Genomic DNA, 72,089 nt, shown 5'->3' with positions numbered 1-72,089 from the left:
GAGAGACAGTCAGCAAGAAAGGGAACCCAAGCAGAGGAGTGGGAGAGGAAGAAGCAGGTTCCCGGTGGAGAAGCCCGATGAAGGACTCCTTACGGAGCGTTGTGATCACACCCTAATCCGAAGACAGGTGCTTGGTGACTGCGCCACTCAGGCGCTCCGGGTTGTGGGCTTCTTGATTTTTCAGCCTGCCTTCTGGGGGAGGGGCCTGCCTGCAGGTACTCAGAAAACCCTGTTTGGGTAGAGTCTCTGTGTCCCTTGCGAGGGGGGATGGGGATGGGCACCCTGTGAGCCGGTATTTCCGGGCTTTTGTTCTCTGGCGGCTTTCCCTGGCGGTTTGCTATGCCTCTTCTGAGAGAGCAGCAGCGGCTGAAATTCAGCCTCTGTCTCAGAACAGAGGGATCGCGGATCGTTCTCCACTGATGTTCTGGCCACTTTAACTCTGTTTCTGTTGGTGCTGCTCAACCCTGCAGCATCCCGGGCTGTGCGCCCCACACCCGGCATCCCAGCCCTCACTTCCAGGGCCGGCGCATCTCTGTGCTTTGTGTTTCCAACCCCGCCAGCCGCCAGTCGCCAGCCGCCCCGCGCGTGCTCCCGGAGCTCCCCGTCTCCGTCTGGTGTCTCTCGGGTGCTGACCGCGAGTCCGCCTCCTCCTCCGTGCAGGTGGCCCTCCAGCCGCCAGCCGCCAGCCGCCCCGTGCACGCTCCCGGAGTTCCCGGTCTCAGCCTCGGTCCAGTGAGCACACCGGAGCTCCGGAGCTCCGTGAGATTCTTGGTGGCACACGCTCCCGGCTCATGGACTCAGTCTGCTGTTTCCAGAGTGCGGGTCGCGGTCTGCCCGCTCCCCGGTGCAGGTGGCCCGCCAGCTGCCCTGCGTGCGCGCGCTCCTGGAGCTCGCGTTCTAAGTCTGCTGTCTCGCGGGTGCCGTCCGTGAGTCCGCCTGCTCCCCTGTGCAGGTGGCCCGCCAACCGCCAGCCGTCCCGCGTGCGCTCCCGGAGCTTCCGTTCTCAGTCTGCTGTCTCAAGCGTGCGGGTCCGCGGTCTGTCCGCTCCCCCGTGCAGGTGGCTACCGCTTCCCCACGCCCTGACATGGCGGCTCCCTCCCCCTTCTGGTTAGCTTCCAATATCTGTGCGCGGTTTCATGGCTCCCCGCTTCGTACCTCGATACTCAGCACTGGAGATGTTCATTTGTAGAGATCCAGATGTATCTTCTTCCTGCATCTCAGGCTGATTCCGTGGATGTTCCTGCTGGTCTGGTACCTATCCAGCTCAACTCAGGGGACCGGCTGAAAAAGGGGTCCCCTACTCCTCCGCCATATTCCCTCCAATCCTGATCTTCCTATTTCTTATGTTCCATAAGTGAGTGAAACCATATGATAATTGTCTTTCTCTGCTTGACTTATTTTACTTAGCATAATCTCCTCCAGTCCTGTCCATGTTGCTGTAAATGTTGGGTAATCATTCTTTCTGATGGCTGAGTAATATTCCATTGTATATATGGACCACATCTTCTTTTGGAGATAATATTCTAAGTCATATTTTACAGGATTCTTTAAAAAAGGTCTGGAATGTACAGTTGCAGATGGCATTAATCAGCTCCACTACACCATCTTTATCAGTTTTTTATCCTTTGTGCCTCATTTCCCCATTCTCTCATTCTGTCTTCCTGAGATCACCTCCCCAATTAATGTCCTATCCCCAGGTCCCTGCCCCAGACTCAGCATTTGAGGAATCCAAACATCTATAAATATAAAATCTGTGACACCTATAAATTAAGAGCTTGCACGTCATAAAGAAGATAGGAGAATATTCATAAAAAATGCATCAACAAACTCTTTAGAAAAATATACAATTTTCCAATAATAAGTTTAAAAATATTAAAAATCAGAATACTTTAAAAATTAATTATAAAATTATATTTTCCCACTGATGAAACAAAGATTATCTTTTTATGTAATTTATAATCATACACCATGAAATCAGCAATTGTAGGAAACCTGTGATTATAAGTTTGCATAAATTATTGAGCTTCCTCTGCCAATATAAACTAAGTGATAATAATGTTCATAAGCTTGTCAATAATTTAATTTTAGGAATTCATTCTACAAGCATAATAAATGATGGGTAAAATATTTTGTACTAATTGTAAAAGTGAAAATTTGGAAAGAGACATATGTTTAATAGATAACATAAAACTTGAGGAAGTAATGATCAGAGGTCAATTATGCTATGTTTTTTATGAGTTTCTGATGATGTGAAGAAGTGGTTTTTAAATAGAAATTGAAAGAGGAAAGGAAAGAGGAAATTTTTTTTTCCAATTTAATGAGTCTATTTAGGCTAACAGAGACTACAGACCTACACATTTAAATGTAATCAATGTCTAATTACTTGGAATATCATAGTAAGTTTAATTTTATTATTTTTTTTATGATTTTCTTAAACGAATATATATAACATTCTACCCACAAAAAAGTTATTCTTAAAAATGAAATATAGTAAAAGAGGTTTCCCTTATTGTATTTTATTTTCTTTGATTTCTGGATTGCTATATAATTTATGGTTTTTATCTCTATATATCCACTATAATGTAGGAAATATTTTGTAAAAAAATCAAAAGCCTCTGTATATCAAGCATAAATAGCTCTTGGAATCATCAAGCTGAGGTGTCTTCTTTCTAGGAAATGTTTATAGAGAAATAAAATTTAAATAACCACAAATATACATTGATGGAAGCCTTGCTTTGACTGAAAGCATAGCATGGATTTCATAAGCCTCTTATGTAAATAAAGCCTTTCTATTCAAGTTATTTGATTTCTTTGTTCATTTTCCTTCAATCATATAAACAAAAGCTTTTTGTCAAATAATGTCATTCCTGCCAGTTTACACTAATCAAATGAATAATTGATCCTTATGTTACACCACAGGGAGTTTCTTTCTTNTTTTTTGTTTTTTTTTTTTTTTTACAATAGCATTGAGGATTTTGTGAGGCAATTGAATCCACTATTTTGCCTTGTCTCTCATATTAGCTATTTTACATAAATTGTATTTACTGGGGAGTTATAACTGGCATCCTGCTATCTTCATGAAAATTTTTTTTTCAAACTTTTTTACATTCCCAACAGAGAGCAGAAATCAAAACATGGATGAAGAAAGAAAGGAGGATGCTTTAAAAGCAATATATTAGAAAAGACCTGTTTTGAAATTTCAGTTTCTGATCTTTTTCTAGCAGAGAACTATTGCCTTCTTTATTTACCATAATTACCTGCATTAACATCTCAGAGTTTTTGCCTAGATTCATATTTGAAGAGATACATGTGTGGTAGTAATAGTAGTAACTTTGATGCAGGCAGGCTGGGTCTGGGAACTCAGAGGCGGTTCCCACAAGACCAGACAAGAGGTTCCTTGACATTGCACCATAGAAATCAAATGTAAGCCAGCAAAAGTGAAGGCAGAGTTCATTGAATAGCATGACAGAGAATAGTGGATGGAATGTCTTGGAGATTCTGAAAGGAAAGGAGAAGGAGTCTCTTTGTTGTTTGGGGTTAGAGGTTTGTATTGAAAAGGGGTTTAGAGGATGTGTTCCTTCAGGAACTCAGGGTAGGGTCTGATCAAAGGCAAGCATCAGGTGAACAATAGGTGTTATTCATGAATATTCATGAGTGTTGATACCAGTGTCAACCAAAGTTTGTTTGAAGCTAATCTCTGGAGCATGTTTGGGATCCAGCTCTTCTTAGATATTATCAGATGCTTGGGGCCTGGGACAAAACTTAGAGAATGATTAGCTTCCTTGTTTCCCCCTTGAAGTGGGATCATAGCTGCTTTGGCTTATTCGGAGGCACTGTATACACGTGGGTAAATAAATAGAACATGAGAAGAAAATCAGCAGAGATGGAGCTCTTCTAAAATGGCGTCCCTTGTGCTTTCTTACTTCAACTTGAGCTCAGATTGACTTAGATACTCCCAGAAGTATTTGAGAAGTGCAAGGAATACTGGTTGGCAAGTGGGAAAATTGATCAAGGAAAGGAGCCTTCTGAATATGTCTCTCAGTGATTTTAGCATACATCTATGGTTATACATTGTAAACATCATTGCTCTGTTTGTATTTGTCATTCCATATATAGAAGCCTGTTTCCTCTTGTCCATAAATCAGATTATATTTCTCTTATTATTCCTTGCTAGCTTTTCTTGAAATTATTTAATGGAAGGAAACTTTTAGGATGACATTATACACCCATAAGTAGAGTTTGTGAAATGTGGCATCATTAGATTATCTTTCTTAGTGAAAACAAGTCTTATACAAATTACTTTGTGCAAAAATATGTATTTTAAAGTATAATTCCATTTTTAAAAGTTATTCAAGAACAAAGCTTAAAAATATATCAGAAGGAGCACCTGGGTGGCTCAATTGGTTAAGCATATGACTTTTGGTTTTGGCTCAGGTCATGATCTCATGGTTTGTGAGATCCGGCCCTGTGTTGGACTCTGTGCTCAGCAGGAGTCTGCTTGGATATTCTGCCCCTCTGCCTCTTCCCCTGCTCACTCTCTCTCTTTCTCTTTCTCTCTCTCTCTCTCAAATAAATAAATAAATCTAAATAAATAAATAAATAATAAATCAGGAAAGTGCAAAACTCTCTTTCAAATTGCCTGTAACCTTGGACCTTCTTACTAACCATGTATGAGAGTTTCCGTTTCTCTACCTCTTTTTCAGCACTTGGTATTGTCAGTTTTATTTTATTTTATTTTTGAACTATTCTAATGAGTAGGTAGTGGTACCTCATTTTTAATTTCAATTTCTGTTTCCTTAATGATTAATGATGTTGAGCATATTTTCATGTTTATTTGACACCCATAAAGTATATCCTCTTTGTCAAAATGTCTCTGCATATTTTTGTAATTTATCTGTTTATATCATTTTATTGTTGATTTTAACAGTTATTTATATACTCTGGATTTAAATCCTTTGCCATAAATGTGATTTATATATATTTTCTCCCAGTTTTCACTTCATCTTTTCTTTCTCTTAACAGTGTGGCAATGCAAAAGTTTTTTCTTAATTTTGATAAGGTTCAAATTATCATTTTTTTTCCTTTCATGCATCATGTTTTTGGGGACATAATTAGATAGTCCTTGCTGAATCTAAAGGCAAGCATATTTTCTTTTGTTTCATTCTGGAAGTTTTGTTAACTTCTGAATCAAGGTTCAAGTTTTGCATTTGGAAGTTCAATTGTTTCTACACCATTTGTTGAAAAGAATATCCTTTTCTTATTAAAGCTAGCCAAATTTGTACCTTCATTACAAATCAGGTGACTATATTTGTAGGGGCTTACTTTTGGCCTCTAATCAGATCCATTTATCAAAATTTCAGTCCTTTCACTAAGGGGTGTATTGCTTCACTTTTTTGTAAAACATTACCTATGTTAAAAGATAAACTGAGGCATATTAAAAATTTTAAGAGCATACTTAAGCAAAAGTGAATTGGAATCAGGCAGCACCAAACCAGAAGTAGTTAGGAGTGGTCTACCGCAAGGAGCTGGAGAAAGACTTTTATAGAGGAAAGGCAAAAACAAAGCAAGGAAATCATGATTGACTTAAAGCCTAGTTAGCTGTTAGTGATTGATTGTCCTAAGGTTTCCACTCTTAACCCAGTGGCACTTACAGGCTCAGATTTTGATTTGCTTGCATAGGCTGCCATGGCAGGAGAGCCACCTCAGTCCGATGGCCTCCATGTTTAATTAATTTAACACCTACCTTACATTGTGAGATCAAAGGAATTAATACATGCGAGAACTTCTGATCAGGGGCTAGCATGTAGTGAATGTGCTTTATGTGTTAGTTTGTCCATCATAATATCTGACCTCAAATCAGCAGGCTGTCTCTCCATCTCTCCTTTTTGCTCTGGAATTCCCAGCGGGCTGTTTATTAGACAATCAAAGGACAAGGATATAAGTAATCACATGTATGCTAAAAACAAATGGTTAGAAAAATATGTTACCAACATTTGTTTTTAATAGGCAATTTGTAACTAGAAGCTCCTTATAATATTTCTCAGAAAACAAGAATTTTTCAGAGTACAGTTTGGGAAATGCTCCTCTAGCAGTTATGGTACATGAAAATGATTAGCTTAAAAATTTTTGCCATACAGCTTAAAAAAGAGAAATAAAGATACAGGCCTCATTCCTTTTTTCTGTCTATAGAAAATGTTTCTTTGGAGACACACAGTGTTTGTCATTCAGTTGCATCTGGAGAAAGCCCAGTTCTAAACATAACTTGAATTTTCCTTTGAATATAAAAGGGCTGTGCAATTTACATTTTTCCATATTTCTGTGTTTCTCAGCACACCAGGTTTCCATTCATCAAAGTAGGATAATTTTTCATATTGACCATAGCAAAAAACAAGTGTCGCTTCTTCCGTTGATTCTATTACCTGTCTCTAATCTCTCTTCAGCACAACCCTCAAGCATTATCAGCCTTAGAAGAGAGTAAATTGAAAAATCAAAGAATGATTTTTAAATCTGTGCACAGCTGCTCTAAAAACCGAATTCCAACATGGGCCTCCCTGTACTTTTTTTCTCTGTCATGAGGTTTGGCGATAAAAGCATGCCTGTGAGGGACAAAGGGACTCAGCTCTCAGTGAGTAGAGCTCTCTATTCAGATCAAACACAGACCTCTGGGTGATTGACAGGGGTTTCCACCTCCCCTCTGTTCTCCAGCACCCAGTGCACCCAGATGTAGTCCCTCTGTCCCTTGTAGGTTTTCTGGGCAGCACTTCCTCAACAAGGATTTTAAGGACTCAGTGAGTCCACAGTTTGGTATGTAATGCTAAAATTCTTGGTAAAAAATGATACTGCTAATAACTCTTCTCCTTCATTATTCTAGAAAATTCATATATGAATAGTTAAAAACAAACAAGCATCATCTCCCATTATTCTTATTAAGAATTTTCTTAAGTTTTCTTATTAAGAATTTTCAAACACTTAAAGCATTTAAAAACAACTTATCTGCGAACACTTTATTCTAATATTCATGGTTCTGTTATGACAAATATCAGTGAGAGAACTCTGTAGAATATGGAATTAGTAACTCAGGTTTGGAAAGTTTGAAAATATTTATGTAATCTCTTATAGGGCGTATTGGCATTTATTTATTGTGACATAGGAAAACACCTTAAGTTGTACCCAGTATAAATGAACCACATGTCACTTAGAAACACAGAATGTGTGAAAGGAAGTGTACTCTGTTAAAGGGGGGCATTGTTAAGAGCATTATTAAAGATTAAACAATGTAATACAAGGTTTGTGTGTTTTTTTTCCGAAACTTTAGATTATTTTTGATGAAAATACCACAAGCAAGAATGAATAAATAGCTCAAAGCAATTTTTAAAAATCTCTTTATTGTGGTATAATTAACATACAAAAAGCTGTACATATTTAATGTGCACAACTTGGTGAATTTGTAGCAAGGTACACATCTGCAGAAACATGACCACGATCTATGCCATAAACATATCCATTAACTCCTAAAGTTTCCCCCCACCCTCAAAGCAATTTTTAGACACATGCTGTGTATTTTATATACACTCTATTCTTGCATATGAACATGTACGCACACAGTACACAGCCATTATGTGGATCTGTAATATAGTTTACCTTCCCAAGGTACCTAAGATATTTATAACTGCAACTAATAATAAACTAAGGGACAAAAGTCAAGAGGAATGCCTTCAAAAGGTGCCCTAAAGGGTTAATATATCAGTATTTACTTTTGTTAATTACATGTGCTCCATAAACTCTGAGTGTAATGATGTCACAAACAGAAGGCTAATATTGCTTTTTGGGAAAAAAAATACATATATTTACATTATGTTGTGTGTTGAACTGTGTCCTTTAAAGTGATATATTGAAGTATTAATCCCTGCATCTATGAAAATGACTTTACTTGGAAACAGGGCATTTCAGATGTAATCAAGTGAAGAGGCCATGCTGGATTAGTGTGGGCCCTAAATCCACACTAATGTGTGTAGGAGGACACACAGAGATATAGACACACATATGAAGACAAACAGAGATCGGAGTTATGTGTCTTTAAGCCAAGGAATGTCAGTTATTGCCAGCACCTACCAGAAGCTAGGCAAAAATGCACGGAACAGATTCTCCCTCAGAGCGAACACCTTGATTTCAATTTTCTGGTCCCCAGAACTGTGAGAGAATAGATTTCTATTATGTCAAGCCATCTAGTTTGTAAGATATTGTTACAGATACCCTTGGAAACTAATATGCTGCTTTTCAACTGATATGCTATAGAAACAGAATCTATAAAACTTAGTTAAGAAAATTAAAAATAACTGAAATTAAAAAGTCCAGAGGGATCTGTAACATGTATCTGTCCAGATTGTCTTTTGTTAAAACTTTCTTTAGCTTTGTATGTTTTATATGTTTACCACATTTGTATTAGTTAAGTTTATTAATAATTTCCTTTGCAATTTATTATTATATAATAAAAGGGCTTTCCCATTATAAAATATAATTCACTTAAATACTTTTCTCTTTCATTTTTGTATTTAAATATTACATCTCTTCTCTCCCACCTCTCCCTTCCTCCCTTTCTTCTTTCCTCCCTTCCTTCCTTTAGTGTAATGAGAAAAGCTGAGCTTTATGCTTCAACCAACCAGCAAAAAGTGTCAGTATATGACAATGACTTCCTTTTGTGCTTTCTATTGTTTCATTGATCTTCCTCTCTAATACTGAAAGGCTGTCAGACTATTTTTAATATAAATGTATAATATTTATGTATCTGCAGTCTTTAATTTACTCATTATCACCTTTTTTGGTTCAGATTCTCTCATTATTCTAATAAATGTAATATTTCAAATAAAATTTAGAATTACTTTTTAAAAAGCCATTGTCATTTAACTTTAATAATATATTTAGCTTATATAATCAGAAAAATAAAAATAATAGCAATTATTAGAAGATATTTCAGTATATGTGTTCTAAAATATGTATGATCTATATATTTTGTTCTCAGCAAGAAAAATTTAATATGGCAAAAGTTCGTTATTCCTAGATATATAATTTTATTCCAGTCCTACTCTTCATTTAACTGAATCCATATGATATATGCTATTTTTCTTTATGGGTACATCATCCATCTGCACCTACTTCAATCATTTCAACACAGTCTCCCATCTCTACACACAGATGAGCTATGATAATTAGCAGAAATGTTTTTTCCCCTCAAAGCTGTCTACATAATTGTCATCATAAATTTTGTAAAAATTTAAATAATTAACTGATCTTAATTGCTTTTCTTCTTCGGTTAAGGTATCCTCTTTCAGTTTTTCCAATTTTATTTCTTTATTGTCCTTCATTTTGTTTCCATTTCTTGGAACAATGCAACAATAAATATGATTTCATTTAAGTACTTTGTAGTTGATAAATTACAAATTAGAATAGCTGAATGATCTCTACTTTTGAAATAAATTTCAATTTTTGAGATATTGCAATGTAACTATTCACCTTTGATTACTCTTTAAATGGAGCATCTATTAATTTCTTATCAATTTTTAAAATATTTTCCTTTTTTTGTAATATCAATTCATCTCTGCCATTTTATATTCATTATTCATTTTTCTTATTAATTTCTAATATAAAATTAAGACAGAAATTTTATCTGTTGTGACAATATTTTTACTCTGTTTTTGTTCATTGACAATATTTATTTCTATTTTCATCAAAATATATTTTTTAAATAACTTCTTGATTTTTATTCTTGCTTAGAAATGACTTTCTATACTCAAATAATTCATACAATGTTTTAGATTTCCTTGTAACATTCATGGTTTTAAAAAATATTTAAATATTTATTCATCTGGATTTTAGTTTTGACTATGATAAAGCCTGGAAATTCATTTTTCTCTCTCTCTGTTGAATATCATGTGTGTGCTACCATTTATGAAAGTGTTCATCCTTTTCCACTGAATCAAACTTGCTGTATTCATCTATATTAATATGTCATATTTGGGAACTTAATTCTGGTTTCTCTATTCTGTTTCATTCGTTTGTATATTCTTACATCAATATTAAGTTAATTTTATTAGTGTCTAATCTCTGTATTTTAACCTCTTTTTATTTTAAAAAAAAATATTTTTTGAATAAGTGCCACACCCAACATGGGGCCTGAACGCACAACCCTGAGATGAAGAATTGCATGCTCTACTGACTGAACCCCAATATTTTAATACCTTTTTAAGAAAATTCTCCACTAAGTTGTTTAATAGCACTATCATTTACTCTTACTTATCCACAATTTTTGTTACAGATACTTCTGCTACACTCTGTCACTTTCCCTTTGCCAAACTTTAATTCCAGCAGCATGTATATTAGATCATCTTTAGGAATTTAGATGCACCTGTCACCGTCAGACCCTAGACAAGGGTTATCTAAGATTTTTCCATTTTCTTTTTTTTTTTTTTAAGATTTTATTTATTTATTTGACAGAGAGAGAGACAGCCAGCGAGAGAGGGAACACAAGCACGGGGAGTGGGAGAGGAAGAAGCAGGCTCCCAGCAGAGGAGCCCGATGTGGGACTCGATCCCAGAAGGCCGGGATCACGCCCTGAGCCAAAGGCAGACGCTTAACAACTGCGCCACCCAGGCGCCCTCAAGATTTTTCCATTTTCAACTCCAGAACTTTTGCAACATCTACCGCTTGTTTGGCCCAAATTTTGTGCAGTCCTGAATTAGTGCCCCTTGGATTTATCCTAAAGAATAAGGGAATAAAAATGGGGGAGAAACACTCCAGCCTCCCAGGAATCCGGTGCACAGTTCTCTGTATTTTTCTGGTCAGCCAAGCGAATGGACCCCCGCATACCCTCAAACAGAAATCATAAGCATGTATCTTCTTATGAAAACGTTTTCCCCCCTTTCTTCATTATCCCTCTTCCTTCACTCTTGCTTCCTAAAATCATCTCCCAAATAAAGTACTTGCACTCAAATCTTTCTCTCAGGTTTTTGTACAAGTGAATAAAACTAAAACAATTTTTTAATATCATTTTATTTAATTTCATGAAAATCCCAAGATTCTGTTGGGATTCTATCAACTGGTTATATTAATTGAGAACTTATATTTTTATGATGATATCCAAGTATATTCCATAAATAACTACATTTGTTTTTAGATATTGTTTTATGTCTGCTAATGGCTTTATAATTGTTGCACATAGATGTTTTTTCTGAGTATTTCTTCTTGAGTCTTTTGAAGTATTTTATTGTGTTTCATTGTTACCAGTGGAATATTTTTATTCATTTCACTGCGATGTTTTTAAGGTTAAAATTAAGACAAATTTTCCTCATTCTAGCAACCCTAACTTGGGAATTTTCCAGGTTTTCATCTTTTCATTTAGCAAAAGGAGATTTTATATTTTTTGAAGCTGATGTAAGTCACTTAGTTTTCATCTTGTATTTGCCAAATTCTGCAAGGAAATATTAAATCACAAAGGTGATATTAGGCATCCTTGTTAGATAATTATTTTAAACAACTACTTTCTTTCCAGATATATTTGCACATTTTTACATATTCTTTCTTTTGGGTTATTGGTACCAGTTTTTATTATACCTGCCTTCTGGTCCAGTGATAGTGGAAAGTTTATATTAGGCTGCTGTGTTGAATTTTATCAAATGCTCTTGCAGCATCTATTTACAGGATGCAATGATTTTTTCCTTGCCTTAATTTTTGATGTAATTAATTTACTAAGAGGCAACTGGCCTATTAAGAATATTGGTATGCTTTTTTCAAAGACTCCATAAAACATCAGACAGGGCCATATACCATAAAGTTTGGTTACTATTTTAAAGGTTATAGTTTATACTCTAAACCAGAAAACTATATATAGGGTCATTTATTCCATGGCCAGTGTGAATGGACCTGAGAGCCAAGCAATGGAAGTAGAAATGGCTTCTTTCACCATTATATCTAATGACCCGTTTCTACATTTTTTTTTCTTCTCTTCCTAAATCTTTAGACTTGTTCATCCAGAGGCCTTTATACTCAGGAAGATGTTTCCATTAGAAGACACAACAGTGATTCAGAAAGAACTGGATATTGAGTTCCCCTCCCTCAACATATAAATTCCTCATGTCACTGAACAAATAGAGCACAATGGAGGTTACTGTATTATCAGGGGTAATTAATTATTATCAAGGCAAGTGGGATTGGGCAGTAGGAATATATCTGGATTCTAGAGAACTATTTGGAATAACTCTGAGTACTGTCATGTCCAGTGGTAAAAATTAGTGAATAATTATAGCAGTTCATCTAAGCTATATCCTCAACACTTAATTATTTCATATATAATAGTTTGAGTTACCCCATCAGTTAAAAATCACTGACTGAAAGAGCTGTTTTGGAATTTAGGCATATGAAATAAACAGTAAAATACCATTATACACTATAATAGTTATCCATATTTTTGACCTTACTGGGTCTGTGTATATTTTGTATATAAAGCAATTATCTTTTTTCCTGTTATTCCTTTTACCAGTTACTTTATATAAAAATTTTTATTTGTGACTAATTATATAATTTATCCTTTATGTTTTGGAATATGCAGGGGGGATTGTAGTTAACCAGAGGTAGAATAATTCTCATGCAGAAAGAACTACAAAGACTAATATAACTTTGCTCATCCATTTTGGGGAGAGATTGAGCAATTTTTTTTCCTGAGCAAAAGATACATTGTTACTGTTTTTATTGTATTAAAATTTAGGGGTAAGTAGATGGGCATATTTAAACGTTGAGTAGAAAATGGCTATACTGTATTGCATGTAATAAGTTGACATTTGGTACCCATTTCTACTTCTTCCTAGTAAGCTTTCATAAAGAACAGAGGATGGATAGGTAAAACCAAATATCTCATCCTCCTTTGCAACATATTTGGATGCAAATAAGTTTCCATTAAATGTATTTACTTGCCAAATTTGGACAACAGGCTTTGGTTTGTGCTGCTTTGTCTATTTCTGTTCTTGCAAAAGGTTGGGGAGACTTGACTGTTGGAAGAATACTTTCAGTGGCAACAACATCCAGACCCAAAGATCACATCACCTAAGTCAGTTGCACAAGGCAAGAGCATCATGCATAGCCTCCTGAATTCCATGCCTATCCAGCCCTTTTCCTTAAACCTACTTGCCTGAATTAAACCTCATATCCTTAAACATGCAAAAAGTTATTTTTGTTTTTATTTCTGTTTGTTTGCTTGCTTTTCCAATGATGCAGACTCATTGGAGATAGGAAAAGGAAAAGAAATAAATTGGGGAAAAGGAAGATTAAAAAACAAATGTTTACAAAATGTTTTAACCCATGAAGGGAGACATAGAGAAGGAATTGAATGGTCATGAAGGGAGAATAATGTATCTTATAAAGGGAAATTGTTGGAATATTGCTTACAAATAAAAGTAAAATTATATATGTCTTATTAAGAGTTCTAGATAAAGGATAGAATAGAATTTAAAAAACTGGCAAATTTCAAATCTCTTCAGAGAAAAAGTGAAATAATTATCCCTCATTTTTTAGTTATTTATATTTTTGTCTTAAGGTTTAGATGTTTCTGGCACTTGATCTCCCAGATCATTTATTTGAGTCTCAGTAGAGATTATTTAGACCTGTATGTTTGCTACTAAATTATTATATTTAGGAATATATTTTTGTCAGCTGTTTGAGTTTTTTAGTATGGATTTATTTAAGTAAATGCATTGGAGTTATTCGGTCTGCTCCTTTCATCTCTAAGGTAAGTGAAAGCTAACTGAATGAAAAGTGTAACACAGTGAGATTTGAATATTAAGATTCACTTGTAGAAAAGTGTTAGTCCACGTCATACTAAATAAAAGGCAGTTTACGCATTAATATACAATCCCTTCCCTTTTTTTAGAGCATTCACTTTTTTAAAAAAGTAATTGTAATTTTTTTCTCTGCCACTTTGAGATATAGATCATTTAAAAGTCTTCTTCCAGTTTTATATCCCAGGGCTGCCGTTCTCAAATCCTGAGAGACATCTTTTTGAAATGTCATAAACAAAGAAGATAATGCCCCTATCTCAATGTCTCTACGGGAGGGTAGGATCCTAACTTCATACATGCCTTGCTACAAGCTGTAAAATGACCTCCAGTTATAAAGATATGAAAAAGTTTACTTGTGTTTTGGGAAAGGTCAATTGACAAACACAGGTAGCCCATGTTCCTCCTGCTGCATCTATTAAAACATTCTAGCACTTTGTTTCATTGGAGTTAAACTTGCGTTCTGGGTTCTCTGCTCTACTACAGTACTCTCAAATAAAGCCTTCTTTGCTTCCCCTTTTGCATTGACAGAGTTCATTTATTAACAGGTATTAATGTTAATTACAGGGTTATAAGCCTTCTATTCCTAAACACTATGGAAATGAGTAAAAAAAAATCATTATAATTCTTCCTTCTATGCTTTCTTTATTCTTGGAAAAATATTGAAAGTTTTTGTTTATTTGTTTGTTTGCTTGCCCAATATTTACTCTACATTTTTTCTCGTGCATTGAATGAGCTGGTCTTGATAACATACATGCTAAAGCAAATTTGTTCAGTTTTATGGTTGATTCTTTTAACTTGCTCCTTTGACTTGCCTTTTTCTTTTTTTAAACATCTGGATGAAATCTTGGGCTTTTGCAGTAAGTCTCAGGTAATAAACAAACCCAGCTTACTCTCAAAATCCCTTACTCTCATCCCTCACCCAAGTTGATGCTACTTTAGGCTGGAAGGTGGTAGTGAATGCAGAAGAAGGGATGACTGGTCTTTTCTCTTGTCCTCTTTTTCTTTCTTTCTTTCTTTTTTTTTTTAAAGATTTTATTCATTTATTTGAGAGAGCACAAGCAAGAGGAGAAGCAGGGGGAGAGAGGGAAGCAGACTCCCGCTGAATGGGGAGCCTGATATGGGGCTTGATCCCTGGACCCCGAGATCATGACCCAAGCTGAAGGCAGCATTTCACTGAGCCACCCAGGCACCCCATTTCTCTTGCCCTCTTTCCATCCTTCCCTCTCCCTAGCTATTGTCTGTGGCCCTCTAGGGTTAGGCCTAATGGGAAAGGGTTTTTGAACTAGACAAGATGAAATCCAGCAGATCATGGGCACCGAAGATAATGTTTTCTCTTATACGGTACTTTTTTGGGTTCCTCATAAATCTCTTTTCTGGGCACTTTGAACTATAGTTCCCCAATACGAACAATGCCTCCTCATCTTTAGCGCATGACCTCCTCCTCCTTGTCTCTGTTTTCTAGTGCTCTACTCCTCTCAATGCATTTCTTTTGAGGGTGAATCCCTGTGAAACAGCCCACATCCAGATTCCTTTTTCAGGAATCTAAATCAGGTTCAAAGAAGCATGCAAGTGTCTTTGCTTGACAAAACTTGAAACACATGGGCAGTTCTCAAGGTAGTTCCCTTTCCCTTTCTGCCAGCCAGCATATTGATTTTAGATTTTTTGCTTGTAAATTAATAACAATCCCTAAATGCCAAAAAAACTTACGCCAAGTAGCCTACATGCTCCTCTTAGTGTCAAAGTCACTGGAATTAAAGTAGGAAAGAAGCAGCCACAGTCATTTTCAAGGATCCATCCTTCCTGCTATCTGCTAATACCCTATAAAGACATTTCCATTCTGTAGCCACCCCAGTTTCTTCAGTGTCTCTAAGTCAGAGATCTAGCTTTTCCTAATTAAAATTTTCTATGTGAGTAATGAGTTAAGAGTGTCAAAACCTGTCTCATAGTAGCTTAGCACAGTTTAAGTGGACACTGCAAAATTTTTCCTGTGTAATTTAGGGCAGTTATATGGTTTTCCTATTAAACTATAGAAGAATGCAACTGTTTCTCAGGCTTAGGCTTGCCTCTGATACCCCAAACCAAAAGTTATAATTAATATCCTCTTACAAATTTTTGCCAGTGAAAATATGGATTTTGGTGAGTAAATGAATAGATAGACGATATCCTGTATCTTTAAATTTTCTTATCAATTTTATTAACTTAGCAACGAGATGTAAATCTCTTTCTTTACTATTTATGACGATTTATATTGGCATTTTCTCCATTTTTTGTGTATGCTACATTATTTCACTAAGGAAAACATGTACTTATGCATGGTCCTTCCACCACTGAATATCTACTATTATTTTTTAGATATTTGGTGTTTGTCATGTTAGTGAATGCTGCTTTCTGTTTGTTAGCCAAGCCAACCACATTTGAGATGTTTCTGTTGCTCGCGTTCATGCACAACATCCCTGAAGCATAACCAAAACTTGGATTACAGTATTTTATCATTTAAGTTTAGAATCTGTATGATCCTTTAGTGATTTTTGCCTTGAATGTTCATCAGGAGAGGTCTATTGGTCAAGTGAACCTATTGTTTCTTTTTTCTATTTAGCTAATTTGAACCTTCTTTGTGAATGCTTGTAGAATTTTTTTTTGTGCTTGAACTTCAATATCTCAGTTAAAAGATATCTTAGCATTCATTAATTTGTGTTACTTTATTTTGGTCAACCTTTAAAAAATTCTATCTTAAATTATTTTGTGTAGTATTTTTTGTTTTCTTTTATGAACATTATGTATCTAAATATTTTTTCTCTAAAGCTTGTCTCACATATTATCATTGACAGACCCTATGTGTGCTCATGGATTTTTGCTGTTCAATGTCATTAGTATTTGCAAAGTAAATTTCCAAGTTGATATTTAACTCTTTCTTTCTCTCCACTTTGCTTTCTTCCTATCACATTCCTTTAGTTTAGGATATAAGACAGAGCTTTTAAAAACTTTTCTTAAATTTGACATAAGATTACACATAATAGAGTATAATATATTATAAAACTCCAATTCTAGATTTTTTAATGAGGAAAAGAAACCCAAATTACATTTTAAATGTTAAGCCTTCATCCCACATGCATTTTCTATCTATATAAAATTAATCCAATAAAATATAATTTCTTACCGTATCGGACTTTTTATACTCACTATTTAAAATTGATGTGGAAGTGAGAAATTAATTAGATATGTTATAATAACTACTTTACTTTTTCTGAATCTTTTTATAGCCCAAAACCAGATATGATAGCTATTTACAAGGATTAGTTCATGGAATACATTTTATTACATTTAATTTAGACTTATCTCTCAGAAAACATGGAGTTTTATTAGGTGAAAACTCCAGGATTATGCAAATATTGAGACCATGTAGAAGATAAATGAGAGTAGTCAAGAAACTACAAAACAAAAATTCCATAGTTAGAATTATAGATATATAGACATATGCTCAACAGTATATATATACCATTTAAATGAATCTTAGGTGAGCCTTAAGTAACAGATTTAAATAGTGTTACATGGAGTGTCAAAAGATATTTGCTATTTCATGATTTCCATAATGTTCATAGTCTATGAAATTTCATAAATAGTTGCATTCTTCTATTGTTTAGTATAAAAACTGTATGGCTGCTCTAACATATGTGTGAAGACTTTAGAGTGTTTGATGACAAAACATTTTGTCTAAATCTCATCCAAATGACAGGGACATTTCATTGCCCACAATGAACCATGTGTGTGATATTGGAGAGTGCATAGAAAGGGGTAGGAGGATTTATAAGGGAATAAGGAAGAAGAAGAAAATGTTTTAATATTATTCAGCTTTTACCAATATCTTATACAACTAAATCTAACATTTCTACTGTGACCTACCAAAAGAGGTTGAAAGACCTACTAATGACAATTTGTTAGGAATTAAAGCAAGAAAACATTAACTCCAATAACTAGGAAATGTATAATAATTTGTGGTTCCAAAATATTATCTTTGCATTCATACATATAAATAATGAGAATCTCTCTCCTCCAGGGTAAGTAGGTTTCTTCTGATGTGCTTTTCAGTCACAAGTGAAGTGAAACCAAGAAGCCAAATAGATATATCAAAATTACAAAATTAATATATATTGTGACTCCAAATGGAAATTATTTTTTTTAAAGATTTTATTTATTTGTCAGAGAGAGAGTGAGCACAAGCAGGGGGAGGAGCAGAGGTAGAGGGACAAGCAGGCTCTCCACTAAGAAAGGAGCCTCCATGTGAGACTCAATCCCAGGACCCTGGAATCATGATCTGAGTCAAAGGCAGACGCTTAACTGACTGAGCCACTCAGGGGTCCGTGGAAATAAATTTTTTTGATTCCAAATGCAATGGCCCCTCCACGAAATTATACAATCTTGCCAGTATATTTCAGATTTCATAGTTTTTTAAAAATATTTTATTTATTTATTTGAGAGACAGTGAGGTAGAGAGAGAGAGAGAGAGTGCATGTACGAGGTGGGGAGAGGGGCAGAAAGACAAGAGAAGCAGATTCCCTGCTGAGCAGGGATCCTGACTCAGGTCTCGATCCCCAGACCGCAGAATCATGACCTGAGCCATGACTGACTAAGCCACCCAGGCACCCCTCAGGTTTAATAGTTTTTAATCACTTATTTTAGATAACATTTAATTTATGCTATAGTGTATAACACACCTATTTTTGAATAATGCATAACTACAGAAATCTATGATGGAGAATTTATTTCGCAGGGAATTCTGTACATGCATATGTGCTTAAGTTCAGCTAATATGAGTTTAAATTGCACAAAAATTAGCCAAAAAAATAACAGAAAAAGAATTTAGTAAGAGAAGATCAATAGTTTAAAACTATGGGGAAATAAATTCTGAGAGTATTTATTTTAAAGCCAAATGAAATAAAGCCACATTCTAATTTAAAACTTTCATAGAACCAGAACAAAGTAAGCCTATAAAAAATGCATTCTGGAAGTGGATTTTTAAATTTGGTTTGGGAAATACAAAAAAAAAAAAGTAACACCAAATTCTATATAATTCTATTATGATTTTTATTTCATGGAAATAATTGACTAGGGGAATATTTAATTTCATGGAGAGAAGTTTCTGGGCAAATAGTTTTGAGAACCCTCATCTAAAGTTCAAAGAAAAGTGTCTGAGGATGTGTTTTAGGCTGACATTAAATAGTAGGCCTTTGATTTTAATTACTTGTCTAGTACATTTTAAAACATCTTTTGCCTTAAAAAAGAAAATGAAAAATTTTTTTGCCCTAAATTAGTCTTAGAGCCAGAAAAGAGAGTCAAAATGTTGTGCATTTTATATTTGCTCTCCATCAGTATCTTCCATAAAGTCTTATGATGTTTGGAAATGTATATATTTGCAGTGAAAGGGAGCAGAATACACCACCCCAAAATGTGCCATTTTGGCACATGCATTAATGTGAGCTGAAGACATTCAAGACCTAGCAGATTCAAGAAAAACTTTTACATATTCCTGAACTATCTAAAACAATTTAGATAGGGGCCTGGCCCAGAGCAAGAGCTATTATCAGAAATAAAATTTTAGCTGAATGACTTGTCTGTAAGGCAAGGCAAACATCTAATTACCCAACATTTGGGTTCTTCTTCTTCTTTTTTTAAATTTAAAGATATTTATTTATTTGAGAGAGAAAGCACAAGCAGAGAGGAGAGGTAGAGGCAGAAGCAGACTCCCCACTAAGCAGGGAGCCTGATGTGGGGCTCAATCCCAGGACCCTGAGATCATGACCTGAACCAAAGGCAGACGTTTAGTGACTGAGCCAGCCAGGCACCTCAACAATGTCTGCTCTTCTTATCATCCTGTAACTTATCCCCTTCCCCTTGATGTCCCAGCAGCATTCTATTCCTTAGCTCAGGATGGCATATAAGCCTCACCTGCCTGACTTGCCCTTGGATCTCATATTTTTATGGGGCTCCCATACATAAGAAATTAAGTTTGTTTTTCTCCTGTTAATCTGTCTTCTGTCAATGTAATTATTAGGCCAGGCAAAGAACAGAGAAGTATGGCACTTTTTTCCTTCCGCATATCAGTTTAATGTGACAAAGTTAATCCAGAATAAATGTATGACACACACTATGTTCTTTTCACCCCTTGCACCACTTTCACTAATAAAGTATAGCTAAGTATTTTGTTGCTGATACATAAGATCAGGCTGTTCACTAGCCAATATCTGTATGTTCAAACTGCTAGCTGAGGTTAAAAGATCATGTATCAAACTAACATATCTAAGTCAAGAATTTAGACTTGTGTGTGGCAACTGTATTAAATTTTTCAAAAAGTGTCATACTTGAAGAAATACTTTCAAAAGAATTTCAGATGGTTTTGCTTATTTCGTTGGAAATAAGGAAACGTGAATTTCTTTCTAGTTAAACTGATTTCTTCAGTTCTCTATCATCAAAATATGGGGAAAGTGGACTGGATATAAACAAAATGGGTGAAAGGAATTGGAAGGGACAATTTCTAGTTATGAAATGAATAAGTCCCAGTTGAAAGGTACAGCATAGGGAATATAGTCACTGGTATTATAATAGTGTTATTTGGTGACAGATAGTAGCTACACTTGTGCTGAGCACAGAATAACGTATAGAGTTGTCTAATTACTGAGTTATACACCTAAAACTAATGCGAAGTGTTTGTCAATTATACTTCAAAAAATAGTCTATAGTTAAGAACTTTCAAAGAAAGTACTTGAGAGATATATTAGTTGAATATGTTAGGCTTTAAAAGATCCACATTGTGGCAGAGATTATATTTTCTCATTCTGGCCTAGCTTTTCATGTCCCTTAACATAGCTTTAAGAACACACAGTAACTCTAAACAGATTTAAATACCATTAAAAAGTAAACATCTATTAATTACACATAAAGCTTATATGTAGCACTACACTAGTTTCCTTAAATAACATAGTGAAAAAAGAAAATAATTCAGAAGATAGAATAAATTTTGGCGTTAGTGTAGAGAGATTGTTGAATTTTCAGTGAATTATTATTTTATTTTCATAGAGCAGGGGTTTAGAGCAGAGATGTTGAGTCCGCAATTGAATTTATGTTTTTGTAGTTTAAAGGCACAGATAGAAAATGAAAGGGATAAGTTGTAGAATGTGGAGAAAAAAGGGAAACCAAAGTAGCCAGAACTACTGAAAGAGAAAAATCAAGGAAGAAAATTTTGTAATGTGTTTGAGGTGGATGGGCTAACAGAATAAGTAGAGATGTAAGAGAGAATGATCAAACATATGCTAAAAAATAGAAATGATTTTCATGAAAAATAGGATGGGAAAATTGTTAAAGATAGCCAAACAATCAAATAAGAATAGATATCTGTGACTTTTTTCCCTTGGAGTTTCTTGTGGAAAGTTTCTTGTTATTTAGATAGCACAGCTTAAGAGAAGTTGCATTAGAAATTGAATAAATGTTTACAGATGTGGAGGCCCAGATCAGTGTGATCAACTAGGACTTATTTTTTTTTTTAATTTGCTCAGTTAACTCAGAAATACAGAAATAAAAATGTGAATGGAAATAACTAGCTTTGAAGGAGCTGCTTTGCAAAGCCCATTGAAGAGTTAACATGAGATGATACCAAAAAGTGTCTTCTCAATGACAGAAAATGTGGTGACTTTAGACAGCAGATATTTATATCTGAGCATTCTCTATCAACTACTATTCTCTATAGACTATGAGCAGAAACAAAGAGAGAATAGTGTGAGGACCTGGGTTAGAAGTTAACCAAGAAATTACCAAGGAGGGAGAATGTGTAGCAGAGATAGCTAGTTACACAACAAAATGTCATATTCCTTTACGTACTGTTGAGCTGATTCTGGAAAGTGGCTATCTGTCTCAGGACTAGTTTTCATAACCACTTTTTATATGAGCTATATGAGTACCTTTAACTAGTGAAAAGTGAGAGGAAGTGATATGTATAACTTCCAGGATTAGATAAATAACAAGCTGGTGAGCCTTCATCTTTTCTTTCTTACGCCAGTTAGTCAATGACATACAAGTTGATGTTAAATCCATCAGCCTGAGTCATTAAATGATTTAGAATAGACAACCTCACCCCATCCCTCTCACCTTTGATCTCTGATAAATATATTTTGATAATCAAGATATAAACTTTATTGTGTAAAACCACTGAAATTTGGGGAATTACTTACAGCATTGCCATAACTGCTAAAAATTTCTAGGAATAAAAAGAATGAAAGGAGCTTAAGTAGTATAGTAGGTAGTTTGGAGCCTGTGTCCACATGAGGATGGTTGAAAATACTTGTTATGGGTGGGTATGAACTATCAGAGTCCTCATGTAGATGAACAGGTTTATAATATGTAAAAGAGGAGGTGAGATAATAGAAATGACCAGAAAGACAATGATTACATTAAGTTCAAAATTCATGGTGACAAGTGTTCATTTATAGTAATAGTTACAAAATGGGCACCTGGATGGCTCAGTCAGTTAAGGGTCTGCCTTTGGCTCAGGTCATGATGAGAGGATCCTTGGATCAAGTCCTGCATCAGGCTCCCTGCCTAGCAGGGAGTCTGCTTCTTCCTCTACCCCTCCCCCTGTTCGTGATCTCTCTCTCTCTCATAAATAAATAAATAAAATCTTAAGAAAATAAAAAATTAAAAAAGTAATAGTTATAAAATGCTTATAATTCATTACACCATTTTTATGTTTATCATATTTATTTCTCACATCCAAACTACAAGGCAGAAGGGATAAATTTTATTCATTTTATTTACTAATTTTTAAAAATTTTCACTCAGCTTTAATTACAATCATACATTTTAAATTCAAACAGGTGACCAAAGGTGAAGCATTCGGAATGATCTGATTACAAGTCTGGTTAACTGAAAACAAAGACTTCTCCATTGAAAAAAACATAGTTTTCTATGCATTCCTGTATTTAAAATAGAACTAGAACTACAAAGTAGTCTGATTAGCAGGTTGTGACTCTAGGGCAGTGTGACATAAGTAAAAGGAAATGGCTTAATTCTTATGGATACATTAGATTTGATGCTGCTTCATAATCTGTTTGCAAAAATAAAAATCAATATATTGATTTGTACGTTTTCTCCCCATGTCAATAAAATGAAGAGCTTTACCTTATGTTTTTCATACAAGTAAATCTTGTGGCATTAGTCCTTAGGAAGGTTATGGCAATCTGGCTTCTTTCCATGGGCAGACAGCGACCCCTCGCTGGCTAAGATTGTCAGGTTCCAACCAAGAAATTTCTCAACAAATATTCTCTCACATGTTTTGGAATCTTCCTTTGCATCTCAACAGCTCCAGGTAACAGCTCCATTACACCACTGAGAGCCATTGTTCCTACCACTGGGGTAGCACTTCCCAAGTTCAGACATAGAAGTTATTCTTGATTTTAAAGATGAAGAAACTAAGACGTGGGGAAGTTAAATAATATTCCATTTGTAAAGTCATAGTTCCAATATGTAATAAAATCAACTTTTTTTTGAATGACACACTAAGCCAAAGTTCAACATAGTCAAGGAAGTGTAAGAGCCATTATTTCATGGTATAGAAGTCATGTCATGCTGAAAGTAGGATAAAATCGTTTTTATAAAATTATATGAATATTTTAAAATGCTTAACACTGGGTCACCTGGGTGGCTCATTCAGTTAACTCTCTGACTCTTGACTTTGGCTCAGGTCATGATCTCAGGGTGGTGAGATCAAGCTTTGCATCTGGCTCTGCGCTGGGCATGGAACCTGCTTAAGATTCTCTCTCTCCTTCTCCCTCTGCCCTCCCCTTTCTGCTCTCTCTTACGCACACACACTGTCTCTCTCTCTTTAAAAAAAAAAATCTTAACACTTTAAAATTAGCAAAGGATAATTTAAATTGAAATTTCATTTAACTAAAGATAGTTAACTCCAAGAATTGTACGGTTGTTGATTTCTGATATATAATAATGGTAGTAATGCATTAAGGTTTGCATCATTAGCTGTCATTTCCTCCATTGCTCTTCGGAGCCCTAAAGAGTGGGGGGAGACCATACTAAGAGAGACATAAAACAAAATACAACCCAAATAAACTGCGTGGTAATTCCTAGTAGTTATAAACTCATTTTTACTAAGCTGTCTAGCCAAATAGCTGGGAAATACCTGCAGGTATTGCTCCAGAGCTGATAAGAGATTTTGTTTTTACAGGTTGGTAGAAGTTCTATATTGGGTGAGAAGTCACAGTTTAACTATGCATTCTACCTAAATTATCTATAAATGTGGAAATAGCAGAAGGGAGTAGACAACAGTGATAATTATCTGGAGGAAACAATGAGGAAGACGGCACAATACTCAAGAAATAGAGGGTAAAAAATGGGAGATGGAGGTTAAGCCATCCCCATCAGTCAAAGAATTAGGATCCAAAGAAGAAGTCATCAGAAGGTGCGTTGATGTCAGTGTAAAGACAAATGCATTAAATGCATACTATACTATACTATACTATACTATACTATACTATACTATACTATTCTATACTTTACTATGCTATACTATACTATATATACTATACTATGTTACCTCAGTAGGTAAAGCTATACATATACAATATACATAAAGTATATTACTTTAGTGACTAATGCATTGTGACTGCAGAACAATGTTAAATGAATGATGCGATGTATGGATTGCCTTCAAGTAGTGACTATTGAGTTTCTAATACATAGAAGTCATCAAGATAGGTATGAGAAGGTTCTAGTGTATGTCTCAGATATAGCTCCTACTCTTCAGTTTCTAATGTAGTAGGCAGGAAAAGACTATTTCTTTCATATAGACAAATAAAAAGTAACTCTTATCTATCTTACAAAACAGAATATACTAGAAGTAATAAATTTTAAGTTTTGGGATGATGAAGGGATCTTCTCCTTAGGAAGATCAGGGAGACTCCTTGGAGTAGGTGACTTTTAGTTGGTCCTTAAATAAAGAGATTTATTTTTTCTAGAACAAAATCGGGGGGAAAGTCTACTGAGCAGTAACGGATGAAAAAAAAGTCAGGGCAAGAAAGGCAAAGTATAGATATGGAGTGGAAAATAAGAAGTGTTATAATTTACTTGGAGGATGAGATCAAGATAGGAACTATACCTAGAAAGAAAAATTTTTTTAAAAGATTTTATTTATTTATTTATTTATTAGAGAGAACGCACATGAGATGGGGGAGGGGCGAGGGAGAAGCAGACTTCCCACTAAGCAAGGGAGCCCAATGTGGATGTGATCCTCGGACGCCAGGATCATGACCTGAGCTGAAGGCAGTTGCTTAACCTACTGAGCCACCCAGGTGCTCAAAAGAAAATTTTTGTTAAAAATATTCCATGTCTTGCATTTTTTACATAATATCATTTTTGCTTTAAGTAGAATCATAAGTTAAAGCTTAATACAAAGTTCAAAGGTGATAAAATACTTAGAAAACTTCAGCAACTTACAGTATATATAAGATGTATGAGTTACACTCAAGAGAATGTTGAAAATCCCTGTTCTTTCAGCAAAATGCAGTCTTGTCTGAGTTTTAAATATAGGAGGGGAATTTTATGAAAGGCTTGGCCACTATCCATAAGGGTTATTGAATTTCTTTTGATAGTCCCTGGGGAGAAGTTAAACTTAATTTTAAGCAAAGAAAACTCATTAACAATAGAAGTTTAAGGAGGTTGACCTGGTGAAAACATATATGGCCAAATGAAGGAAAGAATGACAGTACAGTTAACAGAGAAAATACAAAGTGGTTTAAGATGAAAGATGTTTGAATGCATCACAGATCTATTTGAATAAAAGATGATTGGTCAAAGGATGAAGAGCAAATATTGTGGCGTCAAAAATCTCTACTGCTTAGGCATTCTTGGAAAAATGATTTTGTCTTGAGTCTCAATTTTCATATCTGTAAAATGAAGTTGGTTATGAGACCTATCTTAGAACTGTTGTCTCATTAAAGTAAGTAACTCCTGAGAAACATTTTTCACGGTTTCTGGCATACAGTAAATACAAAATGACAGTAACTAGTATAGTTATCGTTATTGTCTCTGTATTATCGTTCCCTATCACTGTTATTTTCACTTCTATACCTAGGTAAATTTGCATCACACATATTCTGAGACCCATCAGCATGAGTTTTTTTACACTGAGTGAATAATTAGAGTTGCCTCAATATCCCAAAAGTTTCAGAAGCAATCTGTGATTAATGAAGGAAAAGAAATAACTCAGTGATATGCCTGCCATAAAATTAAAAATCTTTGTTTATATTTTGGTTCCCCTAAATATTATTATTTATTTTATTCAGAATCAGAAGTGCAAACCAGGGTTCCCCTAATCTGGAAGCTTCTCACTGTGTAGGAAGGTAAGGGTTTAAAGTATACTGTTGGCAGGATACCAGGAGGCAAGCCCTTAGAGAAAATTACTTTTAAGAGGTGCTGTTTTCTCTCTACTTTGATGTGCATATTTCTTTGCCAGACGGTAGTAGTCCCATAGGGAATTACTTTAAGCAATAGGCTTCTACTTACAAAATTTCTCCCTTGGAAACCAGTGGATCTTTTCCGGTTGAGTAATTCCATTGAAAAGAAAATGATAAAAACAGTCCTGAATTTAAGTGCACTTAAACTCACATTGTGTGTGGGTGTGTGTTAAGTGTGGTATGCACTCAAATAGATACGCACCTTTAATTTCTGGAAAACTGTTTTTCTTTTTTGAAAATGAAATATGAATGTAACTCTATGAATTATTTTATTTGTTGGTATTTGCTGATATTACTGAGTATGAAAATTTACTGATTTTAAAAATTGTTTCAAAAATACATAAACGATTAAAATATAATGTAATATATATATATATATATATATATATTACAGGTTCTAGAATACAGGAAAAAGGAATACATGGCTTGGGGATCAAATAGTAAGAATTGTTGCATTGTCATAAAAATTGTCATAAACAATTTTTTATTGAGTAGCTAGAGAAGAAAAAATTATTTTTCCTAGATGCTTCTAGTTTCTTGGCTGAGATCAATCCCTGTAAAAAGACAGATTAACAAGAGAAAAAAAACAGAAATTTAATAACATGTATATCTCCTGTATATATGGGAGATATTCAGAAAAGCTGACTCCCTGAAATGGCCCAAGTGACATCTTAAGGAATGTGTTTAGCTAAAGACAAAAGAAGATGTTGGGTAACCAGCTATGAGAGGTTATTGGGCAAAGCACGGTAAATGAGGGCATGGTTCTTATGCATATGTAAGTCCATGCCTTCTCCACTGATAAATTACTAGATTTACTCATCCTCCTCTTCCAGGTAACTAGAGGGAGACACCCTTACAAATAGAGATTTTCCTTACAAAATTAAATTTCTCTTACAAAATGATAACTAATACTTGGTTTGCAGAACGTTCTCTGTGTATACAGTTTCTTGAAAATAACCAGGTTAAGATAATCCTTATGCCAAAGATAATCCTTATGCCATTTTGGGGTACTAAGTTCTGCTCCCCTTACCCGGCAAAGCTGGAAGCAGGATGTTTCTATCACAATGCCTCCTCCGCAGGAAAGCCTGTACTCCACAGTGTAACTCCACTAGGAGGGGCTAAAAGTCTCTCTCAGAGTGTCCATCAAATCTGGGTTTACTTCCTTTGCTATGGGTATCAAAAAAAGGCTACATTTCACACTCTCTTTCATAATTAAGTTTAGGTCGTGTGACTGAGTCCCGACAAATACGAGGCATGCTACATATCAGGCTGGCTGAAAAAACTTCCATGATTTTCCCTTCCCTCCCTTCCCCAACTGCAAAAACAAGGTAGGATGATGCCTCAATATGAACAGAACCTGAATATCAGTCTCACTTAATACAGAGCTGTCTGTGAGGCAGTCTGACCCAAACTGGACCAAGATATAAGCAGGATGTAAATTTAAACAATGTCAAGTAATTGAGATTTTTGGGGTATTTCTTGTATCTGTTGGTGTTAACTATCCAGTCAAAATAGTTCCCATCACACCCTTACATTTCTGCCTCTTCTTTCTTTCTTTCTTTCTTTCTTTCTTTCTTTCTTTCTTTCTTCCTTCCTTCCTTCCTTCCTTCCTTCCTTCCTTCCTTTCTTTCTTTCTTTCTTTCTTTCTTTCTTTCTTTCTTTCTTTCTTTCTTCTTTCTCTTTCTTTCAGATTTATTTATTTATTTAAGAGAGAGAGAGTGGGTAGTGGGAGGAGTAGAGGGAAAGGGAGAGAGCAAATGCCAAGCAGACTCCTCACTAAGCACGGAGCCCCATTCGAGGCTTGATCTCAGACACTGAGGTCATGACCTGAGCTGAAACCAAGAGTCAGATACGTAATTGACTGAGCCACCACAGTGCCCCTGTCCATCACTTTCTAAATATTTACCCCACTTTATTTTTTTTTTTTTTTACCTTAGTTACTATCCTCTGACATTATATCAATTTGCTTGTTTGTTGTTTGTATCTCTGTCTAGGAGCAGGATCCATGAGGGCATTGGTTGTCATGTGTCTGAGAGGAAGAATTTTCTGCCCTTTTCAGGGTTTCTCTAGTTGGACTAAGAAAACAAATTGACCTGAGACAACTAACAGGGAAAATCAAATTTAATTTCTTATTTATGGGGAAACCACACTGACATGAAATTCCAAAGATGGGCAAAATGAAGTATACAGGTCACCTGTATATATATATATACTTTAAAGGGAAGGAACTCAATTTACAGGAAAATAAGAATAAGAGCTTTTTTTTTTTTTTTTTGGTAAGTAGATGTTTGCCTAGCCATCCAGATGGGTCACTCAGATAAAATTATCTCTGATAATAATCTGGGAAAGGCCCCAATTTAGATTCGTGTATGTAGTTAAGGGAGGGGCAAAAGTTTCCCTTGAGGCTGCAGGGTCTCGATTGCCTTCAGTTCAAAATACCCCACAGACAAAGGTAGCATATTTTGGGGCAACCTGTCCCAAATCCCTTCACATGCATACTGCCGCCCAGAAGCACATAGAATAATGCTTGTCTGTAGCAAGAACTCAGTCAATGACTTCCTGAATAAATAAATTATTTTATTTTTCCCAATGTGAAATAAGTACTGTTATTAATATCTGTTTTATACAAATAAGAAAACTAAGATTTAAGAGATTCAAGTAAATTACCTAAGGTTTTGTAAGTAATAAGTAAAAGAAATTATATTAACACTCTTAATCACTGCACTGTATTTTAGTTTGATGAAATTAAATGCAACGGCACTGAAATAGTGAAAAGCAGTAGAGCATGTTTATACCATTGTGAAAGAAAAATTTTATTCCATAGAATCAGAGAAGACTAAAGACTGGATTTTTACTGTAAGGGAAGTAGCACACTACTCTTCCAAACAGTCCCTAAGAGAATTAATGCATTGGAATAGTGCCAGTAAATTATATTCATAATGATTATACTAAATTAGAGAATTATAGAAAAGTACCTTAGATATTATGTGATTCTAGGATGTCATTCTACAGATGAATAAATCTAAGTCAAGTACAGTTAAGGAACTTACCAGAAAGACATTGTAAGTTTCTATGTTAGAACTGAAATCAGGGGCACCTGGGTGGCTCAGTCAGGTAAGTGTTTGACTTGGGCTCAGGTCATGATCTCCTGGTCCTCGATTGAGCCCAGCATTGAGGTCTCCCAGGCGCCGGCTCAGTGGGGAGTTTGTTTCTCCTTCTGCCCTTCCCCTGCTCGTGCTCTCTCTTTCTCTCTCTCTCTCCCTCTCTCTCTCTCAAATAAATGAAATCTTAAAAAAAGAAAAAGAACTGAAATCAGGTCCAGTATGTAATACAGTGCTATTTGAACCACATCACACTGTCTGATATATATGTATTTTTTTTTTCTAAAAGTAAAAGAATATATATACTGCCCCATATATGCAAGGTGTGTATATATATAGATATACTCTTCTAAAGGTTTCCGTCAAAGGTAATTGAACAATTTAAAATTATTTGAATAATTTAGTTATAGTAAATACCATATTCTCTGATACTGTTGTACGAATTTGATATTACACTTCTCTCATCACAAAGATTTTCAAATTAAAAAGAAAAACACTATAAGCTATGTGTTATATTATTTATATGCTCTGTAATATATATTAATCTATATTTTATATGGAATATGGGATTCTTGATGGAAAATCAGAAGATAATCTTTTTAATCTTTCAAATATGCAAGAAATAAAAGATAATATATACATAATACACATTTATATAAGCTTAACATGGTCCTACATAAAGATATGGGCATTTTAATCATTATGCACCATTGTGATATACTAGAGGAAAGAACCAGGAAATGGAGATTCTGAGTAAAAGTAAACAGAGATATTAGAAAGAGTGGATGCTAGCCTTTATGAGGCACTTGTGACATGACAGGCACTAAGCAGTTGTTTAACTTACATAATTTTCTAAACAATCTTAAGTGGCAGATAATTTTATTGTCTCTATTTGAAGAAGAAATGTGGGGATTCATAGTGTCTGGATAGACAAAATCTGACTTGCATATGCCTCCTTGGATGAGACTAATTGAAAAGCAGAGGAGGAATGCCTGGAACGCTGGGCCTCCTTTGGAGCCTCTTGGCTGAAGTGGCCAGATTCTCACTGCAGCTCAAGGTTCTCATCTAGGGAGTAAGTGTTTAAATTTTGAAGAAAAACAGGCACCTGTGATGGTCGCGTACTTCAGGAACTCCTTGCCTTGCATGCACATCACGAGCACTGTTGCCCTTATCACCTACAGCCCCATATATTATTGTCCTGATCATTAAAGTCACACTTTCCTTCTTGTTTTGTGCTTGCGTTTGGTGTACTGATAAAACCCCAATAACCGTGGAGACAAAGCTAGGCTTGAAGGCTTTTGCCATTAGAGCGTCTGGTCCCCAGGCGTCTTCTTTCTCCTTCTAAGGTGTTGGGAGAAATCTTTTCATTCCCCATCTCAGGGTTTTCTGGCCAAACCCGACAAAGAAAAACTGAGGAATTGAGATTAAAAACACATACAAGATCACCTAGTTAACCATGGCAAAGAAGTCTGTCTCCAGGCTTATCCTACAAATCATTAGATTATACCTTCACTTAAAGGGCAATGCCATTCAAGTTGGCTTTGTTTTGGTGTAAATTACTTTTTCCAACTAAGTCTAAATTCCCTCTTCTCTCAAACATAAATAATATTTCCTTTTTTTTTAAAGGTAATCCTCGCATGTGATCTGAGGAATTTTCTATTTGCCAAGTCTTAAATCTCCTGTGCGCTGTTTATGAAAGGAATATATGTACAAATATATATGCATGTACATTTTTCCATTAAGCCGTGAGCAAGGGATTCAGAACTTTGTGGTTAAACAAAACCTTTTTTATATTCTACACAAGATATATTAAGTAAAAATGAGCTCTTTCTCAAACTGCTCTCCAAACCCTCAGCTGTTTTCTTTATTTTGTGTCAAAATCCTGAAGAATGATGGCTCCTTCAATCTTAGAAGGCATAGATATATTGTAGTCCATTCAGAGCCAATTTCTGAGGACACAACCCTATAAATTCTTCCAAAAGAAGGAAGGATCAGATCTCTATTTTATAATAGAAATTTTTAAGCTTTTAAAAGTGTAAGTCATGGTGAATACTATTTTGTGTTGAGACAAATTCATAAACACATACGTGTTTTTAATAAATCAAGATTCATGAGAAATATCCTTTCTATGTTCAAAGTATTATGATTATTTATATTCGATTCTAATTAAATCCCTGACTTGTCTAATCTATTGTAACTTTTAAAAAATTGCTGGTCCTGACTGATTACTTGGATTTAATGATGCACTAAAGATTACAACCTACAATTTGAAATCACTTATCTAAATGGTGGACAGTGATAATGTCTGATTATATATTTTTTTCCTTTTTTTCACTTGGGCAATTGAAAGGTAGCTTCCTCATTTTTTTTTTAGTAGAAGTACCACAATGTAGTCAACATGTATAATGTCTTTGGATAGAGGAAGTAGAAATATACAGATGTTTCTTTGTTGACTTGTCTGTTTAGAATAATTCATATTTATTCCTTTTTTATAACTTGAGTATTTTTTCTTTTGGGATGAAACCTTAGAGCTTTGTAATGACATTGTCAGTCTAGTTCCCTGAAAAATAAGATAGTTTATTGAAGTGTGATTTTTTTTAAAGATTTTATTTATTTATCTGACAGAGAGACAGCCAGCGAGAGAGCGTACACAAGCAGGGGGAGTGGGAGAGGAAGAAGCAGGCTCATAGCAGAGGAGCCTGATGTGGGGCTCGATCCCATAATGCCGGGATCACGCCCTGAACCGAAGGCAGACGCTTAACTGCTTTGCCACCCAGGTGCCCCTGAAGTGTGATTTTTAAGAGGTTTTCGTAATAAGGGGACTATTGATAGATGTATGGGCTAGGTGATTGGAATCGGCTAAGGATGTCAAGGCACCCTGATGTTAACAATAGCATATCTAAACCTGAGGTTGTGTGTTTCTAAGTATGGAATTGAAGCCTGGCTAAGTTCAGGGATCACACAAGGGGAGCTCCCACACAGAATCTGTTCTCCCAGAGGGGCAAACCTCTGTCAGAACCACTTCACAGATAGAAAGATGGGATAAACATATATCCTAGGTGTGCTCTTTCCTCATCTTTGATCTTCTGCCAGCACCTCCAATTGGCTAAACCCAAGGGAAAGTCACATGACAATGGAGCCTGAATAATGTGTTCCATAGACAGTTTGCTGAAGGATATTACAGGATCAAGAAAGATGGAACATGGATCTAAGGGGAAAATGGAGAATAAATCACTACAATCTAATTTTTTAAAGGTGAAGTAAGGATTATTGTTATGTTGCAAATAACAAAGTTTTCCTAAGGGTCTTCTGGAACTTCCACTTGCAGTATTTTTATAATGATTACATGAGATTTTAAAAATAGTTTTGAATAGCTCTTGACTCATTATACATATACACACACATACAATGTTCTCTTCACCTCCCTTATTTTACTGTCTCTCAGAAAGAAAAGTGTCTTTAGATTGTACATGCTTTGTAAACTCATGCGTGGATCCAAACAGTCAAGACTAATCAAGGTGAAGGTGAAGTTCAAACCCCTTAGCCCACAGACACATTGTTCGTCTTTGATAGGAAGCATCACATTTGCTCTATTACTAGAGACTCTGGGGAGGAAGAATAAAGGTTAACGTGTTGGCAGACTTGTCAAGTGGTTCCTGGAACAAAGAAAGGGGGAAAAGCAACCACCAGGGCTTTGTCTTTTTTTCCAAATTAACTATTGCATCTTATACGACTCTAACTTAATGTAACTATTTAAAAAAATAGGTAACATTTTATTATTTTCTCATCTAGCTAAGGAACATAGGATATATGGTACATGGAGGTAAAAATCAAATGTAAAAATTGCTAACAATTGAAAATTTTTTAAAAATGAGAAAATGATATCTTAACACCTTCATTATTAGAAATTGTAGGACATTTGAAGTGTGAAATGTAGATTACATAACGCTGTTATTGTGAATCTGTAGTATCTTTCTGAATTTAATTGTGATGGAGTTATTTTTATCAGACGTAGCTACCCAGAAGTCCTCGGTGAATAGTAACATTCTCTATGATTTCCATTCTATTTGTCTATGACTATCTTCAGCCTTTTTAATTGTTTCCATGACGCTGTCATTCTTCTTCAATATATAATAAACCTCTAATGGAAATGACTGACAGAAGAAAAAAATGCATATACCCTGTATTCTATCACTGGCCTGGGAATTATTTTTAATATTACATGCAAAGGTAGATAAAAACCAAAGACCTCAGAGTTCCAGAGCTGCTTTTGCTTTTAGAACAAGTCAGGCTTAATTCCTAGATAAAAAAATGATTTTTCCTCCTTAGTATTTTAGTAATGCTTTAGCGATGTTCCCTTGAATACCTTCTCTCAATTTCTACAGCTATCAAAAATTAAATTCTACATTTAATTTAATTTAATTTAATCATCTACACATAGATGATATCTATCTATATATATATATAGGTTTATTTCTGGGGTCTCTATCCTGTTCCATTGGTATATGTGCCTATTCTTGTGCCAGTCCTATACTCGTTTGATTACTACAGCTTAGTAGAACTTAAAATCCCTAATTGTGATATCTCCAACTTTATTCTTCTTTCTCAGGATTGCTTTGGTGGAATAGCTTAGGATTTCTCAGTGTATAGTTCATATCATCTGTGAATAGTGACAATTTAACTTCTTTACTAATATGAATGCCTTTTATTTATTTTTCTTGACTGATTTCTGTGACTATTACTTCTAGTACCATGTTGAGTAAAAGAGGACTCTTCTTCTATGTCTTGATCCTGACCTTAGAGAGAAAATTCTGTTTTTTACCATTGAGGGTGATGTTAGCTGTGGGTTTTTCATATATGATATTTATTATGTTGAGGTATGTTCCTTCTAAACCCATTTTATTGAGTTTTTATCAGGAATGGTTGTCGAATCTTTTCAAATACTTTTCTTGAATGATCATCTGATTTTTATCATTCATTTTGTTGATGTGGTTTATCACATTGACTTGCAAATATTGAACCATTGTTTGATCTTAGGAGTAAATCCCACCAGATTGTGGTGAGTGGTCTCATAATGTATTGCTGTATGTGTTTTGCTAATATTTTGTTGAGGAATTTTGCATTTCTGTTCTTCAGGGATATTGGCCTGTGGTTTTCTTTTACTTTTTTAAAGGATTTTATTTATTTACCTGAGGGAGAGAGAGAGCAAGAGAGAGCATGAGACCAGGGCAGGGAGAGGGAGAAGCAGGGAGCCTGACATGGGGCCCGATCCTCAGACTCCAGGATCATGACCTGAGCCGAAAGCAGATGCATAACCAGCTTAGCCACCCAGGCTTCCATGTAGTTTTCTTTCTTGTGTGCTGTTTTTGTCTGATTGTGGTATCAGGGTAATGCTGGCCTTGTAGAAAGTATTTCGCAGCTTTCTTTCCTCTTCTATTTTTTTAGAAGAGTTTGAGGAGGGTATGAATGAACTCTTCTTTAAACGTCTGCTAGACTTCACTTGTGAATCCATTTTGTTCTGGAATTTTAAAAATAGGTTTTAGATTACTGATTCAATTCTGTTACTTGTAATTGGTCTATTCAGATTTTCTTTTTCTTTTTAGCTCAGTTTTGAATGATTACATGTTTCTAGGAATTTAACCATTTCTTCCAGGTTGTCCAATTTGTTGGCTTATAATTTTTCTTAATATTCTCTTATAATCATTTGTATTTCTGTGGTATCAGTTCTTACTTCTCTCTTGTTTCTTGTTTTCCTTTTTTGGGGTCCATTCTCTTTTTCTTGATGAATCTGGTTAAGAGTTTGTTATTGTGTTTATTTATTTACTATTTATTTACTTACCTACTTATTTACTTTTTTAGCTCTTTAAAGGAACATCTCTTGGTTTCATTGATTTTTCTATTGTTCTTTTTTTTTTTTTTGTCTCTACTTCATTTATTTCTGCTCTGATATTCATTATTACCTTTCTTCTATTCACTTTGGGCTCTGTTTGTACTTCTTTTTTCAGTTCCTTTAGAGATAAGGCAAGATTGTTTTGATTTTTTTCCTTGTTTTTTGAGGTTGGCCTGTATTGCTATATACTTCCTTCTTAATAACTTCTTCTACTGTGTCCCCGAGATTTTAGATCGTTGTTTTTTCATGTTCATTTGTCTCTATGTTTTGTTTTGTTTTTTAAAATTTTGTTTATTTATTTGAGAGAGAGAGAGTGAGAGTGAGAGAGACAGGGAGAGCAGGGGTGGGGAGAGAGAAGCAGACTCCTGGCTGAGCAGGGAGGCCAATGTGGGTCTCGATCCCAGGACCCTGAGATCATGACCTGAGGCAAAGGCAGATGCTTAACCATCTGAGTCACCCAGGTGCCCCCCCTTTTTAAATAATTTCTCTTTCAATTGCTTCATTGACTTATTCCTTGTTTAATATGGGGTGGGGGAGGTTTGTTTGTTTGTTTTATTCATTCTACTACTCTGTGTTTTTGACTGGTGCATTTGAGCCATTTACATTTAAAGTAATTGTTGATAGGTATATACTTATTGCCATTTTAAAAATTTATTTTCTGGTTGTTTTTATAGTTCTTTGTTTCTTTCTTCTTCTCTTGCTCTCTTTCTTTGTGATTGATGAGTATCTATAGTGTTTTGTTTGACTTTCTTTCCCTTTATTTTTTGTGTGTCTATCATAGGTTTTTGGTTTGTGGTTACTCTGAGCTTCATATATAACATCTTAAGTAAATAGCAGTCCCTGTTAATTTGATGGTCATTTAAGCTCAAACAATTCTAAAAAAAAAAAAAAATTCTTTTACCCCCTATCTTCCCTTTTAACTCCCATCTCCACATTTTATTTGTTATCATATTTTACATTTTTTTTCATATTTTTCTCATTTCTAATTATGGTCATTTATTTAAAGAAGTCCTTTTAACATTTCTTGTAAGCCTTGTTATTGGTGATAAAGTCCTTTATCTTTTGTTTGGGAAACTCATTAACTCTCCTTCAAATCAGGATGATAACCTTGTTGGGTAAAGTATTTTTGGTTGTAGGATGTTTCCTTGAATATATCATGCCACTCTCTCTGGTCTACAAAGTTTTGTGAAAAATCAGTTAATAGTGATTTAAGTTTTCCCTTGTAGGTAATGTTTTATTTCTCTCCTGTTGCTTTTAGGATTCTCTCTTTGATTTCTAACCTCTGACGTTTTAATTATTATGTGCTGTGGTGTGGATCTCCTTGGGTTTATCTTGTTTGGAACTCTTCTGTGCTTCTTGGACTTGGATGTCTATTTTCTTCCTTAGGTTAGAGAAGTTTTCAGTTATTATTTCTTTAATAAGTTTTCTACATCTTTTTCTCCCTCTTCTTTTTCTGGGACCCTTATAATGTGAAAGTTTGTTTGCTTGATGTTGTCCAAGAAATCTTTTAATCTATTCTCACTTTTTAAAAATTATTTTCTCTTTTTGCTGTTCAGCCTGTGTGCTTTCCATTACTCTGTCTTCTAGATCACTGATACATTCTGTATCCTCTAATCTACTATGGATTCCCTCTAGTGTGTGTGTGTGTGTGTGTGCGTTTATTTCTGTTATTGTATTCTTCAGCTCTGATTGGTTCTTTTTAATCTTTGAAGGTCCTATTGGAGGTCTCACTGAATTCTTCCATTCTTTTCTCCAGCCCAGGGTGTATCTTTATTATCATTACTTTAAATTTTTTATCAGGCTTATCTCTGTTTCATTTAAATTTTTTACTAAATTTTTTCCTTGTTTTTTTCTTTTGAAGCATATTCCTCTGTCTCCCCATTTTATTTGACTTTCTATGTTTCTGTGGATTAGGCAAATGGCTACAAATCCTAAAGTTGAGGAAGTGATCTCGTGTATGGTGACACCTATGCCCATTGTGTATGTTTGCGGACTTGATGGGTGGCTGGAGCTATGGCTGTATATGCTAGTTATTGTTATAAATCATGGATTTTTACAGAGAAAATAAATAAATAAACAATAATAATAATACTAACAAATAATAAAAGAAAAGAAAAAGAAAAAAGGAGAAAAATAATAAAAAAAGAGAACAAGACAGAAAAGAACAAAACCAAAAAAAAGAAAGAAGATAAAATTTGAAAAGTAAACAAAAAAAAATCAAACAGTAACAATTAAATGAAAAAAAAGAAAAAACCCACAAAACTGCAGCTTGTTTCCTGTGCCCCAGCATCACAGGGTGACTGGTGTGGGCTTGTGGACTCTGTGTTCTCTGAGGTCTCCATTTCACTGTGCGCTGGACTCTGCTGAAGTCTGGACTTTTTTTTTTTAAGATTTATTTATTTATTTGAGAGAAAGTGAGAGACAGAGCACGAGTGGAGGGGGAGTAGTAGAGGGAGAAGGAGAAGCAGATGCCCCACTGAACAGGGACACTGATACAGGGCTCGATCCCAGGACCCTGGATCATGACCTGAGTCAAAGGCATAGGCTTAACCAACTGAGCTACCCAGGCTCCCACATCTAGACTTTTAAGGTCAAGGGGGGAGAGAATGTCCCTGCAGTTCTTTGGCCTTTTTCAACTGTGACTTTTTTTTCTGTGCTCCAACATGACCAGGACTGGTCTGGGCTTCAGGACCACCAGATTGCTGAGGTTGCAAACTTCCTGTGATGACCAAACCAACCAGTTATGGAGTCAAGAATGACCTTAAGGAATCAGGACTGTCCAATTATGGTGTCTGAATCTGTCCCTTATTGTGGTCAGACCCAGCTCTGCCCTTGAGGTGGAGGAGGAGTGGGTGTTCCTACAGATCCCTGGCCCCTCTAAAATGTGGCTTTTCTTCTGTAACCAGTACATCTAAGGTTGGTATGGGTCTCTGGACCTTGGGCTTACTAAAGTCACAAGCCCAGAAGCTACCAGACCTGTCTGGACTCTGCTCTGGCCCAGTCTTTCAAGATGGGGTGGGGATATAAACCATGTCACTTTCCAGTCCCTCTGACCTGGAGAGCTTTCCCACAAGTCCTTTAGTGTTTGGCAGAGTTCTAGTGTTGTCTCCTTTATATACTAGTTGCTCTTTTAAACCATGTGTTTTCTTTGCTTTTTTTCTATGCCCAAGGACAGAGCAATCCATTCCCAGTACAGTACTATCCCTCCCCACTGCTGTTTGCAGTATTGGGGGTGGAGATTCCCTTTGTTATCCATCTTTCTTGTTATCCTGCCATTTTTTCTATCTTTGATTGTTCAATAGCTGTTGAGTCAGCCCTCAGTTCTTCTTCAGGAGGAATCACTCTATTGATAGGTGTAGTTTGGGGTGTTCTGCAGAGGAAGTGAGTTCAGAGTCTTCCTACATTGCCACCTTGAAATGGAACCCTGAAAAGACTAATCATCTGTACTTCAATCACTCTTATCCTTGGAACTATCCTTGCATTTCTCTTTTCTCTGATACTCTGCATATAGTTCATGGTTAAGTCTTACTGGTTTTTCCTTTAAAATATATCTAAAAATCCACAATTTCTTTCCAACTTTACCTCTGCCTACATAGTCAAATTACTGTCATATTCAAACTCTTCTCTTGTAATTTTATTTTCATTGGATTTCTCTCTTCCATTCTGTGTCCTTGTAGTCCTTCTCTACTGAAAAGTCATTAGGATCCTTCTTTAACATGTCAGTTCATCAATTCTTCAGGTCTTAGGGAGATAGTATACAATGACTAATATTTGTATAGCTCTTAATATTTTCTAGGCATTGTTCTAATTTATATCTGTATGAGTGTGTGTGTGTATATACTATTTCATATATGTGTCTATATGTTTGTATACATATATACTTATGTTTCATACATTCATAAATAAACATGCATGTATGTATATGTGTGAGTACATACACACACACACACAAACTTTCTAGTGCTCAAAGAATATGATATTGATAACTTTCTACCTTTTATTAGTTTATTCTTAGTGCATAGCCAATCCCTTTACTCTAGGCCTACTTTTGGGTAAGTTTATTTGTGAATTTTTTTTGCCTTTTGTAGTTACTGTTTTTTTTTTTTGTTCTTGTGTTTTTTAATATTACACAATGTCTTTCATATGCCTAAGGCTTTACTAAACACTGACAGTGACATTCTTACTCTAAGTGGCTTGAGAATATTTTTATCACTTAGAAGAAATAGTAAAGATACACTTTATTATATTATATTACATTATAATCAGATTATTTTATTTTTAGCAGTGTGATTATTAAATATCCCTCACTTCTCTGAGTGTGGGTTTGTTTATCTATCTTCTAGAGTTAATGAATTTAAATTCATTACCATCTAATATAGAGTAGGCACTCATGGATAGTTGTCATACAATTTGAGGAAGGGTGAATGAATAATGAAGAATAAAATAGAGTGTTTTGGAAAGTTTTAGAGTCTAAAAGAAACAGAGGAAGGAATTTTGCCAAATCTAATAATAAAAACTTAAATAATTCAATCTCAGGTGATGTAGCTGATATGGAAAACTTGATTCCATTTGGATATTTTTTGTTACATAATTTTCACCTTTCCATAAAGGGATGTTCTGCTCTATTCTAATGCTCCTGCTCTATTTTAATACAGAATTGGTTTAACTTTTCTCTCCATTGCCTCTTTGTCACTTCCCACCTCCATAAATGGGAAGATAATGGGGCATATTTACCAAAAGTTTGGATCAATATACTAAAATAGCAATGATTACTCTGGACTCTTGGTGTGGTAAGACTTGACAAACTTTGCACTCTGTCTTCAGATAAGCAGCCCAACTCCTTCATCAGTGACCACAGGGAATCTGAGATTGTAGTGCTTTATGAATCTAACTCCCTAAAATTTAGGAAATAAGATGTCACTCTATTCTCATATTGCAAGTGAACAGAGGTCTGGGTAGAGGCAGAGGTGAAGAGATGTCAGTTCCAGGGAGGCTTCTTGGGAGAGGCAGTGTGTGAGCTGAGATTTGAAGGATAATTTGGAAGAAGAAAAATGTGAGAAGATGAGAAACACCTCAGTACTGCAAAGTATGCCGTATGATATATTCAAGGAATGACAGGTGCTATGCCATACTGCTGAAGTGCCAGGTACTAAGGGAAGGTGAGTTTGGAGCCCAAAAGAAGCAGCATTTAGACAATGTTTGTCATTAAACAAAATAATCCAGATGTTATCTTGTAATTCAGTGGTTAGAAAGTCTGGATACACATTAGAATTATCCAGGGAGTTTATCACAATTCAAATGCTCAAATCTTACTTCTTACTATTAAAAAAAATAATAATAATATCTGGGGATCTAGTCTAAGTACCATTATCTGTTAAAATCTCCCAAGGTAATTCTATTGTGTGGCCGGTCCTGACAACTGCTGCTACGTGTGATGGAGAGAAATTATAGAGCTTTGTATTTCCTATCAGGAAAAGCAAGAGAGGAATGGAGATAAAGTGCTGTCAGAAGCATGAGGGCCGGAGCATGTGATGACACTCTGTGGGTTTGCCCCTGGCTAATAGTAAGGAACAAAGTGATCCCAGATGCTGGCAGGAGGTGAGCACTGAGCTTTGAAGTTAGGGTATATAACAAAAAAAGTGTTGCTAATTTTATTTTGTCAAGTGTCAGCCTTGGTGTTGTGCACAGTTCTATACGAAAAAGTTAAAGGCAGTGTAATAAATCAATCAATCCAGTTTAGCTAAGGGATATTTGAGGGAAAAAGAGAATATCCAATGGGATTGCCTAGGAGACAATTAGAGATTTGAAACTGGAAAACAACAAAGTCCAGGACCCGGCAGCAGCTTTGGGAGTCTTCACCACAGAGGTGACATTGAAAAACTTAAGTTGGTGAATTAGGTAATATAAGGGACAAAAAAATTATACAGTGATAAAGTGAAGTTCACAGCTAAGGTGAAAAAGGTGGTCATGAGGTATTGAGAAAACTAGAAATAACAAAAGAGGTCAGAGAAATACATAGCAAAGAGTTTCAATAATACACTGTGAGTTTCTATTGGGGATTCATTTGCTCATCTATTCTCTCATGCATGACTTGTTCAATTAATGAATTATATTCGACTGGATTTGATATTAATTTTGAATATTCTGATATTTAAATTAATATGATATCTATTCATGAATTATTAAATCAACCAGTGGTCAATTGAATAAAGTCACAGAGCATTAGATTAAAATAAAAAATGAGACAAGGCCAATGAGTGTTGTAAGAAGGAAATCCTGGATAATTTATTAGATTAACTTCAGCTGAGAGTTGAGGATAAGAGGTGTAGTACATGGGAATAAGTGTTGAGTGACTGGATAAAAAATTAAGACAATGGGTGTCATTACAGATTTAAAGAGTAAATAATAGGAAAAAATCAATGAACAGTAGCAGAATGAAATCACTGAATAAAGTCATTCTAAATTCAAGAGGTATTTTAACAATGTTCATTACTCCAATCTGTGAACACAGGGTGTCTTTCCATTTATTTATGTCTGCTTTAATTTCTTTCATCAGTGTTTTATATTTTTCAGTGCATAAATTTTTTACCTCCTTGGTAAATTTTATTCCTGAGTAGTTTATTCTATTGGGCATAATTGTAAATTCATTCATTTATTTAATTTCCTTTTCAGATAATGCAACCCTTTTTTAAATCTTCCAAAAAATAGGAGAGGGAACACTTTGAAAGTTTTTCTGTGAGACAGAATTACCCTGATACACAAGCCAGCAAAGGGACAAAAAAAAAAAAAAAAAAAAAAAAAAAAAAAAAGCAAAACAACAGAAACTACTCCTGATGAGCATAGACACAAAACCCCTAACAAAGTATTGACAGACTGAATTCGACAGTACATTGAAAAGATTATACACCATGACCAAGTGGTATTTGTTCATTGGATGTAGGAGTGGTTCAAAATACACAAATCGATCAATATGATATACCACATTAAGAGAACAGGATAAAAAAATCACATTCTCATCTCAATAGCTGCAGAAAAAACGTGGCAAAATTAAACACCTTTTTATGTTAAAAGCTCTATACATTAGTTATAGAAGAAGCTTACCTTAGTACAATATAAACCCTATATGCAAAGCCCACAGCTAACATCATACTAAATGCTAAAATGAAAAATGTTTCTCTAAGATTTAGAACAAAGCAAAAACTCCCATTTTTGCTTATATTCAGCATAGTACTGTGAGTCCTAGCCCAAGCAATTAGGCAAGAAAAGGAAATAGAAGATATCTAAATTAGAAAGCAAGAAGCAAAATTATTTCTGTTTGCAGATGATATAATCTTATATGCAGAAAACCCTACACCCTTCACAATAATAAATAAATGAATTCATCACCATTGCAAGATATAAAATTAACGTTAAAAATTCAATTGCATTTCTACACTGACATCGTCAAATCTTTTAAGATGATTGTTCAGTACAGTGAAAACATGTCTTTTAGAAAATTGGCATAACTTTCTCATTCTTTCCAAGTGCTTTTCTTCCTTATTCTCCTGTTTTATCTGTTATTCCAGCAAAGTATGTATCACCATTTTTTTCTCAAAATACTATAGAAATAATTGATTAACACTACTTTCTTAAGATGATTATATCCATGTCTAAAATCATTCCTTTTTCAAGTGAGTTTCTTGGGTGGTTGGGGATCTCATAGAGTTTCTTTGTGGCTATAATCTCTTCTAATTCAAATTAATATATATTAAACATTTGTTGTCAACAAATACAAATATTAACTCAGATAAAGTTTTAAGCCACCCTATAAGATAGGTGTTTATTCTCATTTTAATGGTAAGAAACTGTTCTGAGAGGTTGGGATTGTTCTATAGGTACAAAATCAGTAAATAAAAAATAAGCTTCTTATCTAAGTCACTTATGTTACAAGGTCCATGTTTTACAGAACTCTGCAAATTTTAATATTCGGCAATGTGAGGTACTATTACCAAAATCTATTATTATGATTGGTATTGTTAACCCTAATTATGGAATTTTGTTGAATATAGCCATTACCTAATTGATAATATTTAAAATAAATATCTTTTTAAAAGAAAATCTCTGAGGAATTGTATCAATTTTAATAATTTCCATCAAAATTATAATAATATGAGAAGGAAACTTTTCAAAGAATAGCTGCACTTTAAATCTATTGAATGTGATCACATTTAAAAGAAGCCAGTTTCTCTCTTCAAATAGGAGCATACAGAACACCCAACATATACTTACTTAAAATATTGGTTTTACAAATGTAGCATCTGTACAACAATTAAATCTGCATATCAATTTAATGTACTTGTTCCTAGAGATCAAGGATAATTAAGTCATCAAAACATGGCACCCTGCTAAGCATGGGGTGTTTTTAGCTTCCTCGTGACCAGACATTTTCAAGTTAATTCTGGAGTAATGGATGATATTGCCCATAAAAACACAAAACATATAGATGACAGAGAGAAATAAAAAGACACTTGTGCCAAAAGAGCTTGGCATCTGTAGGGCATGGTTATCACAGTCATTGTTTTTATTCTAAGTACAAGAAAACAAATAAAAACTCCTCAGCTGTTGAAAAATGGTTCCTCTTATTATTAGTGCAAAAAATGTGTTATTGTAAATTATGCATATGTTCTCCCAATATTATGTTGCTGATAAACATATAAAATATTAAAAACTCTTTTAAGTTACCTTTGATTATATTTAACTATTTTTTTTAATTTTGGAAACATTTTGAAATTCCTTTAAGTATTCCACATCTTTCAGACAACAATAAATATCTCAGAACAAAGTATTTACTATTTTTCATTGATTGTAGTTAATAAAGTTCTGAGTTATATCCTTTGTTACCCTCTTTCACTCTGAGGCAACTCCGTGTTTAAAATGATTAAAGAACTTAATGTTTCAGAATTAGCATTGAATAAAGGTAAAACTTAATCACAGGACTCAATTTCAAAGCTAATACATATAAATATCAAATGTCATACCTGCAAAATTAAATATCAAATGTCATACCTGTGAAATTAAATATCTTCAGAAAATAATTTCTACTTATTTTTTTCTTAATTTCCACCTTTCATCTTGAGGAAAATAATATATGTATTATTCTGATTTCTTCAGTTTAAGTAGTGAAGTTATGATTTGGACTCGGCATCAGAAGACCTTGCATTGATGGTTGATTTCAGTGCTCAAATTATGTAACTTTGGGATATCAATGTAAACTCCCTAATTCTCAGTTCATCACTTCTAAGTTGATTAAAATAATACCTTTATTAAGAAAAAGTCTTGAGTGCCTTAATGATTGGAGGAGAGGGCTTAAAGGGAGGGCAGGAGAAGAAATGATGAGAAAGTGGACATCAATCAGATTTTGCAGAATTTTGTAGACCAGACTAGAGTTTGAGCTTTATCCTACCCAGTTCTTGGAAATCATAAGATATTCTCATAGCTCTGACAACACTTGGATAGTGAAGAGAAGTGAGAGAGGAGGAAAGGGCAGTTAGATTAAGATGGAAGCTTAGGTGAGAAGTAACAAGGTCTGAAATAGCTGTGGCAATGCGCTTATTGATGTGAGACATTAGAGAGTCAAGAAGGGAAATTAGCAGCACTTAGTGATAAGTGGTGAATATGGAAGAGGGGAGATGAATGAGTCATGGACAACTCAGGTGTACAATATGCGGAATAGGTAGAAGGAAAATAAAAGGAATAACTAGAGAATAAGAGAAGTTTGGTTTTGATCACAGTTTCTGGTGGTGATGGACATATATGTGTTACAATCCTCATCTCTTTGGAAATTTGGTCCTGGTCCTCAGGACGTTGGACAGGTATAGAAGTACAGAACTGGGAACAACCTACGTAAAAATGGTACTTGAAAATACGAGGTAGATTAAATTTTTCAAGGATTCTGATAACAGGGCAAAGGGATAGCAACTTGACTAATATTTACATAGATGTATACAGTCATGGAAGAGGGGTTCATCAAGGAATCTGGGTAAAAGCAAACACAGAGATAAATGGAGAATCAAGATTATTTTCTTTTATTTTTCTTTCTTATTTTTAAGATTTTATTTATTTGAGAGAGAGAGAGAGTGAGGGAAAGAGCACAAGCTGGGGTGGAGGGCGGGGGAAGAGAGGCAGAAGAAGAAACCGACTCCCCACTAAGCAGGGATCTCAATGTGGGGCTCATTTTGGGGCTCAATCCCAGGACCCTGGGATCATGACCTGAGCCAAAGGCAGATGCTTAACCGACTGAGTCACCCAGGCACCCCAGGATTATTTTCCTTTATAGCAGAAGCCAACAAGCAACAGCTATGCAGCAATTGTAAATATTCCAGAGGAACTGAGGAGAAAGAACTGGAGACGTCAGCAGTGAGCTTTAGAAATGGCTTCATTGTGGAAGACCTATAATGAGATAGGAAACAAGTGTCCACTACATTTTAAAAATTATTTTACTTATGAATGTTTAGAAACATTTACAAAGGTAGAGAGAGTGAACAACTACCAACACTTTGCCACACTTTAATCTCTTCTTTAAAAAGAGTTGGAATCTTCAAAACAAAAACATTTTAATAAATTATATTAGTAAGAGGTTCTGTTTGTTTGTTTTTTCCTCACTTATTACGTCTTCATTTGCACTAGGGAAACTGTTGGAGATATTAGTCTTCCCTCTTTAATGTGTTTTGTTTTGTTTTGTCTTTTGTTTTTTAGCACTATCTACATCAACAAATAAGTAAACATCCATCTTTTCATTATTGGCTAAAACCCTTATTATTCTGGCCACTACTGCCAATTGGTTAGGAAGCATCACTTTTGATATAATATACAGTACAAATTCACAGATACCTTTTTGTAACAGTTTTGAACCAGATAATAGAAAAAAATATGTTCAGGCTACTGATTTACACGTATAAAAGATCTCCATTCAGACTGTTTAAGCTTTAGCAAGAAATTACGTGTTACAATCAGATTAGAAAAACTATCAAGAAGCTACATGTTTTACTCGTATAAAATACTACACTGACCTTCATGGTTCAGCCATTCTGTTTAATGGTTTTTACTCTGTACATTTTTAAGGCATGAAATATCATATACTGTTTGTTCATTTTTTCTTTTTTCAGAGGTAAGCAGCTTTATAAAGCATAGCTAATTCCTATGTTCCAATTCAAAAGATAGTGAGAATCACCTAAAACTACTGAGAGAGTCACCCAGGAATGTACAGTATGCTCATACCTGTATTCTTCAACTCTAGTCATACATAAGCACAACATCTACATATTCACATGGCATCCAACCATATTAGATGGATGTGAAACATTTTTAAGAAGTGAAGGCTTAGATCTCACCAACCAAGCTTTAAAAAATGACAGAATTTCACAGGAAATAAAAGGCTTAAAGCTGACACTTCTTGATACTATATAAAAAATCCATTGTTGAATGATGTATCAGCAGACAAAGGAATGGAGTTGGATGAAAGTATTTTGTATCTGTGTGACATTCAGTTCTTGACCAAAGAGTGCACAGTAAAAGTAGGGTTGATTCTAAGGAAGAGATTTCCCAGAGGCTATCAGAGGATGGGAACAGATATTCTCAAAAAGAACCATTTGTCTCCTAATGTCAAATGACAATAATGAGCTCTTTGAACACTTGAATATTGAAAATTCCTGGGAATTCTAGTTTGTAAAAAAAAAAAAAGTCATCAGTACTCAACAATACTTTTCCTGGGATGACATTTGATATATTGCGATAGGCTAGAATCTTGATTTTGCATCCCATATATAGTCACCAGTCATCAGCTTTTCACTTGGAATCATTATCAAATCTTATAATTTGATATAAAGACATAAAATCTTCTAATACAAAGGCCTTGCAGGATTTTATAAGAATTACTAGTTATTTTTATGGTCCAGTAGGACAAAATTGATTATAGATCCAAAATTATACCCTTAGATAGATTTCATCAATAAGATCCCTATTTCTGTATCTTAAATAAAATTTAATGTCCCACTCTTCACCTTCTTTTAACAAACTTTGAAATTTTCTAGGGTTTATTTGCCAAATCTCTGTCCCTAGCACTTAGGAAAAGATCTTGTATAGAGCAGCAATTTAATACATTTGTTGACTTGCATATTGCATTGATTTGTTACAGATATAGGATTGGAATATGCTTCTTTATGTCAAATCCAGTTTATGTTGTTTTGTAATTGCACAAAAATGCAGAAACAATGAAGTATGTTTAAATAGCACAGCAGAAGTGTAGCTTGCTGATAAACCAAGACAATGATAATCAAACTTAACAAGAACCTCATCTGAGATTCAATGTATTTGAACAATAAATGTTTACGGTAGTTACAGATATTTATATTTATATTTTTGTATTGTAGGTCTGACAAATTTATCCTTTCACTCGTTCTTGAGTTTATAGAGAACATGTATTTCCATTTGATGAAATTTTCAATATGAACATAATACTTGAAAAAAGTTTATAAATCTCTGAAATGCAGAATTAAGGCTTGATCATATCTGCACATATCAAATAGAATGCTTTAAATATATCCAATTTTGTCTCAGGATTTTATTATTTCTATTTCTTAGTTATACAAAGTAATTTAATCTATATTATGGAACCTATAATAACTATATGTTGCATGTTATATCATGAAGGAATATCAGTAAGATAAATCTAGAATGCAATGATGATCATATATAATTTATATATTTTTGATGAAATATTTATATAATTAAATATAACAACATTTAAAGAACAATAATCATGTACACTGACACTATTCTAGGTACTTCATATTCATAGTACATATGATTGTCATGAAAACCATATGAAGTATATTCTAGTCATAGGGGTTTTATATCCAAGGAAGATAAGGTCTAGAGATGTGTACAAATGCAGAGTAAAAAGTAGTCCAGCCAAATTTTGGCTTTGTTCTTGAACTGAGGCACTTAACTACTAAATTCTCATCATGTTAATTTATTGTTGAAATATATATTCTAGGAAGACATGAACAAATACACTTTCTAAAGGGTTATAGTTAGACAGTCAAAAATGTTGTGTAAAAATTATAGAAGACTGAATTTAGGTATTACACAATCCACAGACATGTAATCAGTGTTATAATCTTTGTAGATAGCTGTTAAATATGATACTGAATAGAGTAAGATAATATGATATGAACAATTTTGAAAATAATACTCCCAATGAGATTAAGTTACCCAGGAATTTTATGAGTCAGAATAGGTTAACAATGGGATTTTTACAGAGAAATTGAAATTAAAGTTTGATATAACATTTTATTAGAATACAATTATTTAGTGTAGTGAAGATTAAAGGATGAAATAGCTTTTTTTGATTTTGGAGACATATACGGGACAAACGTAGATATATTTTCAATTGCATGATACCACAATAAGAATAACTAGACTTATTTCATCAATAAACACTTTGATTATACATAACAACAGCTGTATTTGGTATAGTTGTGTTTTATACAGAACACATATACATATTCATTTTTTGAATATTTGGATTTCTAATCCACTATTTTTTAAAAATGAATATAGAATGTGCAGTATTGGATGGATTAGAATTACTAAATTTTAGAGCTTTGGTGTGGATTTAACACTTTATTTTACAAATGAGGAAACTGGCCCAGAGTGGATGAAACAAGAATAGAATGGGCTTCTTTTGATTTCTAATGTAGTACACTTGACAGCACTATATTTAGGAACAGACTTGTTTCATGCAAAGACAGAGCCAGATTGTCTCTTGGGGACTAAAAGCTGAGAATTAATTCATTTGTATAGTGCACAGTTAATAAGAACTTAGCCAAAATGGATCCTGAATCAGTGACTCACACAATTTAGATTGACTAGCATAGCTGAAGAGATGAAAGAACAGAATATTAATTTTGAGTTTAAATGGATAATATTTACTTTGTTGAAAATAATTTTTACTTTTCATATTCTACTTTCCTTTAAATAAATTTTAAAACCCTACAATTTCTTATAAATGTGAAAATGCCAAATTTGGAGCCTAATTCTTACTGTTTGATTAAATTACATATTCTCATTTTCATTCTTTTTTGTGTAGTCATTTTTACTGTAATGATATTTGATAGTTGTCTTTAATAAAAGAGGTTTTACATAGTTTTTGTACATGGGGTTTGTTCTTTATTAATTTTGATGTCACTGACTTGCTACTATTCACCCATGGAACAGCTTTCCAATTAGTTGCTTTTGACTTACCAGAGCTTTTCCACTTCTGTTTTGATTGATAACTCATGATACAATTTCCCTGTAATAATGTGTGTGTAATGTCTTGCAGTATGTTATAATCCTACTTCAAATACTTTTCCTCACTATCAAATGTATCACTGTGTTTGGAATAAGTAAGATTTATTGAGTAAATAAGCTAGCAATTAAGTATAAAGATGCAAGTTATATAATAAAATGAAGACTCTATATTCGTCTAGTATCTGTGTGAATGTATGCATGTAGGCAAAACTTATTTTTTATTCTTATGAGTGAAGGCTGTATATCTATTCGTAATGATAAGCCTTTACTATTTTCAAAATAACTTCGTATTCTTAAAATTCAATTTGTGGAGCCGATTTTTAAAAAGTTATATTCCACATTAGCATTTTTTAAAGTTTAAAAAGCTACTAAACCTTATATATAAAAACTTGTTTTGTATCACATATAATCACATGCTTTTATAATTAATAAAGACTATTTTCTACACCATGTTATTGATTGAATATAGCTTATGTCTGAATTTTATTACACATTGAATTACCTGTTGTTAGTCAATTAGTGACACTGAAGACTGTTACTGTAATGAAAGTATCTTTTTAGTGATAAATTATTCCTTCTGATGCCCTTTAATAATGAAGCAGTCTGACTTGCGGAGAAGATTGTATGGTTTTACTTGAGCTGATTTTCTCAATTTGTTTTCAAAAATACCAAAGACCTCATGAAATCAATATTAGGTGATATTACACTTGTTAAAAATAACTATTTTGAGTCAATATTTGCTCTAGGGGGAGAGAGAGAGTGTATCAAATTTCATAAAATAGAAAAATCAAGTTTATTTGCATTATACTTCTTAAATTAAATGTGCCATTGATATTACAGGTTATTTTTCTTAGTAGTTTTATTCATAGTTAATAACTAAAATATGCATGTGGTAGGAAATGATTAGACAAGATAGCAACAAGAATGCCCATCATCTGTCAAAAGTGAAGTGCAAGACAATCAATGTGTTTTGTGCTGGCTATGAGTAGCTGATGAAATAAAGAGAAGATGTGACATGATGTCTCTTTCATCCACAAAAGTATCAGCTCAGAGGTTATGCTTCATTAGCTTCAAACGTAGCATGCATAATAAAGCAGGAAGGCAGAGCAGTTCTTTGATTCATTGTGAAAAAGCCTATCAGATCCCCTTTCAAGTGGCAGTTTATTAAATACGTTGAATAATGGAAACTGTTCCTCGTAGAACAGAATCATAACCCTGTGTTTGGCACCTGATTGAAAGTACAGATGACCGGGCTTTGCCTCCATTTTGTGTGATTACAAATTAAATGGCGAAAGATAGGCAGTATTCCCTGCATTTAGGGACTTTTTCTCTTTCTTTCTTTTTCTTTCTTTGTTTCTTTCTTACTTTCTTTTTCTTTGACATTGGTTAATTGAATCTCAAAAAGTGACATAAAAATGATTTCATTGCAAAATACAAGGTGGTTTTTATTTCTTCGACATGGAGATGGTCAAGTTAAATGAGTAAGACATACTAGAGAAACACTGGCTCCAGCTATACTCATCTTTGATATACCTGGGGATTTTTTGCAAAGACCTTATCTTTAGGCCATCTCTCTCTCTCTCTGTGGGTCAATGATTTATTAATTAGTTGCTTCATTCATTTATTTGCCACTTCTCTCAATGCAATCAACAAAATACTTTATTATGTTATTAAGGTTTCTCTAAGCCTTAGAATCTAAAATATAAACATATCCATTGCTCTTAAAGAGATTACAGTGTATAATGATGTTTAACATTTTTGTGATTTGTAAATTTCCTACTGTAAAAAATGCCAGCTCCCTTCCTCACCCACATACCTCCACTTTTAAAATAGTCAAAATGTTTATTACTTTCTTTGACTAGGTTAGTTGCTCCTGAATCGTACTCCATTTTTACCAAATATATCTCTAATTGTAGAATTTATCAGACCCTGGAATAATTTCTGGTTATTTACCTATTTTTTCACTAGGTCAGATCCTAGGATAATATTCATTACCATTGTACTGTCAAGGTTTGGCAGTTTAGATAAAGTGCTTAAGAGTACAGAATTGAGTAAGGCCCATAAAGTCTCTCTAGCTCTTGCGGCTTTTCTGACCTTGATGGAGTTTCTTATTTCTTCAAGTCTTATTTTTCCCTTTCTGCATGCAAATATACATCAGTATCTCATAGGGTTGTGAGAATTAAACAATTTTCTAGTGCCAAATAAGTATTGTATGTTTAAGCTACTAGTAATATTTATTTAATGATTGCTGAATGATACAATAGTATGCTTTCAGCAATGTTTATTTTTTAACCATAATGGTTTAAAAATCTGAAAATAATACACATAATATTAGGATATTCTTTGGGCAATGCTTAAAGCTTATATGAATCCAAGTAAACAAGTCAAACAGAAAAAAAAAAGGAAAAAATCACCATATTCTCTCTTGCCTTGTTAATTTGAGATTCATGATTTGTAAACACCATGGAAATTCAGAGAAGGAAGAGATCATATTCAACTGGAAATGCTTTGTGAAGGAAATGATATTTGATTTGGTTAATTAAATCTATAAGAGCTGAACACTGATGTGGGCATTCCTGTCAAAGGCAAGAGCGTATCACAATAAGGCAGTGAAGGAATAGTGCAAAGTTTGTTTGGAAGCAGTGGATAGTATATGTAAGAGAGAAGTGAAAGCAATAAAAGAAAAGTTTGATCCAGAATGTAGAGAATTGTGAATGTTAGGTTGAGGTATTATTGAGTAGGGACATTTTTAAATGGAAGATGATTAGGGAATGCAGAGGAGATTGAGTTTTACAATCAGGACAACAAATTATTATAGCTATGCTTAAAAGGAAGTAATCTGGGAGTATAAATTTAGGATACTAAATTTGGATACTAATTTGACTTTTAGATAATGTGTTTAGATACTCTGTTTTTCTCAAGTATTCTTACCTTTAGAAATCAAAGTCTTTCACATTTGCTAGTGGAAAACAGGGAGTCCCCTTGAGGAATGAACATGCTTCAGTTAGTGCAGATATTCATCCTCTTGCATAAAGCCATGATATGCTGAAATAGCTGGTATGAGCAGACTTTGGGAAATGCTGTGATTAAACTGCTAAAGAGAGTCTTCCAGATGTTTGCCATGGTTTAATATGTTCTATTGCCACTTAATCTCTAATAAAAACATTTAGATAGTCATTAAAAAAAAAACATAGTGCTAATGCTTCACATCAATCTCATTTACAGTTTAGTTAGAGGAGTGGCTTGAAATTTGGTTCCTCTATTTTGTGCTATTACTGTTTTTCAAGAACTGTTTTTCATTGATTTTTGCACGTCAAACTCAAGAGCTTCTGTCAACCAACTGCAATGTCAAGTATGAAGATAGTGGATACATTGTAGCTTTTGATGGGTCAAAGGATCCCTGCCCTGTGAACTATTTGGTGAGTTATGTTTCCTAAAACAAACTGGGTTACAAGTGTGAGGTATCACGGAGAATGTTGCCTTTTGTTCTTCAGCTTTTTCTGACTAAAGTAAATTTCATGGCCAGCGTGAAAGTTCAATTCTGAACATAATCACACTGCCTGAGCTCACAAATAAACTAGATTAAAACCTCCTGCAGTAGTGTATACTCTTTGAATGAACAGAAGGCCATTGGGGGCATCAAGAGACATATTCCATTGTGCTTTCTGATATCAGCTTAATCATCTGGACACAGCGGCATTCCTTTCAGCTCATTAGAAAATGTCAATTATGCAAGTTGTCCAATTGCTTTCATCTCCTTAGTGAAACCCGCATATTACAGAGATGGAGAGTTTGAGTTTTTAATCTGTATTTTCTGTGAAATTACATTTAAATTATCATTTAGATTTATAATAATGTAATTAATATATTTTACTATATGAGGAAATAATACCATTACATTTCACTGGTCTGAGTGCTTCGGTTAATAGCAAATACACCTCAACTATAAAAATGTCTGATAATTATAATGCCTAAGTAGAAACTCTTACACCCCAAGAAAACATATTTTAAAATTGATCTAATTAGTTTTTAATACTTAATAATATAGCAGATTAGGGACACAACAATTACTTTACTTCAGTTGGAAAAAAAAGTCTTGTTTTTATATTTCCATTATGTAACATTTAAATCAGTCAATAAGAAAGGAAGATTTGGCTTACTTTAAAATATCCTGTGAAACTACACCCATAGATCACCAATTTCAACAAATGAATTCTTATCCCTTGAATTAATTTTATTTTTCAGGCTTCGTACCAATTAACAGACTTTGTATCATTTCATGGGTTGGCTATTTTAGGAGACTTAAATGTGACTGTTTTAACACTTCCACTGACACTTGCTAAGAAAGTGGGAAAAGTGCACTCTTTTTAAAATCAAAAAGCCTTAGGAATATTTCCTTTGGGAAAAGAAGATAATTATCAAAATGTGGCTTTCTTTGATATTCATTCTATAGCACTGTGTGATAATAAGTAGAGAATAATATCATCAAAGATCAAAGAATAATTAGAAATCAGAACAATAATCTGAGTCAATTTTTGTTTTGTTTTGTTTTTCTAAACTGACCCTGAAGGCTGAAGGTGAAGGTTCTTGTTTAGCTGACTTTTGGCTACTTAACTGTATGATGTTGGTCAATCCATTTAACATGCACCTAAATTCTTAATCTATAAAATGAGCCTCATGACCTGTTTTGCTTTAATGTTTAAGGTTATATAGTGAGAGAACATACATAAAAACACTTTGTAAATGATAATCCTTGAGAAATATAATACATCAAATGACTTTATAATTATTACTAGGTTTTAAATGGTTATATACAGTGAATCTTGCTCCTAATTTATATTAAATTTGTTGACTCCTACTTACAAAAGGCAGAATTAATTAAACTCATAAATGGTTAGGTATGGAAGATGATTTAGAGAATAAGAAATTTGTTCATTTTAAGAATTAAAAAAAAGATTATATGACATCTTTAGGAAGATTGGACAGGAGTTTCTGCTTGTCATGGTTTAGAGTCATGGGAGGCAATTTCAACTGACATGCCCCTTTGCTTTCTAGAAATCTATTCTTCACAAATGGGTTAAATTAACCATGTTATAAATTATTGAATGTTCTTTCTTTTTCCAACCGCTTGTTCTCTCAACATCTCATTACTCCATAACGTATTTACATATTGTCAAGGAAGTGAAAGTTAAAATGACCAGTATTACCGTTATTTGGCATTATCTGAGTCATTTCTTCCTGTTTTTAACAACTGTGGATGAGATGCTTCTTTGATCTTCCTATTACCAATTGTTACTTGCATGCCAGAAGATCCTTTACGTATCTGACCTTCCTAGAACAAGCTATTATTGCTGATGTAATTGCAGTTGTTGGCGATGTAATTTTTAAAAAGATTTCATTTATTTATTTGAGAGAGAAAGCTAGGGACAGAGCATGAACGGAGGCGGGGCGGGGGTGCAGAGAAAGAAGAAGAAGCAGGCTCCCTGCTGAGCAGGGAGCAGATGAGAGGCTCCATCGCTCCATGGATCCCAGGACCCTGGGATTTTGACCTGAGCCAAAGACAGATTCTCAAACAACTGAGCCACCCAGGCACCCTGGTGATGTAATTTTTATTATTATATCTGTTTTACTTTCTGTAAGCTACTGAGGGAAATTGTTAAATGGGAAGTATTAAGAATGAAAAAGGAAAAGTACACCAAACAGTGATTTCTTTGCCTGCTCACCCTACTGCAAAATAATTACTCTCTCTCTATTGTGCCCTTTAAAAGAATACTCTTTGTGCCATCATTTAACACTTTGAAAATTCTATGTTTTATTTGAGTTGGTTGTTCCAAGTCTCTCCCACAAGATTATAAACATCTTGAATACAAGGTTCTTATTCAACCTGGTGATTGCATGGTATCAAGGTAAGGGTCTGGCTCATAGACATACCCTCAGTATATATTTGTTGAATTGAACCCTTTCATCTTTGCATAATACTGAGAATTTGTAAATTAATAGATATTTTGTGGGACCGATTTAATTCAAGTTAATTAAGGTTATGATGAGCACATACTTTGCTTTGGTAATGGAAAAAATCAGGATTATAACAGCAAACAAAATAAGCATTGCCCTACCTTGAGAATTTTTGTCTAGTGTAAAAGACAAAAAATCAAAATAATAAAATATATTGAGTACTTTTTAAATGAAAAACTGCCTGAGTCAGTACTTTATACCAGTTTGACCTCAATTTTCATTTTTACAAAATGAGAAAAACAAATCCTGTTTAATGTAATCAAATAGGTTAAAAGAAATAACAAATACTCTACACAAAGAAGGAAGATGTGGAGATGTTAAAAAAAAAAAAAGATGTTGAAGAATGTACAGAAAGAGGAAACACATAAGACCCTTCCCGTCATTTAAATTCTCTCTGCACCTTTTACAGATTAAGACTGTGAACATGTTATCTCTATACTGTTGTTGGATATGAACAGCAATGTCATTAACATCTAAGGCTTTTGATCATTAATTTTGTGGTGAGTTTGCATGCCACATTAAGTGACTGCCATCCTCAATAGGGAAAAAAAAAGCTGTTGTGCAAATTATTCTAGAATTTGTTTCCTGACTCTAAAATATCAGTGTGAAAATAATCTGTTAGTAACTATAGTTCTTTCCAAATCATGAAGATGAGAAGAAAAAGATATTGAGGAAAATTTTTTTGAGAACCTTCCAGAGGAGATAAATTCTTTAGTTTGTTATATGATATTACTATAATTCTAACACACAATCTATGAAATATTGAACATGACAGACTATAATAAACCAAACTGACATATACATAGAAAAATATTCTAAATGAAATATAAGCAATTTAATACAGCATTATATTAAAAGACTTCTGGGATATGATTTAGAACTTTTTAATAAAGACTGCAAGGGTCACTGAAGATTGGAAAGACAACTTATGAATTTCTCCATATTAATGGATGAATGTAAACACCTTAGATATTAAAAGGACATCTAATAATTTTGACACTCATTCTTGATTAAATAACAAAACTCTTGTGAATCTGAACTTGGAGTGAAACTTCCTATCATGAGAAAACATATCTGTTAGAAATCAATAGCAAACATGATACCTAATATGGAAACTCTTCATAGCATTTCTATTGAAATTAGGAACAAGATATTGAAAACTACAATCATTGGCATAATTTTCGTATTTACTCATCATGATCAACATGATAAGGCAAAAATAGATTAAGCTGAATCAATATTAAAAAGGAGATTAAATTTATTACTTTTAACCCTCACATTCAAGGGCATATGTATTGGTGCAGACATTCCAATTTGTTTACACCTATTCAAATAATGAATGTACATTCAGCTTTTACAGATCTACTTGATAGTTATTCATGGACTGATTGAAGAGTATATTTAAGAATATACTCATTTAAGCAATTAAAAAACATCAACGAGAACAATGACTAAATAAATTAATATACCTATTGTATGGAACATTATGCAGTTCATTAAACAATGAGTTGTATCTCTATGTAGTAGATGTGACATATTTTTCATTATACAGTGTTGAAATATTTAAAAATAGATACACATATAACATACATAAAGGGGGTATTTTTATATATATAATTGAAGGCTATCATATATAATATATATTACATATATGTGCACATGTATTCTGGAATAGTACTTACGTTTGATTCAACTCAACTCAATTTGTGGTATCTATATTGAAATCTCCGTTATACCAAGATATGTTAGACATTTACACTTCTTTTAAAAAAAATACTTCCTTCCTGGGGAAACTCTCTTACACTGTTGGTGGGGCGCAAACTAGTGCAGCCACTCTGGAAAACAGTATGGAGTGTCCTCAAAAAGTTAAAAATAGAACTACTCTATGAACCAGCAATTGCACTACTGAGTATTTACCCAAAGAGTACAAAAACACTAATTCAAAGGGATACATGCATCCCAATGTTTATAGCAGCATTATCAACAATAGCCAAATTATGGAAAGAGCCCAAATGCCCATCAACTGTTGAATGGATAAGAAGATATAGCTATAGAAATATAGATGATATACAGAAATATATATGCATATATATAGATATAGATATAATAGAATATTACTCAACCATAAAAAAGAATGAAATCTTGCCATTTGCAATGACATAGATGGAGCTAGAGAATATTATATTAAGCAATATAAGTCAGTCATAGAAAGACAAATACCATATGATTTCACTCATATATGGAATTTAAGAAATAAAACAAATGATTATAAGGGAAAAAAGAGAGGAAAAACAAGAAACATGTGGCACCTGGGTGTCTCAGTCGTTAAGAGTCTGCCTTCGGCTCAGGGTGTGATCCCAGAGTCCCGGGATCGAGCCCCACATCAGGCTCCTCTGCTGGGAGTCTGCTTCTTCCTCTCCCACTCCCCCCACTTGTGTTCCCTCTCTCGCTGACTGTCTCTATCTCTGTCAAATGAATAAAAAAAAGAAAAAACTTAAAAAAAAAAAAGAAACAGATCTTAACTATAGGTAACAGATTGATGGTTACCAGAGGGGAGGTCGGTGGGGGATGGGTGAAATACGTGATGGGGATTAAGGAGTGCACTTGTGATGAATTTAAGTAAATTTAAATAAATTTACTTAATTAAAGTAAAGCTTAAATTTTTGTGTTTTTTAAAATTTTTTAAATTAATTTAAGTAAATTTAAGTAAATTTTAAGTAAAACAAAAAATTAAGTAAAATTAAGTAAAACTTAAAAAAATAAAAAAAAATAAAATGTTTCCTTTCTTCAAAGATTATAATGCTTAAAACAAGAAAGTTTATCAATAATTAGGTAAATTCTTCAACATTGAGATGAGATTAGACCTGTTAAAATAAGGAATCTACAAATGTCATTGTCTGGATATGTTTTAATTAAGTATTAAAATAATGCTAGGGAAAAATTCTTAATTTTTTTTTTAAGAAGGCTCCATGCCCAGCATGGAGCCCAACATGAGGTTTGAATTCACAACCCTGAGATCAAGACCTGAGCTGAGATCAAGAGTCTGATGCTTAACCAACTGAGTCACCCAGGCACCCCAATTCTTAAAATTTTAATCAAAATATTTGTAAAGTAATAAGACTGATGAATCACTGACCTCTACCTATGAAACCAATAATACATTATATATTAATTAATTGAATTTAAATTTTAAAAATCACAAAAAATTTAAAGTAATTTTATGGAAATCTGGTGATTTTTAGATGATGTGTTATTGAGAGCCAATATCTGATAATTACCTCAATCAAGGAACAAAAGCTTTTAATTTATTTGGTTCTCCCCCAGAAAATAGTTTACCCTGGTTTTCTCTGATTTCCAAATAATATTCAGAAAATCAAGATGGAATATCAAGATGGAGTAACTTCCATAATACAAAGATTTATTATTTTAAAACATTTTATTCATTCATTTACTTGGGGGGTGAGCAGCAGAGGGAGTGGCAGAGGGCAATGACAAGATTCCTTTTTTTTTTTTTTAATAGCTGAGTAATAACACCTTCTTTATCATGACCTGAGCCTAAACCAAGAGTGGGACCCTTAACCAATTGAGCCACCCAGGCGCCCTGGTACAAAGGCTTATTTTAATTATTTTTTTAAATTAAACAACATGTATATTTTGACACATTTTATTAGTAGGGGATTACACCCTCATAGCTCTTTAATCAATCTTAATGCATCAAATTATAAAATATGTTTGATTTTAAACAATCACTAGATAATTAGTGTATTTATAAATGAATGTTTATATATTATTCTTGTTTGTTCCCATTCTAGCACATTTTTAAGGAGAATCATTGAAGAAAGCTTTGTATTTAAGACCTCGAACAAAGACACTAAGTGAAAACCTCCTAATGTAATTAAGAAATAAAAAGCTCAAAGTCTTACAAAGTCTTAAACAGAATAGGGTAGAAAGAGGAGAGAGAGTGCATGTGTGTGCCCAAGAGAGATGTTATTCCTAACATCATCTTCAGCCAAGTTTTTGGTTATCAGTTTGAGTTGATTTATAAATTGAAGCATGTTTTGCAGGGTTATTTTCTAACTTCATGGATTCGTCTGCGTTCTATATACACATCAAGTCAAAAGAGTTATAAATTGGATGATATTCTCATTACTGAAAATAGAATTAAGGGAGAAGGGACAGCATTTTTATTATTTATCTAACTAAATACTAGGCTCATGTTTATATTTTCAAGAATCTTTTTTTTCCTCCTGACTTCAGTAAGGAAAATCATTTATTTGATTCATAGCTGACAAGAACACTGCTCTGGAGATAATTCTCTTTTTCTGGATAGAGAGCGATGTGTTTTCAATCCTTTTTACAGTTTTCCTAACAACCCAGAATTTATTCTTTTGCCTGTCACTACTAGAATGCAAGTGACCATTTTCTATAACTATATACAGTTTCAGGATGTCTAGATGGCTGGTGGCTATTGTCAATCAAACTATTTTAATGGTGCCCATATGTCCAAAGTATTATATAGATAAGAACATTGGGAAATAATTTTTTAAAAGGAAATTACATCGATTAGTAAAAAATTTGCAAGCCCTGAATAGAGCATATGTTTTTATATTGAGAACAAGTTCAGGCTATGTTCAATTTAGGAAATAAAAGTTGATAGAATTTGCTACAGATGAGATAGTGTCTTTGTCAGGTTAGGCTACTATAACAGATTACCACAGACTGGATAGGTTAAACAAAAAACATTTATTTCTCACAGTTTTGGGGGCTGGGATGTTCAAGATCAAGTGATCAAGTGTCTGGGAGGACTTCCTCTTAGATGACCTTTTTTCTCATTATATCCTTACATAGTAGAAAGCAGAGAGAGGAAGCAAACTGTTTTTTTTTTTTATAAGACCACTAATTTTCTTTAATTTAATTATTATTATTATTATTTTTGAGAGAGAGAGAGCATAGCATGGTACAGGAAGGGAATGAGGGAGAGGGAGAGAGAGTCTTAAGCAGTGTCCATGCCCAGCACAGAGTCCAACCCAGGCCTCAATCTCATGATCCTGAGATCATGACCTGAGCTGAAATTAGCAGTTGAATGCTTAACTGACTGAGCCACCTGGGCACCACAAGACCACTAATTTTTTCATGAGGGCTCCACCCTAATGACCTCATCTAATTCCAATTATTTCCCCAAAGTCTCATCTTCTAATACCACTCTGTTGTGGCAGGAAGTTTTCAGCATATGGATTTTGGGGAACACAAACATTTAGTCCATAACATAAGCTAACATACTTTATTTGAAATTATTATTTGTTTCTACTTCCTCTTACTGGCTTGCTCGGGTCACTGTTCCCAGAAACTTTCAGAGAGATGTGAGTATTGAGTTTAATTATCACAGATATTCATATTCTATATACATCTTTAAGGTTAATACTGAGCTTAAACATAGCAACAATATCAAATTTTCTGTATACAGAATCAAATAGGCAAAATCCCAGAAGACTTTCTTTGTGATCTCTTGTTGGAAAAGCTAAGGAAACTTCAATTAGTTAGATACTTTAAATGTATGCAGAAGACCATCACATAATCGGACAGTCTTTTACAATTTGTGTTTTATCTCTAGCTTCATATTATATTGCAACAATATAACTATTTTATATAAAGGTCTGTATCAAGGAAAACCATGACCAGTTATAAATTCTCCTTGAATTAAAAATTTCAAATGTCTTTTGTACACTCTCAGGGAAAGAGTGGGCAACATAGCAAATCTCATCTACCTGGAAGATATATAACGTATGTAGACATTCATAATGGTATTCATAATATTACTCATAATAACGCATCATTTTTGTGTCTAATAGTATGATCATGAAGCACTATTGCAGCAGTCTGTTACAGTCTGGTTTGACACACACATATATAGCATATCACTTATTTCTCAGAACAGATTAATAAATTGTCATTAGACTATTGATAATGTTTAGTAGAACACACAGGAAGTTTGGTATATATTAGAAGTACATGCATTAAATTTAAAAAGATGTTGAATGAATAAATGCCCTATGAAAAATGAACTCAGAATCTAGGAGGCTTGGATTTGAGTTTAAAGTTTTAGATTTGTTCCAGCCTTGATGTGTACCAATATGTACCAATAACTTAATCTTTCAAGACCTATTTTTCTCTTTTTAGAGTAGAGTTTGGGGGCACCTGGGTGGCACAGCGGTTAAGCGTCTGCCTTCCGCTCAGGGCATGATCCCGGCATTCTGGGTTCGACCCCCACATCAGGCTCCTCGGCTGGGAGCCTGCTTTTTCCTCTCCCACTCCCCCCGCTTGTGTTCCCTCTCTCACTGGCTGTCTCTCTCTGTCAAATAAATAAATAAATAAATAAATAAATAAATAAATAAATAAAATCTTTAAAAAAAATAGAGTAAAGTTTGGTCAGATTATCTCCAGGACAGTTTTTATGGTACAACTCATGATCAGGACTACACAGGGGAAAATAACCATGCCCGGAACCCTATAATTTAGAAAACTGTGAAGGGAATATTTTCAAATACATTTTACTTAAAGCTCAGATTTTTACAAATTAAATCTATTTAACCAGCTGCCAGATCAAGATAATAAAACATTTCCAGTATGTCCAAAGTGCTTCTGTTGTTCCATAAATTCATTACAGCCCAAAGCTAAATACTATGAAGACTTTTATCACCATAAATTTGCTTTTTATTTTTTTTAAAAATTTATTTATTTATTTGACAGAGAGAGAGACAGCCAGGAAGAGAGGGAATGAATACAAGCAGGGGGTGTGGGAGAGGAAGAAGCAGGCTCCCAGCGGAGGAGCCTTATGTGGGCCTGGATCCCAGAACGCTGGGATCCCGCCCTGAGCCGAAGGCAGACGCTTAACCGCTGTGCCACCCAGGCACCCCTAAATTTGCTTTTTAAAATTATAGTATGTGTGGGGTGCCAGGGAGGCTCAGTCAGTTAAGCATCCGACTCTTGATTTCAGCTCGGGTTATGATCTCAGAGTCGTGTGATCAAAGCCAGCATTAGGCTCCATGCTGGTCATCGAGCCTGCTTAAGACTCCCTCTCCCTCACTCTCTGCCCCTCCCCAATCTTTAAAAAAAGAGAAAAAAGAAAAATATTATAATATGTTTGGCTTTTTTTGCTTAACAAGAAGTTTTTGATATTTGCCTCTTTTTTTGCTTGTAGCATCATCCTTTTTCTTCTCTTTGCTGTATGGTATTCATTGATCATATATTTATTTCTGTATATCACTGAATATAATAACTACAAAGTATGTTTATGTATGTATATATTCATATATATCTGCATATATATAGATAGATATCGTATATATATATATATGTATATAGTACTATTCCAAATTTATTGACAGGGTGGGTTGTTGCTAGTTTGAGCTGTTTTGAAGTGTTGTTGAGAACTTTCTCATATCTACTCTAATAGGAATGATTTTGGATCATAAGTTAATTAAAGCTGTAGTAGAAACTGCTAAATAATTTCCCAAAATAGTTATATCAGTGCGCATTCCCATCAGGATTATATGATAGTTATGGTTGCTCCACGTGACTGTCAAGAAATAACATTGATTTTCAAAATCGTAGTCATTCTGTAAAGTGTGTGGTGCTATTTTCTTGTAGTTTTGACTTACATTTCCCTCCTGAGTAATGGTGATTAAACAATTTTTTATACCTTTATTAGACATTGCATTTTTCTGTTTTGTGAGATGTGAATTTTAGTCTTTAAATATTTTTCTTCACTTATTGATATTTAGAAATCATTTTTAATACTATAAAATAATTTTTTTTTCAAAATATGGGCCAGCTAGTCATGATGACCAAGCTGTACATTTCCTTTTCTTTATAAGTTTCTTTTTTTTTCCAGTAATCTCTACAGCCAACATGAAACTTGAACTCATGACCCAGAGATCAAAAGTTGCATGCTCTTCTGACTGAGCCAACCAGGCACCCCAGTATTTCCATTTTATATCTACTACACAAATGAAAGTAGAAAATATATTTTACTATTCTAAATTTGTTTAACTGAGGGGATCATTTTGTTGTTTTATCAAAAGATGTTTACCTATATAATTTATTATGTACTATAAATTATAAGAAGAAACATTATTTTATAATAGAAGCATATTGTTTGATATGAGAAGTAATAAATGATTTAATTGCAGTTACTTTCTCCTAAGATGTACTATGAAGCTTGAGGTGCCTCAGAGTGTTATCAAGAAATTACTTTAAGTGATTTGAACCACATAATTAGAGTTTTTCAAATGATTAGTTGCTATTTTGTAGTACAAAAAAAGCAATTAATTCAAGAACTTTAGATAATTATAGATTTCAAGTCAAGTTAGGTGCAAAAATAGTTTTTCTTTATAGTTTATAAGTAGTAAAGATCTGTCAGCTGAAAAGATTTGATACTGTATTAGTGATCTCTTTAAAAATGTTTTCAGTTTTCACAATAAATGACAATCTAGAAAGAAATAAGAAACTCTTTATATAATACAGATCTTCCTAAACTTACGGGGTTATATGCCTATAAACCTATTGTAAATTGAATATATCATAAGTCAAAAATGTATTTAATATACCACCCTACCAAGCATCATAGCTTAACCTAGCTTAACTTAAACATGCTCAGAATACTTACATTAGTCTACAGTTGGGTAAAATCATGGACACAATGTGTGTCTTATAATAAAATATTGAATATCTCATGTAATTTATTTAATAATGTACTGAAAGTTAAAAAAGGAATGGTGCTATAGGTACAGAATGGCTGTTAAGCGTATCGACTGTTTACCCTTGTGTTCATGTGATTCACAGGGAGCTGCGGCCTGCTGCTGCCTGACATCATGAGAGAGTACGCTACCAAATATTGCTAGTGCAGGAAAAGATCCAAATGCAAAATTGGAAGTACAGCTTCTACTGAACGCATATCACTTTCCCACCATCGTAAAGTGTAAAAAAAAAAAATCCTGTCAAACTTTCATAAATTAAGGATTATCTGTAATGGAATTCAACCCATTGGGCTAAGGAGAACTCCTTGATTTTTTTAGGTGCGTGGTAATTCCTAAAACTAAATCATCCAGGGGCTCTTGTTAGAATTGATTCTGAATGATGATCTACACATTTTCAACCCCAGTGTTTGACATGTGTTGCAGTATCTCTGAACTTGACATTGAACAAGATGCAGCCTAAGTTCGCCTTCCAACCACGCCCCTCCTGTCCTCTATTAAAAATTAGTTCAACATCTTCTTTAATAAGCTGGCAAACCAGACATTCTCAAAAAGCATCATTAATATCAAATTATATTTATTAATTGTTAATTCAACCAAAGATTCAAAACTCAATAAAACAAGTTAATCAGACATAGCATTGTAGGAGAGTCAGGCTGAGAATACAAAAATGACATTTTGTGTAGTACCTGTGGCAGTTGATGACATATATTTAGATAATAAGCTTGAAAGTTTGGTGATTACAGGTTAATGTAAATAGTATTTCTGTGTATATATTACATAGGAAAAGTTTTCCATTATCGATTTGTTACAAATCTACAGTAGTGGTCACTTCTTTTTTCTGCTCTTTCTATTCTTTTTATTTATCTTCTCTGTCTGAGTAATTCAGACATAAAGCCATTACTTGGGACAGATAAAGACAAAAATTTGTGCCAGGGATGAGGATGAGGAAGCTGATGGCTTGGGAGAGGGAGTGAGAGCCCAAATAGGATGAGGGTGGGATCACTTAGGGGACTTCTTGGCATGTAGAATCAGAACATGTATGGAGATGGTCCATAATACGTGTCACAGCCCCAACAGATTGAGGAGGAAACCCACATGGTGGGGTGGGTGGTAGCCTAAGCAGGATGGAGAAGGCAACTTACAGGGATGGAATTGGTAATGGAGAAAGGAGATTCACAAAGACCGGTCAAATGAGTACATATATTAGTGATAATGGGATATAAGCATATTACTTTCTAAGGGAGATATTACAACTATGAAAATGGAATAAACTAGACTAAAATTTATTGGACTGTAATTGAGGTGTAGGTGTAAACGTGTGGTTTTAAAAATATGTATAAATATGCAGGAATAAATACAGATGTAAATATCTGTGTATGTATAAATAGTTCTGTCCACTGATAGAGCATGGAAGCAGCAACACTACCACAGTAATGGGAATATCTAACACCTAAGTCTTGGCTTGTCAAGGCCATTAAAATGGACAAAGACTTCTGAAAAATGACTGATTCCATGGGGGGAAAGAGTAATTACCAGAGAAACTTGCAAGATCTTTTTGTACCCGAGAGCCATGAATGCTCAAAAAATAATGGAGACGTGTCAAAGGACACAGGGGTAGGCTTTAATGTGCTCTCACTGGCCAAATCTTGGACAATTTGAGCTTCAAAGTAAACTTTCAATGATTTTAACCTATTTAATAAAATAGGAACCTTTGGACCAAAACAGGTACAAATAAAGAATAATTGAAATTTGATTGAGATCCAGGATATATCACATGACATATCCTAATGTTATTTTTTTTTAAAGATTTTATTTATTTAATTGACAGAGATAGAGACAGCCAGCGAGAGAGGGAACACAAGCAGGGGGAGTGGGAGAGGAAGAAACAGGCTCATAGCAGAAAAGCCTGATGTGGGGCTTGATCCCATAACGCCGGGATCACGCCCTGAGCCGAAGGCAGACGCTTAACCGCTGTGCCACCCAGGCGCCCCCCTAATGTTATTTTAATACGAACATTTATGAAAAGATTTGTGTCAGGGACCATGCCTAAAGTATTTTATTTTATATGTAATTTTTCAGATAACATAGGAGGTTAGAGTTATCATTATCTCTCCCATGTTTACAGATGAGTAAAATGAAGACTAGAAATTGAAATACCTTCTTAATATGACAGAATTTTTTACTACATTTTACAGTTTGCTCCCTGTATTGTATGTTCTCTATCTCCAAAACAACATTTGTAACTTTTAGCTACTACTTTGTAGTAGAATAGAATACACTGGCTGAGAGGTTCTTTTTTTGTAAATTGTCTTTTCTTTGGATCTTCCTTAGAATATTGAGAAATACAAATAAGTCTGGGTAAAGAAAACCATCTTTGTCTAATGCTGTCATTATCATAGTAAAACCTGGGTTTGAGACTTTACTTTTTGGAGTTCCTGATTTGACTTACTATATAACTGGATTGGGGAATTGCAAGGTGATTTATAACATGTTTTATTGAATTTGATTCTCCATGAATAACTTAGCACAAGTGTTGTTTTTTGCTGATCAGAACTTTTCTATTTTTCTATTGCTTAGTTTTTGGAAAAAGGATTTGTTGCACATATTTAAAAAAAAACTTTGAAATCTCAAAAATATATTTTCCTATGTAAAACATGGCTAAAGTTCTAATTCTTTATATACTGTGGATGAAAGTAAATAACTACCTAAAGTAGATATATGAATGTTAATAGTCTAATATTCTGGTATGTCATATAATCTCTTTTGTATTTTCCTTGTGTTAAGTGAAACTTTATCAGAAATATAGCTTGAAAATTATTTATTGTGCATTGGCATGTGAACTAGATTTATGCAGTGTTTATTTGTGGTTTGCATGGGAGGACTAAATGCCTGGTAAAGTAATATTTATTCAAAATGAAAAAAAAGTAATTATAGGAATAGGAAAAATCCATCTGAATAATAAAGATGGAAAGAGTTCCCTCATGATTGAGGTGATAAGGTTTTAGTCACATTGAGACTGAATGTCTTTCACGCTATTTATTTCTAACAAGCTACACGTGTGAATTTCATGGAGAGGGTGAAGCAGGCCTGAGCTGGAGGTGATGACAGTTCTGTGTTTCTAACATTTCATAACCAAGAAGCTATGATGAATGGATTTTGGGTTAATGCTAAAATATTTCCCTATCTTCTTTTAATACTTCTTTCATGCAAAGGAATACAGATTCTGTGTTTTCAGTCAGGCATTTAAATATGCACTTATAAATCAAGTTTCATCTGAGAATAAATGGACACTATTGTGTTTAGACAAACTACCAGGCACCTGAGGACCTTCCAAATTCCAAAAAGCAGAAAGTTACAATACTCAGATTTTCCTCTATATAATGAGACTTGATATCTTTTCTCCTAGACATTTTGGATATGTGTCATATGCTAAATCAGTATGTTATATATACACAACATATATATATATATATATATATACACACATATATATATACACACACATATATATGCAAAAAAGTGTACAAATGTGTTTGTATTAATTTTCCAAAGTGAACACCAGCGCCTAGATCAAAACATGTTAGTACCAGCACCTCAGAAGTCCCCTCTTCTCTCTTCCAGATATTATCCCTCTCTTCTAGGGTAACCATTATCCTAACTTCTAATACCATCAATTAGTTTTTAAAACCTACACAGTTACATGAAAAAATGTGTAATCTTTTGTGCCTGGCTTCTTGTGCTCATTGATAGCTTTGTGAGAACCGTTCATGTTTCTGTGTGTAGGAATATCAGGACTGGAGGACATGCGTTTACTTAGCTTTAGTGGTTTTTTTTCAGACTGCTTTCCAAAGGAGTGCTATCAGTTTATACTCACATCAGTAGTAATGAGAGTTTTGTTTGCTCTACTCCATAGTCAATATTGATATTATCTGCCTTGTCTTTTCATATTAGCCATTTTGGTGAGGGAATGGTGGCATCATATTGTGGCACTAATTTGTGTTTCACTTTGCACATCAGAGTTGAGTTCCTTTTCATATTTTATTGGATACTTTCATATTATCATTTCTGAAATTTCTGCTCAAGATTTTATACATCTTACTGTTGGATTGCCTATATTTAAAATAGATTTGTAGTGGTTTTATATGCTATGGTCATGAATACTTAGAGATACGCATTAGAATTTTAAAATTCCAATTAAAATCTAATTAATTTAATTCCAATTAACATCATTGTAGTCTAATTTATGAAAATTTTCTTTGTGATTAGCTATTTAAAAATATTAATAAGTATATAGTATTCTCCATTAAATTAAATTTATATAATGGCTGGAACAGTTACTAAAAATGTTTCAAATTGCTTTTCCCCTCATTTTTATCTATGTAAAGTATGGCACGGACTAGATTATGTCATACAGCTTAGCCACTGATAAATTGGATATTTTCTCTTATAAATTAGTCAGCTAATGTGTTGTGGAGAATGGTGCAGGGTGATTAAATTTAAAATCTAGGCCTGTGGTTTTAGAGTGCTTAGACTATTAAAAATGACATTTTAGTCTATATTCACACACACACACATATTCATTATATATGTACTATATATATACATACACACACATATATTTCAAATTATCCATTTATATTCAAGGAAGATTTTATAGAAACAATATATATCTATAATGTGATCTAATAAAATAGTAATATAATATAATAATGCAATAGTGCAATTATTCATATATATCTCAAAAGCCCCCTGAATGCCCAACTCAGTGCATTCCACTGCTTGGCTAGACATCTCCTTCAGCTAGATACCAGCTGGCAACTTAATCTCTCCATGTTTAAAACAGAAATGTTGATTTTTTTCCCCCTACCCTTCCCTTCATCTGTCAAATCCTTCAATGTTTTCCATTTTAATAGTTGGCAATTCTACCCATACTGTTGATTAAGATAAAACCCTATCACTCATTTCTGATTCTTTCCTTTTTTTAAAGATTTTTTAAATTAATTAATTAACTTATTTATTTATTTAAGAGAGAGAGAGAGATAGAGAGAGCATATGTGTGTGTGAGCGAGTGGGGAGATGAGCAGAGGGGGAGGGAGAGGGATAAGCAGACTCCATGCTGAGCACAGAGCCTGATGTGGGGCTCATGTCAGTCTCTCCACTGTGAGATCATGACTTGAGCCTAAGCGAAGAGTTGGAGACCCAACCAACTGAGCCACTCAGGCACCCCTCCTGATTCTTTCTTATGACTCCATCTCTAAAATTACATTATAAATTACCTCAAATCTCACCGTTACAACTACCATTCTAGACTAAGCAGTATTCCCATGCCTACCAAGATTATAATAAAATCTTCTTGACTTGTTTCTCTGATTTACTCCTTACCTGATCTTGGCAGGGCAACCAGAATTGTCTCTCACGAAGGTAAATCATCTCACATCACTTCTCTGCTTACACTCTCAAGTCATATTCCATTTCATTTAGAATATTTTCCAAATGCCTTTCTCCAACTGATCTGGTGTACTACTGGACGTGGACCTCATCTCATTTTATCTGGGCCAAGTAGGATTGGGTTGCCTCCCCTCTAATGCCTGGCACCAGTTAGTATACCACCAAACTAGCTTGGCTGACTTCCTCTTTCCCGGTAGCCTCTCCATTTCTATCCCCTCTATTAGGAAACCTGACTTCTATAAGATTTTTAATCTTTCCTCCCAGATTTTGAAACCCTCATCCTTCTCTTCTTATTTTCCAAGGATAAGAAACAGATCATTTACTTTTTCTCAGCATTCTGTTTCCCATTTTTGTGGTAGCATTTATTCTATGCTTGGTTCCCTTCTTGGTCTTCTTTTTTGATTCTGAAGGGCTTAGTATGGAATTCAAACTAGAAAAATTGTTATCACTTTTGTAAAAATGTTCCTGCATATCTCTAATCTATTTATCTTATAGCAGAAGGGGAGGCCTGTTGGTATTTTAAGACTTTCCTTGGTTATTAACCAGATTTCACTGTCTATTAGCAGCCCACAGCAATTGTAATCATCCATGAAACCTGGTGCCCAATCCAAGTCTAAACAAAGGATAGTGCTTTGCTTACTACTCCAGGGTCTATGTAGGTCAATAAGATTCTTGCCAACTAGCTCCTAAAAGAATAACTGACATGGATCTCCCGCCAGCCAAATTGCTATCTTCTTTTAAAAGGTGAAGGTTAATCCTAAGCAAGGAACAAATTGCCCAGGCTAGTGTGACTAATAATTGTTGGAATTGAAACACTGGTCAATCAAGTATTACCATATACAAACACTCAAGTAAAATTTTATTTTTAGAACATACTAGATAGTATCATGTTTCTTAATTTCAATGTAAAATTTGAGTATGGATTTCAAATAGTATAAAAATAATGTTCCATATTTAATTCTAATGGTGTCGGGTAGTTTTAGGAAATTCCTTATGACTTTATTTCTGTGAAACAACCCAACTATCTTCTTTTTATGTTTGGTTGGCAACTGTTTCTCACAATCTTGACTATGCAGATAATTCCAATTGTGTTTCATTGAAAATGCAATATCTAAAAATATTCATATTTCTATTTTAAGAAGAATTTATAAACAATTTGTCTGAATATGATATTGAATAACCATCTCACCAATACTTTGGACTTTTAACAAAACTACACTTAAATTGTCCTAGAAAGGTAACTGTATGTTCTCCTCATAGTAACAAAGAATTAACTTCCTCACCTAAAGAGTGATATTTCCTCTTATGTCAATTCAGAAAGTTCCCCTTGATTTCTAAACTGAATGTCCTTACTTGTGTATTACTTGTGTATTTTTATTTTCATCTCAAAAAATTTTGAAGATTTACTTCTAACCATTGGTAATAGCAAATACATTTATTTTTGGATTTTATTGTTTTTTGTTCTTGAGTTTTTTAAGCAAAGGAAAATGTCTCTTTTCTTCTTTAGAGTAATATGCTTCATGCAATTCAATTGCGGAGATCCAGTTTAAATAAGTACTCTTTCACAACTCTGATATTAAATTGTAATTTTTAAGTTTATGATTCTGACCACAAGAATTGAACTAAAATGAACTACTGTGTGACTCTCAGACCTAATGCAGCTAATGTCCATAAGGCTAAGTAAAAGTCAATTAAAAAAAAAAATACATATAATTGTTTTTAGGGAAAAAAAAAGAAAATTAGATTTGCAGCCAATTGACTTGGGCAAACATTTTCTCCACAGCATAACTTAGTTATCACTTACTGTTTCCATGACTCATCCATTCAGTTTCATCCCTATGAAATGAGCAGAAAAAATCCTAAACTATCACCCAGTTTGCTTAAGATCAAAGGGCTACTGTATGTGGTGGTATTTTATGGTACTTGAGAAGGAAGACCTGGAGTCAGAGACTGAAACAAATCCCACTTCTGGCCTTAAACAGGTGTGACCTTACTAAGTTCTCAAAGCCTCATTCTCTCCCAGCAAAAATGGGAATAATCATAACTTTGTCATTAAAGATTGTCATTCTATAAACAGCATAATACACAGTAGGGATTCAATAAATTGTAGTTATGTAGAACTATCTTAAAAACTTGTAAACAAATATAAGATTAATAACATCATTATTTTATTCAAGTAGTAAGATGAAAGTTACCCAAAAAAACTTTGTTAA

The sequence above is a fragment of the Ailuropoda melanoleuca genome, chromosome 7 (assembly GCF_002007445.2).
Source record: "Ailuropoda melanoleuca isolate Jingjing chromosome 7, ASM200744v2, whole genome shotgun sequence".
NCBI lineage: Eukaryota > Metazoa > Chordata > Mammalia > Carnivora > Ursidae > Ailuropoda > Ailuropoda melanoleuca.
The sequence above is the reverse complement of the archived record's forward strand: the minus strand, read 5'-3'. Positions refer to the sequence as shown.